Genomic DNA, 72,089 nt, shown 5'->3' on the forward strand with positions numbered 1-72,089 from the left:
AAACATGACTTACTAAGCATGTTGCAAGAGTTCAAATAGGTAATTAGGAAATGTAGACATGCTATTCTAGGCTAACAGGATAACTACACATGCTAGTATACTCAGATAAGATGAAAATAGGCTATTACTCAATAAAAATCAGGTTTTGTTTTCCACAAATAGCTCGTGTATGCACTCGTCATCTCGCGTACACGGCGCTAACATATCATAACCACACCAAATCCTAAGGGGATTTCCCCCACACAAGGTTAGGCAAACCACTTACCTAGAACCAAGCTCAATCAATCGGTAACAATATCGTTTCCATGAATATCCGACTCCGATTGGCCCAAATCTAGCCAAAATCAATTACATACCATAAATACAACTATAAGAAGTTAATCTAATTAATGAAATCAAAACAAAGGCAAGAAATTAGAAAATCGCCCCAAAAAGTCGACCCGCGCCTACGTCTCAGAATCGGAACACTCATTCACTCACGAGTTAATTCGTACCAACATTATCCAAATCTGATGTCAAAATCTCAATCAAACCCCAAAATCTTAGTTGAAGCACTTCTTCTCATTTCCCCCAAAATTTCAACCCAAATCCGAAATTAAATAATGAAATCAACCATAGATTAGTAAAATATAACCATAAATCAGTTAAAAATCGTTACCCAAAAATTTTCTCTAAAAATCCCTCAAATAATCGCCCAATCCGAGCTCTCAAAGTCCCAAAATCAAAATGGGAAAACAACCCTCGAAATCATATTTTCTACCCAGCAAACTCGCTTCTGTGAGCCTTCAACCGCACATGCGGGAAAACCATCGCAGGTGCGAAAATGACTTAAATGGATGAGACCACATCTACGAGCTTTAGGCCGCACCTGCGAGCCCGCTCCTGCGGTTTGACTTACGCATTTGCGAACCTTGCCCAGGCTGCCCATACCGCTCCTACGACCATCACTATGCATCTGCGAATGCGCAGATGCGGCCCCCTTCTAGCACCTGCACTCAATGAACTTCTTGACAAAAAGCGCACCTGCGCCCTTTACTCTGCATGTGCGATCCCACATCTGTGGTCTCCCCACCGCAGGTGCGAAAACACCAGAACTCAGATAGCTTTAGCAATTGCATAAGTCCAAAACTCAATCCGTTAAGCATCTGAAATACACCCGAGGCTCCCGGGACTTCAACCAAACATGCCAACTAGTCCTAAATCACTATACGGACTTAGTTGAGCCCTCAAATCACATCAAACAATTCTAAAAATACGAATCACCCTCCAATTCAAACTTAATGAACTTGAAACTTTAAAGTTCTACAACCGATGCCGAAACATATCAAATCACGTTCGATTGACCTCAAATTTTGTACACGAGTCATATTTGACATTACGGACCTACTCCAACTTTTGGAATCGGATTCCGACCGTGATATCAAAAATTCCACTACCGGTCAAAATTTCTAAAAATTCGACTTTCGTCATTTCAAGCCTAAATCAGCTACAGACCTCCAAAACATAATCCGGACATGCCCCTAAGTCCAAAATCACCCAATGGAGCTAACAGAGCTGACGGAACTCCATTCAGGAGTCATCTTCACATAGTTCCGACTACGGTCAAAATCCTAAGACTTAAGCTTCCGTTTTCGGGACTAAGTGTCCCAAATCACTCTGAAACCAAAAACAAGACCTCCCGGCAAGTCACATAAGCAGAAAAGATCCGGGGGAAGCAGTTAATTTGGGATCAGGGGTATTACTCTCAAAATGACCGGTCGGGTCGTTACATCCCCCCTTCTTAAAATAATCGTTCATCCTCGAATGAGCATAAAGACATACCTGAAGTGGTGAAAAGATGAGGATAACGGTTGTGCATATCCTGCTCGGTCTCCAAATCGCCTAATCTACTGGCTGACCCCTCCACTGAACCTTCACGGAAGCAATGTTCTTTGACCTCAACTTTCGAACCTGCCTGTCCAAAATAGCCACTAGCTCCTCAACATAAGATAGATCTTTGTCCAACTGGACTGAGCCGAAATCTAATACATTCTATCAGATGAACTTCTGCTAGACTAGGAGGTAAGGCAAACTCATAAGCAACCTCCCCAACACGTTGCAACACCTCAAAGGGACCAATGAACCTTGGGCTCAGCTAGCCCTTCTTCCCAAACCTCATAACGCCCTTCATAGGCGAAACCTGGAGCAAGACCTGCTCTTCAACGATGAATGCAACATCGCGAATCTTCCGATCCGTATAACTCTTCTTTCTGGACTGGGCTGTGCAAAGTCAATCCTAAATCACCTTCACCTTATCCAGGGCATCCTGAACCAAGTCTGTACCCAATAATCTAGCCTCGTCCATCTCGAACAAAAATAGTGGAGACCGACACCGCTACCATACAGAGCCTCATACGGTGCCATCGGAATACTCGACTGATAACTATTGTTGCAGGCAAGAACCGACGGAAGTGGCAAAAACTGATCCCAAGCATCCCCAAAATCTATCACACAAGCGTGGAGCATATCCTCCAGTATCTGAATAGTGCGCTCGGACTGCCCGTCCATCTGAGGGTGAAACGTTGTGTTCAACTCAACCCGAGTACCCAACTCCTGATGTACAGCCCTTTAGAACCTTGATGTAAACTGCATACCTCGGTCATAAATGATAGATATTGGTACGTCGTGAAGCCTGACAATCTTGCGGATATACATTTGAGCTAACTGCTCGGAAGAATAGGTAGTCATCACAGGAATGAAATAAGCTGACTTGGTCAGCTTATCCACAATCACCCAGACTGCATCAAACCTCTGTTGAGTTCATGGGAGTCCAACAACGAAATCCATAGTGATCCCCTCCCATTTCTACTCTGGAATCTCTAACTTCTGAAGCAATCCACCTGGTCGCTGATGCTCATACTTTACTTGCTGGCAATTCAGACATCGAGCTACATATTCCACTATGTCTTTCTTTATTCTCTTCCACCGGTAATGTTATCTCAAGTCCTGATACATCTTTACGGAACCCGGATGAATAAAGTACTGTGAACTGTGAGCTTCCTAGAGAATCAACTCACGCAAACCATCTCCATTGGGCATATATAGTCTGCCCTGCATCCTCAATGCACCATCATATCCAATAGTGACCTTCTTAGCATCACCATGTTGGACCGTGTCCTTAAGGACAAACAAATGAGGGTCATCATACTGACACTTCTTGATACGATCATAAAGAGAAGACCGAGAGACCACACAAGCCAATACTCAACTCGGCTTAGAAATATCCAATCTAACAAACTGGCTGGCTAAGTCCTGAACATCCAATGCCAATGGCCTCTCTGTTGCTGGTAGATATGCTAATCTCCCCAAACTCTCCGCCCAACGACTCAAAGCATCAGCCACCATATTGGCCTTCCCGGGATGGTACAAAATGGTGATATCATAATCCTTAAGCAACTCTAACCATCTCTGCTGATGCAAATTAAGATCCTTCTGCTTGAACAGATGGTGCAAGCTCCGATGGTCGGTGTAAATCTCACAAGGAACACTGTACAAATAGTGCCGCAAAATCTTCAAGGCATGAACAATAGCTGCTTACTCAATGTCGTGGACAAGATAGTTCTTCTCATGCACCTTCAGCTGTCTGGACGTGTAGGTAATCACCCTACCGTCCTGCATCAACACCGCACCGAGACCAATTCGCAACGTATCAGTATACAGTATAAGACCTCGAACCTGTAGGCAATACCAATACTGGGGATGTAGTCAAAGTTGTCTTGAGCTTCTAAAAGCTCTCATTACATCCCTACGTCCACCTGAACGGAGCACCCTTTTGGGTCAGCCCGGTCATAGTTGATACAATAGATGACAATCCCTCTACAAAATGGCGGTAATACCCCGCCAAACCAAAACAACTCCAGATCTCCATTGCTGATGACGGTCTAGGCCAACTCTGTACTGCTTCCACCTTCTTCGGATCCACCTAGTTCCAATCACTCGATACTATATGACCCAAGAATGCCACTGAGTCTAGCCAAAACTCACACTTTGAAAATTTTGCATATAACTTCTTTTCTCTCAAGGTCTGAAGCGCAGTCCTCAGGTGCTGCTCTTGATCATCACCGAGTCCGGGAGTACACCAGAATGTCTTCAATAAACACAATGACGAATAAGTCAAGATAAGGCCGGAACACACTGTGCATCAAGTGCATAAAAGCTGTTGGGGCATTGGTCAACCCAAATGACATCACAACTCGTAGTGACCATACCGAGTCCTAAAAGCAGTCTTCGGGACATCTGGCTCTCGAATCTTTAACTGATGATAGCATGAACGTAAGTGAATCTTGGAAAACAGTTTGGCACCCTGTAACTGATCAAATAAGTCATCAATAAGCAATTGATACTTGTTCTTCACTGTGACTTTGTTCAACTGGCGGTAATCAATACACATCCGCATAGAACCATCCTTCTTCTTCACAAATAAGATAGGAGCACCCCAAGGTGACACAATGGGCCGAATGAAGCCCTTATCAAGCAACTCCTGTAACTGCTCCTTCAACCCCTTCAATTAAGGAGGAGCCATATGATATGGAGGAATAGAGATGGGCTGAGTACCTGGTAACAAATCGATGCTAAAATCAATATCTCTGTCGGGCGGCATGCCCGGAAGATCAACTGGAAACACATCTGGAAAGTCCCTCACTACTGGAACTAACTCAACTGTAGAGGTATCAATATCTCTCACATAAGCTAGATACGCGTCACACCCATTCTCAACCATTCGTTGAGCTTTAAGAAATGAAATAACTATGCTGGGAGTATACTCCAAGGTACCTCTTCACTCTAATCGTGGTAAACCTGGCATAGATAGCGTCACGGTCTTAGCGTGACAATCAAGAATAGCATAATGGGGCGACAACCAGTCCATGCCCAAGAAAACATCAAAGTATACCATGCTGAGAAATAATGAATCGGCTCTGGTCTTAAAACCACTAAGAACAATCAAACACGACCGATACACGTGGTCCACAATAAGAGAATCTCCCACAAGAGTAGACACATAAATAGGGGAACCCAAATACGGGACAAAATAAGAGGACACATAGGAATATGTAGAGCCTGGATCAAATAAGACCGACGCGTCTTTATGACAGACCGGAAAAATACCTGTAATGATAGAGTCGGAAGCAACTACCTCTATACGAGAAGGAAGAGCATAATATCTGGCCTAGCCTCCCCTCTAGGGCGACCTCGCCCTCTCCAACCTTCACCTCGAGCTGGCTGAGCAGGTGGGGCGGTAGCTGGTGCTAGAATCATAGCTTTAGGACTCGGTGGAGCACGATGTGCCTGAGATGTCTGTGGAGGTGCACCCTCTTAAATCTGGGGTGAACCATCACCATATGGCGAGTGTCACCACCCTCAAAATAAGCTCTCGGAGGGCGTGACTGGCTCGGGCCAGGTCTGCTGGACTGGCCACTGGGAACACCCCGTGCAGGAGGCACACTAGATACTGGCGGTGCATAATAAGGCTCCTGGGGCCTAGAAGGGACCGGAATACCACTGGAAGTTGGAAGTTCTGAATGAATGGGGTGACTCACATAACCCCTACCATGGCGAGCTGCTGGGGCAACGGGCACCAGAATAAGAACCAGTCTCTCGAGACCTCTTAGGCTCTCTCTCCTCTCTATCTAGGGCAAGCATGCCCTCCAATCTCCTAGCGATACTCACAACCTGCTAATAAGAAGTATCCGTCTCCAATTACCTGGCCATAGTGATCCGGATACTGGGGTGGAGTCCTTCAATAAACTAAAGAACTCTCTCTCGAACTGTGGCAACCAAGGCCGGTGTATATCGGGCCAAATCACTGAAGCGGACTGCATACTCTGACATAGTCACAGCACCCTAGCGCAGCTGCTGAGACTCTGCGCGCCATGAGTCCCTGAGGGACATACTCTCTCATAAGAACGCCACTACTGATAGGCTGCTCCTCTAAGCTGGAAGGTGGTAAAAGAACCCAACTCGTCTCTGCTACGCCCACAATACAGAGAATACGATGACACTCCTCCAGAAAACCCTGAGCATCATCCGTAGCCAATCCGCTGAAGGTAGGTGGGTGGTACTTCTTGTACCTCTCAAGTCTGAGCTGCTCCGCCTCAGAAGTGGCTGTCCTAGTCTCGTGATGAACTGGAGCTACCAGTTGCATCAGTATTATCTCTGGAACCTAGTCGGCCTGAACCCGCTACTCTGGAGTTCGGCAATGGGAGTCTTTGCTCCTCCCCCGTCCTGAGATGTGGCAGGAGCAAGTGAAATCAATCCAGCCTGAGCTAAGGTGCTCAACATGCTCAGAAACTAGGCTAGAGTCTCCTGGAGAGTTGGTGCAACAACATGTATCTCAGGTGTCTTCCCTCCAGCAGGAGCTACTAGGGGCTCCACTATCACCACGCATGCGGGTGCTCTGGCTGCACCGCGTGGTCATCCTCGAAATCTGCCCTGGCCTCTCGCAGCTCTTGCAGGGGCCGCGTGTTCCTAGTCATTAGATCCGCATGTACGTGTCCTCACCATCTGTTATAGAATAGAATACAAAAGTTTAGAATTTCAACGTCAACAATTTTGCACGACAAGGAATCAAAGAAGTGTAATCTTTTCTAACAGTTCCATAGCCTCCCGAAGATAAATACAGATGTCTCTGTACCGATCCGCGAGACTCTACTAAACTTGCTTGTGACTCACGACACCTATGACCCTAGTGCTCTGATACCAACTTGTCACGAACCAAACTCCCTCCATATAATGTCGTGATGGCACCTAGTCTCTACGAGTAGGTAAGCCTAACAAATCGCGGAAAATAACAAACGAAAGTAAAACTTGGCAACTAACAGCAGTGAATAACTGAATAACTAGCAAAAATGCCGCTCGGCATGTACTATAACCAATACTCTATAAATACACAATCTTCCTAAAACCCGAAACATCATAAGTCACAAGCTACATAAAGAGACTAGTATCTTTATACACCAGAGTCTAACAAAAGAAGTACGGAAGGTAAATGACATTGGAAGGAATAGAGGGGGACTCTGAGTCTGCAGACGCGACAGATGTACCTTGAAGTCTCCGTACAGTAGCAAGCACTCTCAGCTAATAGCAGGGCTGATAAGAAGTACTTGGATCTACACACAAAACATGTGCAAAAGAGTAGCATGAGTAAACCACAATAGTACCCAGTAAGTGCCAAGCCTAACCTAGGTAGAGTAGTGACGATGTCAGGTCCTGGTACTACTGGGATATAATAATAAGACATATGCTATAATAGACATGAAGTAAAATGGAGAAGACAACAACAAGTATTCACAAAGGAATAACAACACCACACAATGATATAACAACAGGGATGCTCCCGAGATACCATCTCGTAGTCCCAAAAGTAAATATGCAGGGAGAACTCCCGAGGAACCGCCTCGTAGTCTCAAAAGTAAATGTGCAGGGAGAACTCCTGAGAAACTGCCTCGTAGTCTCAGAAGTAAATGTGCAGGGAGAACTCCCGAGAAACCGCTTCGCAGTCTCAAAAGTAAATGTGCAGGGAGAACTTCCGAGGAACCACCTCGTAGTCTCAAAGTAAATATGCAGTATAGGGGGATCTCCCGAGTAAACGCCTCGTAGTCCCAAAGTAAATATGCAGTACAAGGGGATCTCCCTGGATACCGTCCCATAGTCCAAAAATCAATACGCAACTCAAATAAATGAATATAACAGTTACAACAAGAAAACCTACAATTTAGGCCAAGTACAAGTCAATAAAGAAACAGGACTTACTAAACATGCTACAAGAGTTCAAATAGGCAATTAGGACACGTAGACATGCTATTCTAGGCTAACAGGATAACTACACATGCTAGTATACTAAGATAAGATGAAAACAGGTTGTTACTCAATAAAAATCATTTTGTTTCCGCAAATAGCATGTGTACGCACTCGTCACCTCGTTTACATTGCGCTCACATATCATTACAACACCAAATCCTAAGGGGATTCCCCCCCCCCCCAAGGTTAGGCAAGCCACTTACCTCGAACCAAGCTAATTTAATCTGTAAGAATGACCTTTCCTCGATTATCCGACTCCGAATGGCCCAAATATAGCCAAACACAATTACATATCATAAATACAACTATAATAGGCTCATCTAATTAATAAAATCAATACTTTAACAAAAATTCCGAAATTCGCCCTAAAAGGTTGACCCGGACCCACGTCTCGGAATCGGGTAAAAGTTATAAAATATAAACACTCATTCACTCACAAGTCTAACCATATCAAATTTACTAAAATTAGACACCAGATGGTCCTTCAAATTCTCAAATCAAACTCTCCTAATCCCTTGTCTCAACTCCCAAATTCTACCTTAAATACACACTAACTAGGTAGAAAAATAAATGGGGAAGTAATATTATTGATAAAAAATAAGCACAAGGGCCTTACCTCAAGAAATCCCTCAAAATGTCTCTCAAGAAATCGCCAAACCCGAGCTCAAAATGTTAAAAATGAGCAAACATCGCGAACCCTTGCATTTAAGTGTTCTGTCCAGAAATCTCTCACCTGCGGCCCATAGTCGAACCTGCAACGCCGCACCTACGGAATTTCCATCACAGGTGTAGAAATGACTTAAAGGGACTGGGTCTGCATCTGCGAGTAATGGGCCGCACCTGTGCGCCCGCTCCTGCGGAATTCTTCCGTTTCTGCGATCCTTCACGCCCTGGCCCCTTCTGCTTCTGCGCTCCATCTTCCGCATCTTCGGATGCGCATATGTGGTTATACCTCCAAACCTGCGACCTCTGGCCTTTTCCTTCCAAACTGCACATGCGTCCATTGACTCGCTTCTGCGGGCTCACACCTGCGGTCAATGTTGCGCAGGTCCGATTACACCACGTGCAGCAGCTTTAGCTATTCTTCCAAAATCAAATTTGATCCGTTAACCATCCGAAATCAACCCAAGACCCACAAGACCTCAACCAAATATACTCACTAGTACTAAATCAACATACAGACTTAGTCGAGCCCTCAAATAATATCAAACAATGCTAAAAACACGAATCACCCTCCAATTCAAACTTAACGAACTTTAAAGTTTCGAACTTCCACAACCGATGCCTAAACCTATCAAACCACGTCCGATTGACCTCAAATTTTGCACACAAGTCATATTCAACATTACGGACCTACTCCAACTTCCGAAATCAAAATCCGACCCCGATATCAATAAGTCCACTATCGTTCAAAATCTCCTAAAATTTGACTTTCGCCAATTCAAGCCTAAATCAGCTACATACCTCAAATTCACAGTCCGAACACGATCCTATGTCCAAAATCACATAACAGAGATAACGGAACTGACGGAACTCCATTCCGGAGTCGTCTTCACACAGTTTCGACTACGGCCAAAATCCTAAGACTTAAGCTTCCATTTTTAAGGACTAAGTGTCCCAAGACACTCCGAAACCAAAAACAAGACCTCCCGGTAAGTCACATGAGCAGAAAAGATACGGGGGAAGCAGTTAATAGGGGATCGGGTCTATTACTCTTAAAACGACCGGCCGGATAGTTACAATTGCCCAACCTGGTTCTCAAGGAGATTTCTTTCTTTCCTCAGTTGCCGTAGTTGTTTTTCTATTTCTGGTTTGTATGGTAGCAATTCCTTCCCAGAAGATCGAGTCATGCACCACTCTTACTTGCAACCTGCGCACAGTCAGAGAAAAAAATAAAATAAAAAATAAAACAAATCCTGAATTAGCACTACAAACTATTTTAAAAACTATTGATTGTCAATCCTCGGCAACGACGCTAAAATTTGACGAGCTTAAAACATACATAAATATGCTCGCTAGTCGAATATAGTATAATATAATATTATATCCACATGGATTGGAGTTAAATAGTATTATCATAGTTTGTAGTAAGGGTGGCAAGTAGGTCGGGCCCGGTCCTAAGTGGGCTTCGCGGGCCCGGTCCTAAGTGGGCCGATCCTATGCTGTCCGGTCCTAAACGGTCCCGGGCTTCGCGAGCTTATTGCTGGAACCGGCTCGATAGTATACATCTTAAGATATACTATATATAAATCTTAAGATATATATATATATATACACACACTATACTATATATACATCTTATATATACACACACTATACTATATATACATAGTATATAAGTCATATTCGATAGTATACATCTTAAGATATATATAATATATATAGTAAGATGTATATATATTATAGTATAGTATAGTATATACTATATATACAACTTAAGATATATAAGCTATATTCGATATATTCGATATATATATATATATATATATATATATATACATCTTACTATATATAAGCTATATTCGATTTATATACTATATATACATTTTAAGATATACTATATATACATGTATATCTACTATATATATATATCTAGTATATCTAGTATACTATGTATATATAGTATATCTTAAGATGTATATATAGTATATCGAATATAGTTTATATATCTTAAGTTGTATATATAGTATATATATACTATACTATACTATACTATACTATACTATACTATTGTATATAAGCCGTATTCGATAGTATATATATAGGCTTATATATGTATGTATATCGAATATAGCTTATATATCTTATGAGATATATATATAGTATAGACTATAGTATAGTATAAATATAAGCTTATAATATATTATATTATACTATATGTATAGCTTAAGTTATATAAAAAGACAAAAATATTGTAAAGAGATATGCAAATCAATGCGTTATATTTTTATTATAGCATTAAAAATCATGGCAATATCTTTCTTAGTCTTCCTCCCCCTATGGAATGAGCACAACAAGGTGCTAATACCACCATTGAGAAGAAAAAGAAACTAATCAAGATGTGCCAATAGGAGGGTCAGACGGGGGATCATCTAGATTATTATTAGTTGGGTTAACTTCAGGAGCAGGACTAGTGGGTGTATCTTCATCCGGTTGCGTTTCATCAAAATCTATTTTTTCATCATCCTTTTCATCAATAGTTGGATTACCATAAAGAGCGTTCATATATTCATGGTTTAATTGTTCACCGGGTGCAATATTATGGCAAAATTGACTCTCGATAAATTGTAATAAACTATTATCGCTATTAAAAATAGGAGGTGTAGGACGGATAACATGTTTGGGTCGGGGAGCCGGGGGAAGTGGAGGAGGAACATATTGGCCACTAGATTCACCACTCTTCGATTTCCCCTTATTTTTACTAAACATATTTTTTAAGGAATAAACCATCTTAATTAATCAAGCAAAGTAAATAAAATAAACAAAATTATAATATTAAAACTTAAGAGTTGGAACGAGTTTACCGAATTGACGAACAACTTCACAATTGTTTCACAAATTGTAACAATAAAGTAAGCAATAGTAGCAATTATAGAAGTAAATTAGAGAGAGATTGTGATAGATTGATGATTTTGTAAGAAAAAATGAAATAATGATGGGGTATTTATAGTTGAAAATAGGAAAAAAGTGTAATTATAAAAAGTTTGGGATTAAAACAAAGTTGGGGGGTTAAATGGTTATTTCATAAATAGCCAACATCTATTTTTGACAGGCCAACGGCTATTTTTTTTTTAAAAAAAATAACTGTTGGGCCCGCTAGACCCGCTAAGGGACCGGGCCCGTCCTGGGCCTTGGCGGGCCAAAACGGTCTCGGGCCTGGCGGGCCCAAATCATACGACCGGCCCACGAGATCGGACCAGGCCCGCTAAAACCGGACCAAACGGTCCTGACCCGTTTAGCCATTTGGCCCGCGGTCCCGGACCTGGACCGGCCTACTTGCCAGCCTTAGTTTGTAGCTAGATTGCTATCCAGGATAATCAATAGTTTAGAATTATGTGATTAAAACCTAAAATTAACTAAGAATCTAAAATTAATTGACGAATGACAATCGAAACAAAAGTAAGCAAGGAAGATATCAATGGGAGAGTAGGGATTGATTGGATAGGTGCAAGATAAATGTCTGAGATTTCACTCTAGTTAATTCACTTCTAATGTTTAAGTAAGTCTCTCGAATTCACTCAATTATTAATTCAAACGTTTAGCAGAAACTCCTCTCTCGATTAAGTCTCAACCTCACAATAAGAACCAATTTAAGCCTTGTGAAGATATGCAAGAATTCGTGCTGGATTGGTCTTTAGAAGAACCTCTTTCGATTATCCTCCTAACTAGGTTTAATCAACAATTCAACTAGCCTCTTTCGATTACTAAGAAGAATTAATGAATTCATCCAATAAAATATAGGCAAAATACATAACTTACCCCGTGAACTATGGACTAAATCCCTGTTACACACTTATTACGAACAAAAATTACCTTACACATTTAACCTTTTCAGAGTGTGCCTAAGACACACCATGTTTTACTGAAATAATTCTAGATCTAAATTGAAATTCTAAATTAATTATTCATCTCCTCCAAGCTTGACTTAAATGTTTTTAGATTTGCTGGACACCCACCTTTCTTGTTTTCATATCTGCTAAAATCAGTATATTTAATGTGTCACAATTCTCTTACGTTTCCCTAATAACTTTGCCACAGGAAACCGAATCGTTTACTTTAGCAACTTTATGGTTTAAAATCTTATAACTAGTATAATATCAGATTCATCGGATCAATTGTTTTGATTATTTTTTGTCAAAGGTCAAGAATTGGGTTTTGAAGCTCAATAATGGCAGGAGAGAAGAAAATAAATTAAATTTACTTTAATACGGGTATACAATCTGATAATTGTTCCCTTCTCTACTATCTACCTGATTACAATGCTTTCGGTGCTGGATTGATATGACAATTAATATGATGATGATTAATAAATTTATTTTCAGATTTGCTTTCGGACTTAGTTGATGTATTTTCATAATTTGTGTCTAGATCAGGCATCCGGTAGAGTGCCATAAAACCCTGAATGTTTTGTGTAATTTTTGTTTTTGGATGGCCGTAAAGAAATAGGGTTATTGTGTTTATGGATTTTATTCTAAAACATAATGTTGATGGTGATGGTTTCTATGACAATAGTGGTGGCAATAGTGATTTTAATGGCAGAAAAACCTCCAATAGAAGATGACTAAAAGTGAGAGTTGGGGAAGATGAGAGACAGGTTGGGGAGGGGAGGGGGAGGGGGAGGGGAGGCTTTTCTTTTTTTTCTCCTATTATTTTTTAAAGAAAGAATTACTATTAATTAAGGTGTAAATTAAGGTTTTTTGTTATGACATGTGTCACGACCTTATTGGTGCGTGATATCAAGCATATTTTAAAAACCTGGTCAACAAAAAAATTGCCTTAAAAAATGCAACAAAAAATCTTTAGACACACTCTAGAAAGATTGAGTGTGTAAAGTGATTTTCGTCCGCAAAAAAATATGTAAGAGAGATTTGGTCCATAGTTTAGGGGGTAATTTATGTATTTTGCCTAAAATATAATGCAAAGATATCACAGGTTATGCCTCTCTCGATTACATAAATAAGTGAATATAGATGCCCATATTAAAACATCCAAAACGATTCAATACATAAAAACTAGAGTTGTGATCCACAAACAAATATCAATACACCAAATCCATCAAACCCTAAAGAGAACTACTCCATAGATATGAAGTAATTCATCACAAATATAAATAAAATCATAAGACGATCCAAACTTTTGTCTTGGGTGAGGATTGAATGATGAATTTCCTAGCCTCCTTAGGTCTTAGATGTGTCAAAAGTCCCAAAATACTATTTTTCCATGTATTTATATCAAGTAGGGTTGGGCCCAGACGCAAATACCTTCTCCCGCGCAAAATAGAAAAATACTCCGTAAAAATTACACAGTAGTGGGGATTTTCAAAGAGTTGATTTCTGACGGATGGCAAGATTTTACACAGGCGCGACGCGCTAGTGTAGTTTTCTTAGAGTCCGGCTTTTTGCTTCGAGTTTAATATCCAGACTTGGTCCTCGACCCCCGAACGCGATCTTGAATTAATCCTTTGGACTTTTACTCAGACTTCAAAGCTCCAAATCACTCTAATTAGCTCCATAACATTTACATAGTTCGGAATTCTCCTATAAGGCATAGAATATACAATTCGTGCAAAACACTAGCGATTAAAGCTCAAACTCAATTAAAGTGCAGTAAATTAGAGTGAAATAAGCGACTAAAACACGAGATTATAACCTACCATTAGTAATGCACCTGCTACCAATTGCATCATAGGTGCAATTGCATCAGACCTAGTGCATTTCAGCAATCCTTCAATTCCAAATTTCGACTTGTTAATCATCCGAAACAAACCCGAGGCCCTCGGAACCTCAACTAAACATACCAACAAGTCCTAAAATATGATACAAACTTAGTCGAGCCCTAAAATCACATCAAACAATAACAAAAATACTAATCGCACCCTAATTCAAGCCTAATGAAAACTAAGGAATTCAAACTTCTACAATCGATGCCAAAACCTATCAAATCAAGTTCGATTGACCTCAAATTTTGCGCACAATTCATAAATGGTACAACGGACCTACTCCAACTCCTGAAATCAAAATCTGAGTTCGGTAACCACAAATTCAACTCTCGGTCAAACTTCTAATTTTTCAGCTTTCGCCATTTCAAGCCTAAATCAATTACGGACTTCCAAATCACTATCCGGACACACTCCTAAGTTCGAAATCACCCAACTGAGCTATTGGAACCATCAAAACCCTATTCCAGAGCCATTTTCACCTAAGTCAACACCCGGTCAACTTTTTTAACTTAAGCTTCCAACCTTGAGACTAAGTGCGTGTCTTAACTCATTCCAAAACATTCCCGAAATTGAACCAACTACCCTGGCAAGTCATATAATGGCAATTAAGTATAAAAATTAGTAGTAAACGGGGGAACGAGGCTACAACACTTAAAACAACCGGTCGGGTAGTTACATCCTCCCCCTCTTAAATAAACATTCGTCCTCGAACGGGCCTAGTAACATACCTGGAGTCTCAAATAGGCGTGGATATCTTCTCCGCATATCCCGCTCGGTCTCCCAAGTAGCCTCCTCAACTGGTTGATCTCTCCACTGCACCTTCACTGAAGCTATGTTCTTTGATCTCAACTTTCGAACCTGCCGATCCAACATGGCCACCGATTCCACATCATAAGTCAAATCACCATCTAACTGAACCGTGTTGAAATACAAAATATGAGACGGATCGCCGACATACTTCCAGAGCATAAAAACATGAAATACTGGATGAACACTTGAAAGATTAGGCGGCAAGGCAAGCTTGTAAGCCACCTCTCCAATCCTCTGAAGCACCTCAAACGGCCTAATATACCGAGGGCTCAACTTGCCCTTCTTCTCGAACCTCATAACACCCTTCATGGGTGAAACCTTGAGCATTAACTTCTTCCCAACTATGTAAGCAACATCACGAACCGACGTAACTCTTATGTCTAGACTACGTTGTGTGAAGTCGATCCTGAATCAATTTAATCTTGTCCAAAGCATCCTGAACCAAGTCAGTGCCCAATAGCCTAGCCTCGCCCGTCTCAAACCACCCTACAGAATACTGACACCGTCTCCCATACAAAGCCTCATATAGATCTATCTGAATGCTCGATTGGTATCTATTGTTGTTGGCAATTTCTACGAGCGACAAAAACTGATCCCATGAACCCCTCCGAAATCTATGACACAAACACATAGTATATCCTCCAATATATGAATAGTGTGCTTGGAGTGTATGTCCGTTTGAGGGTGGAATGTTGTAATCAAAACAACCTGGGTGCCCAACTCTCGCTGCACAACTATCCAAAACTGCGATGTAAACTACGTGCCCTAATATGAAATGATGGACACTGGCACACCGTGAAGGCGAACAATCTCACGGATGTAGATCTCAGCCAACCTCTCCAACGAATAAGTAGTCCCAACTGGAATGAAATGCGCTGACTTGGTCAACCGATCCACAATCACCCAAATAGTATCAAACTTCCTCGAAGTACGTGGAAGCCCAACTACAAAATTCATGGTGATGCGCTTCTATTTACACTCTGGAATCTCAAGCCTCTGAAAAAATCTGTCTGGTCTCTGATGTTCATACTTCACTTACTGATAGTTTAGGCACTGAGATACAAATCCCACTATATCATTTTTCATACTCGTCCACTAATTGTGCTGCCTCAAGTCCTGATACATCTTTGCGGCACCCAGATGAATGAAATACCGTGAATTATGAGCCTCCTCAAGAATTAACTCACGTAGCCCATCTACATTAGGCACACAAATCCAACTCTGCATCCTTAATACCCCATCATCCCCAATAGTAACATCCTTGGCATCACCATGTCCTTAAGGACAAGCAAATGGGGATCATCATGCTAGTGCTCTCTGATGCGATCATATAAGGAAGACCGAGAAACCACACAAGCTAGAACCCGGCTGGACTCCGAAACATCCAATCTCACGAACTGGTTAGCCAAGGCCTAAACATCAACTGCAAGCGGTCTGTCACCAACAGGAATAAATGCAAGGCTACCCCTACTCACCACTTTTTTACTCAGGGCATCGGCCACCACATTGGCCTTTTTAGGGATGATACAAAATAGTAATATCATAGTCCTTTAGCAACTCCAATCATCTCTGCCGCCACATTGGCCTTTTCGGGATAATCCGTAAATACCTCACTTGACACATCATAGAGAGAATGCTTCCAAATCTTCAATGCATGAACGATGGTTGCCAACTCTAAATCATGAACATGGTAGTTCTTCTCATGAGGCTTCAACTGATGTGAAGCATAAGCAATTACTCTACCCTCCTATATAAATACACACCTGATACCAATCCGAAAAGCATCATAGTACACTCTATAAGAGCCTGATGCTGAAGGAAAAACTAGAATTAGAGTTGTGGTCAAGATAGTCTTGAGGTTCTAAAATTTCCCCTCACACTCATCCGACCACCTAAAAGGAGCACTCTTCTGGGTCAATTTGGTTAAAGGCGATGCAATAGACGAGAAACCCTCCACGAAACGACGATAATAATCGGCCAAGCCGAGAAAGCTCCAAATCTCAGTAGTTGAGGACGGTCTAGGCCAACTCTAAACTGCCTCTATCTTCTTTAGATCCACCTTAATCCCCTCACTGGACACCACATGCCCTAAGAATTCCACCGAACTAAGCCAAAACTCACTTGGAGAACTTGGCATAAAGTTTCTCCTCCCTCAGCCGCTGTAATATAATCCTCAAATGTTGGGCATGCTCCTCTTGGCTATGTGAGTACATCAGGATATCATCAATGAATACTATGACAAACGAGTCGAGATATGGCTGCAATACACTGTTCATCAGATCCATGAATGTTGTTGGGGTGTTGGTCAGTCCCAAAGACATCACAAGGAACTCATAGTGACCATAACGAGTGTTGAATGTCGTCTTTAGAATATCTGAGTCCCGAATCATCAATTGATCTCAAATCAATCTTAGAGAACACCCTTTCTCCCTGAAGCTGGTCAAATAGATCATCAATGCGCGACAAATGATGCTTGTTCTTGATTGTAACTTTATTTAACTGCCTATAGTCGATGCACATTCGCATAGTACCATCCTTCTTCTTCACAAACAAAATTGGTGCACCCCAAGGAGACACACTAGGCCTAATAAACCCCTTATCAAGAAGTTCCTGAAGTTGTTCTTTCAATTCCTTCAACTCATCCGGTGCCATACGATACGGAGGAATGAAAATAGGCTGAGTGTCCGGCACCAAATCAATACCAAAATCAATATCCATATCGGCTGACATGCCTGACAGGTCTGCAGGAAACATATCTAGAAAGTCTCGCACTACCGGAGCAGAATCAATAGTAGGGGTATCAGCACCAACATCCCTCACAAAGACCAAATATGATAGACATCCCTTCCCAACCATCTGTTGGACCTTTAAATAAGAAATCACCCTGCTGGGAACATAATCTAGAGAACCTCTCCACTCGATCCTTGGCAACCCCGGCATCGCCAATGTCATGGTCTTAGCATGATAATTCAGAATATCATGACATGGAGACAACCTATCCATACCCAAAATAACGCCAAAATCGACCATACTAAGCAACAAGAGATCAACTTTAGTCTCCAATCCCCCAATAGTCACTATACACGACCCCTCTGCTAAACTGGACCTCCCGGGCGAAGAGGATACTGTCTCCACATAAGCCCAAACTCTTCGCACTCAAAACAACTCCCCGCTGGTGGTGGTGGGGGCTGAATCGGGCCCCGAGTACCAGAGTAACTGCTAGAAGGACTTGGCACAGATAAACCCTGAATCGATGGAGCACGAGATGAACTCTGAGTTGGGAGAGTAGTGAGAGATGACTGACCCGAACGAGCAATATACGAACCATGGCTAGCTGAGGCACTATGATGAACTGGACGAGTCATCTGACGGGCCTATAAGGATGACCCCTACTGTGGTAGAACTAAGCCCCTGAAGGAACACTGCCAAAACTACCCAAACCACGAGGCTTCTTGGCCTCACTCTCCTCATGCTCCTGACTATGGACCATCTCTAGCCGCCGAGCAATATCAACCACATCATCGAACCTAGCACCCGATACACTCTCCCGAGTCATAACAAAACGCAACTGATAGTGGAGGCCATCAATGAACCAACCAAACTACGTGAAGAGACAACTATGAAAACCTCACCTCATACTGGGTCACAGACATGCCATCCTAACGTAGCTGCTCGAATTGCCTACGCAGCTCCTCCTTGCGAGTCTGTGGCACAAACTTCTCAAAGAAGAGAATGGAGAACTCGTGCCATGAAAGTGGTGTAGCATCGACTGGCCTGCTCCTCTCATCAGCCTCCCACTATCTGAAGGTAACCCCTGAAAGTTGAAAAGTAGTAAAGGAGACCACTAGTCTCCAGAATACCCGCTATGCGAAGAATCCACTGGCACCTATCCAAGAAGTCATAGGCATCCTGTGACTCAGCCCCACTGAATGATGGGGGCTGGAGTCTCCCAAATTTCTCTAGTCTCTTCTGCTCATCATCACTCATAACGGGAACCACCTGGGCTTGAGCAGCGGTAACCAACTGGGTGGATAGTACCCTCGATGTCTAAAATCCTCACATCACATACTCTGGAGTACGGGCGGCGGGAGACTAAGTACCTCCCCTGGCCTGAGAAGTAGTTGGCTTGGTCTGAACAGAAACCGCCTAAGCAAGACGAGTGCAAACGGTCAATATCTAAGATAAATTCTCCTAAAGGCCTGGAATCAGAATGGGCACAGTTGGTTCCTGAGCTGGATCCACTGACTCAACCATATTTGGAACCTGCTACTGATCTGGAGCAACTGGTGGATTTGCAGGTGTTTCTCTAACTGCACCTCGGCCCCTACCGAAACCCGGCCTCTCGTGGCCTTAGCTAGTGGTATTGGTGGTTATCCGTCCGGTATGGTAGCACGGGTCTTCACCATATGTGAGAGAGAATATAATAACAAAAAATTAGTTCTCGGAATCAACAAATTCGCACGACAAGTATACAAGAATGTGAAGTTTTCCTAAGGGTTCAACAACCTCTTGAAGATAAGTACTGACGTCTCTGTACCGATCCGCAAGACTCTACTAAACCTGCTCATGACTCATGAGACCTATGTAACCTAGGCTCTGATACCAACTTGTCAAGACCCAAAACTCGACCTGTCGTGATGACGCCTATCATGATACTAGGCAAGCCGACAACTCAAACATACCAACACTTTCAAATTTAAAATATACTACAACAGGTTTAAATAAGTAAAAATCTCATAAAAATTGATAAAACCCGTCACAACTCAATATAGAAGTTTCCCAAAACCAGGGTGTCACAGAGTACATGAGCATCTATACAAATACAAAGTCTGGAACACTTACTAAGAAAACTGAAACTGAATAAGTAAAATTGAGGGATAGGGTGAGAGTCAAGGTCTGCGAATGCCAGACAGCTACCTCGAAAATCTATGAATGACTGAACAACTCTGAGAATAAGCAGCCACCGTATCCGGAAAAACTTGGATCTGCACATGAAGTGCAGGGTGTAGCGTGAGTACAACCAACTCAGTAAGTAACAAGTCTAACTATTGGGCAGAAAACAATGACGGGCTTCACATGCACAGTTCAATTACAGAAATACCGTACAGAAGGGTAGACATGCTTTCAAATTTAATAGTTAAAGCTCAAACAAGTAAGATATGTCAAGTTCAATTGAAACAAGATATGGTACATCTCGATATCTACATGTCAGTTATGTATGCCAACTGAAGTACAAACAGTGATGAAATCATATGCATACTCTCAGAGTATCAATCACCAAGTCCTCTCATTTACTCCATCCTTACAGTCACTCATTCCTCCCAAATCGCTCGGCACTCACACTCACACTTGTACTCGCACTCAGTAGGTATCTGCGCTCACTGTAGGTGTGCAGACTCTAGATGGGAAAATCCATCCCAAGATATAATAAGCCAATCAAGGCATGAATCAATAAAACATGTTGCGGCGTGCATTCCAATCCCATAAATATCCTCACAATTAGGCCTTCGGCCTCACTCAGTCATTAATCTGTCTAGTCTCTCGGGCTCACAAGAATTATGATAATCAGCCCAAACAATGATGATATAATGTGTAAATAGATGGTAATAGAGACTGAGATATGATATGAAATTAATAACTGCAACTTAGTACATAATTTCAAATTAAGCAAATAATTCAACATGTAACATGACCTTTATGGGTCCCAACAGTACCAGGAACTCAATTTTTCTAATACATAGAGAATATACTGATAACGACAAGATTATTCACCTATATAGTTCTACAGAATCGACCAAGTCACAATTCCTATGGTGCACGCCCACACGGCCGTCATTTAGCATGTGCGTCATCTCAACACTAATCACATAATATGAAATTTGGAGTTTCATACTCTCAGAACCACGTTTAGAAGTATTACTTACCTCAAATCGTGTAAATCTATACTCCAACAAGCCCTTTCCTCGTGAATCGGCCTCTGAATGCCTCAAACCTAGCCACAAATAATTCGATACAATTAACACGAGCTAAAGGAATCAATTCCATATGAAAATACTAAGTTCTTAATCAAAAGTCAAAAAGGTCAACTCAAAAGTCGACTCCGGGCCCATGTCTCGGAATCCAATAATAGTTACTAAATCCGGAAGTCCATTCGACCACGAGTCTAACCATACCAAATTTACCAAATTTCGATACCAAATCGTCACTCAAATACCCAAATTTACTCTCCAAATCCCTAGCCTCAAACTCACAAAATTCCTCCTAAAAAACATACAAACTATGTGGTAAATTCAATGGGGAAACAAGATTATTGAAAAAAAATGATCACAAGTGTCTTACCCCAAGAAACCCTTCAAAATGCCTCTCGAAAATCGCTTTGGTCCGAGTTTGCAAAGTCCAAAATAAGAAAAATTACGAAACCCTTCGGATTTAACACTGCCAGTGTTTTCGCACCTGCGACCCACTTAACCTCATCTGCGGTCTCGTAGGTGAGGAAGCTTCCTCCGCTTATGCGGTTATACCTGAAGGTCCCTGCATTCTCTTCTGCGATCACAAACGTGCAGATGCGAGTCCGCATCTGCGGAACTTCCTCCGCACTTGCGCTCCATAGTCTCCTCACTGAGCTCCGCTTCTGCGCCCATACGCTGTATCTGCGACCAAGCAGGTGCGGAAATACCCTCGCACCTACGACCATTGTACACCCCTTTCCAGGCCGCTTCTGTGCTCCTTGTGTCATTTCTGTGGTAACGCACCTGCGACCAATTCCATCGCAGGTGCGATCGCACCAGAACTAGTGCACTCTAGCAATCCTTCTATTCGAAACTTCGATCCGTTAACCATCCGAAACCTACCCGAGGCTCCCGGGACCTCAACGAAACATACCAGCAAGTCTTAAAATATGATACAACTTAGTCGAGACCTCAATTCACATCAAATAGCATCAAAAATACGAATCACACCCAATCCAAGCCTAATGAAAACTAAGGAATTGCAACTTCTACAATCGATGTTGAAACCTATCAAATCATGTCCGATTGATCTCAAATTTCGCACACAAGTCATAAATGACACAAAGGACCTACTCCAACTCCCGGAACCAAAATTCGAGTCCGAAAATCAGAAAGTCAACTCTCGGTCAAACTTCTCAATATCCAAAACTTAACTTTGACCATTTCACAGCCTAAATCAACTACATACCTCCAAATCACTATCTGAACACACTCCTAAGTTTGAAATCACCCAACGGAGCTATCTTAACCATCAAAACACTATTCCGAAGCCATTTACACCTAAGTCAACATCTGGTCATCCTTTTTAACTTAAGTTTCCAACCTTGAGGCTAAGTGCATGTCTCAAATCATTCCGAAATATCCTCGGAACTGAACCAACTACCCCGGCAAGTCACATAATGGCAATTAAGCGTAAAAATAGCAGTAAACGGGAGAACGAGGCTACAACACTTAAAACGACCGGCCGGGTTGTTACAAATAATTATATTGTTCACATAATTCTACCGTTTAACAAGGAAAATTAAGTCGATTTTCCAACTTCTTTTTTTGGGGGGGGGGGGGGGGGGTTTAAAAGGGGGGTATTATAAATAACTAATGCGGTGGTACTTTTCTAGGTTTGCCACATTTTCTTAATTTGAGAAGGATAAAAGTTTCATTTGTCCAAAAGAAAATAACCTCGGAAGTTTTACGTAATTTAAGGTAGTTCCATGCAATATATGTTTATATCAAATAAATTTTGTTCCAACTTTAAAGCCAAAGAACCCGCTGTAGCACTGGCAATTTCTTTCATTAATGGAATCCGGATTCGAACATCGGAATAGCTTTTTGATATATTTGTTTCCTCTATCATTTGTACAATTTTATCATTTTAATTTCCGTAAGTTATCATGGGAAAATAGGTAAGGAGTGGAAAAAAAATAAGAAGACATAATTCCAGTACATAAAACCTATGACAGGTTAAATTGTAAGTGTACAACAACAACAAACTATAATCTCACAAGTGAGGTTTAGGGAGGGTAAATAGTACGCAAACTTTACCCCTACAGTAAATGTAGAGAAACTATTTTCAGTAGACCCTCGACAAGAGAAAAAATATGAGAAAAGAGCAGTAGCCTTTAGCAACAAGCAATAACGAGAACAAAATTGAAAATGTCTGAAAACCCGCAAAAATACCTATTAACCTACAACATTAATCCTCGACCTCCACACCTTCCTATTAAGGGTCATGTCCTCAGTCAGCTGAAGCAAATTCATATCTTGTATAATCACTTCTCTCCAATATTTTTTTGGCCTATCTCTACCTCTTCTAAGACCCACTAAGGACAACCTCTCACATCTCCTTGCCGGGGCTAAATTGTACCGCTAGTGTAAAAAAATTATTTGGTGCATATAATTGACTTAAATTCTATTGAAAGAGTTTAAATTCTATGCACTAATAATATAAAAAATTAAATATTTACACAATCCGATAATTTAGAAGATAATTACGAATAACCTTATTTAATAACATTGACGGGTGTATAATAGGATGTTATCTTATGTAAGTTCGTTATTGTGTGTACCATGTTGCAATTTGTAACTTAATTTTCATGGCTTTAATATAAAATTTGTAAGTGTATGTGTAGCATGGCCTCAGACCCCACTAATGAGATTATATTGGGTTGTTGTTGTTGTGTGGGATTATACTGGGTTGTTGTTGTTGTATGTGTAACATGGCCTCTCATTTCGCTAACAATCTATATAGATTGTGTTTTGATTAGGGTCGATCATTAATGACAAAACTAAAACAAATATTAATCAAAATATATTGTCTCCTACTGCTCTAATGCAAACAGAAACCAAATCTAGCCATATATGACGTCAGAATCCGTAAAGGCTTAGCCATATATGCAATAATGCAAATTAGGCAAGTTGGAGAAAATGTTAGGCTGCATCCTTATCAAATATTTATAGTTGTTCTTTTGGTTGAGGACCTTCTAATTAAATAAGTTTCTTTCGGATTGGTAATAATTACGTAAGATAAAACAATAATTTCACGAGGAAAATACTTGCGATTTAATTTGAAACTTAAACATATGAGTCACTTTCCTTGTCCATTTCCTCAAATCATATGCATAGGGATCGATACTTGTCTCATCGGAATTTTTCTCCACCATCCCGATTGGAATTAGAATTTCACCTGCCTAATAGCAACTTTTTTAATTATTTTTTATTTTTGTATAATTTTCCAGTATCGCTGGATGTGTTGTATTATCGTTAGAAAGGAAGGGGAGATTTCCTTACCTCCAAGATTACAACACTAGAGAGACCACCCTAATAACCAAAAAAATCACAGAGGTGTGAAACACACTCCTGGGCCAAAAAATTACAAGATGGAAAGGCTTAACTTACAAAGAAATTTGCCTTATCATACTTTGTTCTAATGCTAGGTAATTGAAATTTATCTAAAATGAAAGTTCTCTTGATTTCTCTAGGCAAAAGGTAGAAAGACATGTACATCTTACTCTCCGATGTGTTGGAAGCCATTTTTGCCAAGTAATTTGCTACCTGGTTAGCTTCCCTATAGTAATGCATAGGAGTGATATTGGCTTGGTTCATGCACGGTGAGATATCATTGATCGTGTTCTTCATTTTATAATTGTCAGTATGTCTTTCTTTGATCATGTTGACTATGAGCAAAGAGTCCATTTCAAGCATGAAGTCCGAGAAGCCATTCTGAATACACAGTTTAATTCACTCTACATCATTTATAGCTTGTTTGGTCAAACTTCTAAATTAGCTTATTCTGATAAGTACTTTTTTCAAAAGTGCTTTTCAAATAGTACTTTTGGTGAGAACGAATTTGTGTTTGATAAATTAATTTAAAAAGTACTTTCATCAACAGTTAGTGTTTGGTAAGCTTCTAAAAAGTGGTTCTAAATGTATTTTTCTCAAAAGTACTTTTCAAAAAAATACTTCTAGGGAGAAGCTATTTTTTTTTTGCTTCTAAAAAATTATTTTTGCTTATACTCAAAAGCATTATTTTCTTCTAAAAGCTTGGCGAAACTCTTCAACTTTAATTTATTTTTTTTAAAATATTTTTGATCTTGGAAAAACTTGGCCAAACATATTATTAGACACAGAATGTCAATTATCTCACCAAAAGTTTTTCTTTTTATATCTTCCTTCCCACTATTTCGGAGTTATCCCCATCTCAAAGAATAAATGGAAAAAAGAAAAAAACTAAATGATGTTGCATGTAACTACAGATACTCTCTATAAATGAAAAATAAATGATTAGTGAAGTATTATCCAAAAAGTGATTTAGTAGAATGAGTACTGCTAATCAGATTGCGTATATAGTTTTATAAATAAGATATTTATTGTTCTTAAAACTTTAAAATCCAAACTATTAGCAGACACTGGGTACTATTTGTTGTCTCAACTTCATTCGCCTCATAACCTTTGAATAATCTACACCCCACGAGGAACAAGAAAAGTCCAGGGAGACATGAATCTCAAATTAAAGAGAGACGTGTCCAATCCAAGCTTCCATAAATGGTAAGCAAAGAGGGCAGTCGTAGATCAAATGATTATGTCCAAATCTGTATATAATCAAATAGCAAACACATAAAAAAAAGATGAAGAGAAAAAGTTAAAACTTTTGTGCATATATAATTGAATTGATTGGCTTTGGTATTTGGCAATAGATTCGAGGAAGAAATTGGGGGAATCTCGTGGCCATAAGGGGGGCATTGATTTTTGCATGCATGAAGTGGTAAAGAAAGGATCGGTCTCTTGGGAAAGTCGTTTATACTAACAAAGAAAGTTGTAGAGGATGAAGGGTAGAAATAGCTAGTTTCCTTGTTTAGCAAACAAGGAATTGTCCCATCACCAAAAAGACAGAAACTTAATTTCCCTCTCCTAAGCTCAGCTAAAAGATCACTATGACAATTGACAGTGACTTGTGATTGTAGCACTGGTCATTTTCAGCTTTCTTTCTTTAACATAAAAAGAAAAAGAGAAAAAAAGGAGTTAGAAGATGTTAGGGAAGCCATAACTCATAAGCATAAACTTGTTTAATTGATCCATTCGTGCATGCTTTCAACTTCTACCTTCTCTTTTTGTTTGTTCATATGATCCCTTTATTCTTCTTCTTGAAATTACTTTGTACCCCTATAGGATAAAGATTTACTATTATTTACTCACTTTAATCAACTTAATTGTAAATTTAATTTTGACGGAGAATATCTTAGCAGGGAGTGCTAGCTTCATCTTTTTTATTGGATTTAACCCACACAAATTTAAATTAGTTAGCAGTAGATTTACTATACCTAATAGGATAATACTTTAAGAAAAAAAGTGTTAGCTGCCAAACATGAAGAGATGGATGATTTTTAAAGGCTATTAATGTCATTATATTGAGTTTTGTTTGGGTTTTTAGTACTAATAGATAATTGGATTATGCTCAAAGAAACCATGATAGGAATATAGTAGTAGAATACCTTAAAAACTGGTAAGAAAAAATTTGCTTGACAATGATCACTATGTTTTGACGTTAAGAAAAGCTCAGTACTAGGAAAAACGAAAATCACTTTTTCTGATCCATGCTCTTAACCTTTTAGACAGTCTAATTGGCCATTGTCAAGTTTATTGCGTTAACCATGCATCTCTTTGAATACCGTGTAATATTTATTTGCCCTAAATATCAAAAGCAACAAAATATAGTATAAGATGATTAGATAAGCTTTTATTTGATAAAAGTGGCAAAGGGAAAGGCTTTACATAAAGATACTGGGAAGAGGATCTGTTGAAATCTGGAGAGATAATTAAATCGAAAGAATCGGAGAAGTACTACAATAATTATTGCATATCCAGGGTATTGTCCTTTTGTGATTTAAATATAATTACATATCTTTCAAGCTTAAAATGTCCTTTTGATAGAGGACATGAGCTGTTGCTTGCTTAAATCATAGGAGTATATAAATTAAAATAATTCAGATTCAAAAAGTCAAAGAGATCAAATCCCAACTTTCATCAGCATCTATACGCAATATTGCCCTTTTCTTCCAAAATCAAGGACACTGACAGTTATTGAGACAGTAACATAGCACATCATATATTACCAGGGACCTTTGGTGAAAAACCTAGAGTATAATATCCCATATTTGAAGATAAATAATCATGTTCTCCACTCATTAAAGAAAAAGACAATTAATTACAATAAATCGACCTTTGAATTACACATAAGTTGGATTTGCTTCTTAACATGATATGGTGCAACTTTGCACGTTAAGCCCTACTAGAAGGTTATAATTATGAGATTTGTGTAGGTTTTGATATATTTGCCAAATGTATACTTCATCCACACCATATATTTAAGCTTAATAAATAAAGTTAAACCTGATTTTTCTTTTTCTTTTTTGTTTATGTTGTTCAACAATATGATGATACATTGATACAATCTTGCAATGCCATGGTAGAGCCAAATTTTTGAAAAGACCTACCACTTACCCTTAAAAGAATTCCGTTAGAGATTCAAAGTACTTTATGAACTACATATATATATATATATATATATATATATATATATATATATATATATATATATATATTTAAGGGAACATATATATCAAGTGTGAATGCAACTTATCTGTCTGTTTCCTTGCTATAACCCTAATACTCCAAAAAAAGTATCCAGCTGATTACAAAGCTCAAAACCCTAGCTAGATATTGCTCTCTGCCCATATACTAGTCTTCAAACTCCAAAATATAAATATGTCTTCCTCTTCTCCTAGTTCTGCTAGCTCTTGTGTCAACTTGGAAGCTGCTGATAAAAACTCCATGGATTTGGTTCAATCTTCTGAACATCTTTGTTATGTCCGTTGCAGTTTCTGCAACACTGTTCTTGCGGTATTTATTTCTCTATTTCATGCAATGCCCGTTTAACTGTCTCTATCAATCTTATATATTTCTAGTTAGCTGTAAATTGAAGAAGTTTCAATCATTATTTTGATGCATGATTTCTATGTATAGTTTCTTGGAAAGGCAAAGAATAGAAAGACAGGAAAGCTCAAAAGAAAGCTACTGTGATTGTTTCCTTCTTATATGACCTTTATATATAGCAAGAAGAGAGCAAATCTACTTTGTCAAATCACATGTGCTACAACATATATACTACTGTTATAACTATCATTTCTCTGATTCTTCACTTTCAACATTCTGTTTTTCATCATATATATTATACACGTGCACACTCATACTATCACACCTGATATTTGACAAGAATGGATGATCATGATATTTTGCTAAGTTTTTCAAGATTTAATATATATATATATAAAAAGTAATGTTTGATTTATATATACAGTATAACTTTTTATACATACAACATAATTTTTCGATGATGATATGCACACATGAAGATGAATCATGTCTAACCTCCCCCACAAAAAAAAAACCACTCAACACCCTCCTGGTGGTCCTTTATGGTAAGATTAAACTTTTACATATTGTCATGTGATTTAAAAGGTAATTATTTATAAATAGTTATAATAAGTGAAATAAGTCAAACAACATGTGTTACATCAAGTTAATCACACTGATTTTGTGAATTTTCATTTACATTGTCAGTGGATACTAAGTTAAATCTGTTTTTGTTATATAGGTTGGAATTCCATACAAGAGGCTGTTGGATACAGTGACAGTGAAATGTGGTCATTGCAGTAACCTTTCCTTTTTAAGCACTAGACCTCCACTCCAAGGCCAATGTTTTGATCACCAAAGCGCTCTTCAGGTAATTATTCACAATGCTTCTTCTTTTTTTAATTTCCATTTTTTCTGGTTTGATCAATTCTTTTAAAGGGTATATGGATCGATGTTTCATTTGTTTCTTTTTTGGTGAAAGCATCAAACTTTCTTCAGCGATTTCAAGAAGGGCCAGTCTTCTTCTTCATCTTCAAGTGAACCCTCGTCACCAAAGGCACCTTTTGTTGTAAAACGTATATATGCTTTTCCTCAATCTCCCTTATAGTTTCTTTCTTTGTCTATTAAGTTTAAGTAATATACATTGTCAGTCTAAAATTTTTATATTAATATCGGGTCACCAAAAGATATTTATCTTAAATTATGAGATTAATAATTTGAAAATAAGACCGGAATACAAGAGGTAGTATTGACCTATAGTGTAAAAGAATTTTAAGAATATCGTGTCTATTTGGCTCAATAGCTTACAAGAAAACTAATCATGTTTTTTACTTTTTTTTTAACTATGGACGAAGCTCCTGAGAAGAAGCACAGGCTTCCATCTGCCTACAATCGGTTCATGAAGTAAACATCGTCTACTCTTTTTTTATTTTTTTATTACTTATTCAGTTTCATTAATTGTAATTTATTCTCATAGATTATGTTAAATTCCTATAATAATGAATATTGTTTTTGAGTTATTCTTAATTTATTTCATTATTATAAAGGGATGAGATACAACGCATCAAAGCAGCAAATCCAGAGATTCCACACCGAGAGGCTTTCAGTGCAGCAGCTAAAAATGTGAGTTTCACTCCCATATTAAAATAATAAACTTTGTAAGTTTACTGCCTTATTTTTCTATAACATGTGTAGCTACTAATTAATCTAATAAAATTGTTGATATAGTGGGCTAGGTACATTCCTAATACTCCAAATGGGACCTTGGCTGAGAGCAGCAACAATGTAAGCATTTATTTTTTTCATCCTTCTTTATAATAAAGAATATAATTAGTTTTTCTTGATTAACAGAAAAAACGTAGTTCCTTTATGTTTACGTGTTCTTTATATATATATATATATGTGAAATGCTTATCTAATGAAAATCATTCTTGATTAATGTAGGCCTAGATGTTGGAGTGAAGCAAAATTTGGGATCTACAGGGAGATATTATGAGGCCAATCGGAAGAAATATTTATGTTTGACTTTAATTTGCTTGTCTCGTTCTCAACCTTCTTACTCTGGTAACTCTCTATATTTTGTATCATGGAGGATTAATTAGTCTCTACTTATTTGCCACTTTCAACTTCCGTAGCAGAAAAATGTATTCCTATGATATATTTGCTTTCTAGTACTCCTGGTTTTTAGTTGCATCCTTCTCGATTGGACTTTAGCTTATTACGAATTTGAAAAGCTTTTTGCCTCTTGAATATTTCTCTTGTACCGGTTTCTATAAAATATACTCCTGAGAAGCAGATGTAAAATGTGGATGATTCTATTTCTATGCATGTGATAAACTTCAAGCTATATATATATATATATATATATATATATATATATATATGTTTTGCCATTTTACAAAGATCATGTTGAATTGAGATAATTTTACCTTGTTTAATTTGTTCTCATTCTCCTTTAAGTATTGCAAAACATTAATCTATATTTATGTCTTTCTTATTCTCTTCAATTAAATAAAACATATATATATGACCATAAGAACACTAGCACTAGTGTGCCACTATTGGAGAAAGCTCACTTCCAAAGTCCATATGGAAGTTAGTTCCGCAAAACTATGAAAATGTCCCGGGAGTAAATTTTTCAACATAGTACATTGCTTTTAATAATCTTATTTTATATTAAGAGTGATTATACACTATAGTAAAGAGTGTAATTTTGGAAGATTAAAAATGATGAGCCTCCTCATGAGGCCCACTAATTTACTAATCATAACATACAACTTTCATTGAGTTTCACATGCTTCTAGATTACAATCTATTTAGTGAATCAAATTAACGTTTTGGTATTAAGTTTTTTTCTCTCATTTTTATATTGTGTGTCAGTTAACTAGGTTCACATAAATTAAATCGGAGAAAGTATTCAGTTTATAGCTGTTTTTTGCAATGTACATAATTTACTTGAATGGTTATGCAAAAGTTGATGCATTTGTGCAACAAATAGCTTATGGCTCTTCTCTATTTTATTAACTAGTCTTAGGGTACTCACTTCATACATGTACCCATATTAATGAATATATAATTTAAAAAAATTATATAAGTAATATTTAAATAATATCTTTGAGTTATAAAAGAAAAAATAAAAATAGTATAAGTTCATGAAAATAATATATGTTGATTCCATTTAGCTAACTTAATAAAAAAAATCTTTCTTAACATAAATCCTAAGATTCCTTATTGTGATTTCTAAAGACTTCTGTGGAAATGTCTTATGAAATTTATTGTTATTTTTGTAACCTAATACTAAAAGAAAGTATTTATACATAAATACTTTTATCAAAATTCTTTAAAGATTTATTAAGTAACACCTATTTAAAAATTAAATCTTTAGCTCTTTAGAGATTTGGGAATGAAGAAATTGCCCTTTAGTTTAAAAATGTTTCTTAACGATAGTGTATAGTATAAAGATGACTAATGTTGAGTTGATATTTTACGATAAATAACTTAGTAATATATTAAAAAGACATAGATGTGCTGGGATGGATGAAAAAGAAAGAAAAATAATTAATAAAAGCTCATTTAGAACACTGCAAAAAATTATACATAGATTATAATGTAGTGATTAGATAATATTGAAATTATTTATTGGATATAATTATTTAGGTAGATGTTTGAGTCATTGGATTAAAATAAGAATATACAGAGTATAATATAAACATTTGTTTGATCTTATCATATGTAAACTTGAATAAATTTTTATTTTTAATTTAACCTTGGACTTTTTATCTCAAGATTGTTATCCTTCAATATTGTCCTCATGATTATTTTTAAACATTTTTAATATTATCTTATCTGTTTTTTAAATTATTGAGAGTAGTTACAAGTACTACACATATAATCGATGAAGAGAAAATACTTAGTTATTTGTTCATTTAGTATCGTTTCCAAATATTATTCAAACGATGAAAAAAATATTACTATTTGAGTATGAAAGGAGGTCAAATATTAAATATATGAAAATGTCGATAATGACTTCAAAGTTATTTATTGTCGAAAACTAAAAAAATTAAATTGAAAGTCCAAAACAATTTTAAAGATGATATGTAATAGGATTGGTTTACTTTGTTGGAGAAATTTGTATATGTTTGTTATTTATTCGCATAATATATTTTTAATCCTAAATAATAGAACTTCAGACATAGTTCAAATATGGAACAATTTAATAAGTAAAATATTAATAGATTTCAAAGTCTTAAATATTAGGAAAGTTCATTAAATTATAATTTTATCCAATACAAAATCGATTTTTAAAGGGCAAAAAAGGTAAACAATATTTCGTTAAGCGCCTTTAATATAGTAATTGATAAGTCATGGGTATAAATTAACGTTCATCCCTAGAACCTCTTTTGTTTTTTCTTTTAAAATTAATAACAAGGATACTTCATATATTTGAGATTATGAGAATTTCAGCTTATTATTTTAACAGTCAAATAGCACTTTTAATACGATAACGTTGGCAGAGTTCAATATCAATCTATAACCTTGAAAAGAAATCAAAATAGCACTTTTGATATAATAATGTAGGCAGAAATTATTTTCTTCAATTTCACCCTCAATTTTATTGTCTTTTTTAAAGTTTTAAGTTTTATAAGTTGATAGTGTAATTTTTTTATACAACTAGGTTACTTAAGAACTAACTATAAATAATTGTTTATTGTAAGCATGACTCAATAACCTCAGAAAGAGGATACATAACCTGCTACAACTAATTATTATACATTGGTAATGTAAAAGATTTGAATACTATTGGTGTAGACTTAAATCCTTTGAATCAGAATGTCTGTAAAGAAATATTTCAATTCTTTAAAGAGGAAAAAAAAATACAGTTCTAGCTTCACTCACTTATTGCCCAACTATTTCATACCATGTCGTTTTTCCTGTTAATTTTTGCAGGGATTGCCCATAACATAAATGAAAAAAGAAAGTAAAGAAAAAATGATTATTACTTAAGAAAGGAGTCTTAATTAATTTGAGCTTAAGGAGTTGTTGTGCACATTCATGTAATAAAATACTTAATCACAATTCTAGTCCGACATCCTATCCTATGAACCAAACAAATGATAATATTATCCAATTATTTAATTCTTAGCCCTCTTTCCAATCCCATACTCTACCCACAAACTCTAACCACTCTATCATCTCAACTTTTTTCATTCATATATAACGATTTAATTGGTTAGGTCAAAATTCCAAAATTGACAACTATATATGAATCAATTATATGATAGAACATTATTCAATCCCATCTACAATCTCATTGCTGTAATCATTTGCAGTTTCATTTTGCAACTCGACAATATTATAATTCACAATTATATATAAAAAGTGAACGAATGTGGGCTACGCATAAAAAGTCCTCTTTTATTTAAACGTAGGTACTTTTGACTACATAATTAGTTGGCTCCAGGAGATGGGAATAATATGGAGGAATGAATAATGATTGTCATAATTCTTCTTTTCTGTTTTCCTTCAAAATAATGGATTATCTTCTATAACTATAGCTTCTTCATCTTCTTGTAAAAATTCCTTATGGAAATAGTTCGTATAGAAAAATATTCTTTAAAACTGTTGTTTTACATCACATTATTTTTCATTTTTCCGAGGATGGTGTTTAGACTAACTTGCGTACACCTCCATTAATTTTATCAAAGATCGGCTATCTTCCACCAGCACAGGTACTGAATAACTCTACCCACCAAGACAGTGTAAATACATAATTTGCCTATTAAACACGTGGAAAAATGAAGATTTAAGGGTAAAATTCGGCGACAAATTTTTAAAAATGAATTGAACTCGGTAATTGAGTATATAAACCTTATTTAAGGACACATCCCAAGCACTTAACGATTAGGTACGTAAAATATTTTAGTATATGGAGTCGAATAGTTTTAAAATCCTATTATGCCAAATCATCCAAAACAACAACAACAAATCAGTATGTATACGGACTTTACCTCTACCCTGGGGTAGAGAAGCTGTTTCCGATAGATTCTCGGCTCCCTCCCTGCAGAAACTCTTCACCTTGCTCTTGGGGTAATCGAACTCATAACTTTTTGGTTGAAAATTGATGATACTCACCACTAGAGCAACTCCCTCTTGATCCCAAATCATCCAAAACAATCCTTTTATTTTTATAGAATACTAGAATAGTACACGGACGCAGCGGCGGGCTAGCTTGTGTTTTCAACCAAATCGAATGTTGCAACTTGCAACGGGGGACCACACCACCTCTCTGTTCTTTTCTTCATAGAATAGATCCTTCTCTTTCAAGGACCACCTCAAAAACACACTCATATATCCACACCCCTATCTATCTACTCCTATATTAAAGATATCTAGTGAATTGGAAAAGCAGCTGACAAAAGTCAAAACATGTGTATAAAACAAAATCTAATGTACTATAACAATTAATTAATATGATCAGCTAAAATTTTTAAACAGTAAGTCAAAAAAGAAATGTACTTTGAGATAATGCATGCCGAAAGTTACGCTCTTTTGTTTTGTGTATGCACGTGTGCATGGAATAAACTTTTATCAGGACAAAGCATCCAATTTAGTTGCACCAAACTTAATTACAATTAGTTTGCATTGAATAAACTTTTCTGCGACAGAGCATCGAAGTTTAGTTGCACCAAAGCCACTAGTTCCTGAAAAATTCCTTATTCAGTTCCAATTCACTAGAAAGCGGCGGGTAGCCATTATTGAAAGCGATTGTTGAACTTGAATATAGACTAAACTGTGTAAATATTTAATTTCAAATTTCATTACCACCAACTGCTTTATGCCATGGAATTAAAGATTCTGCAATGGTGCTTCACTGTTGTGGCCTCAAAAGTGTTGAATTGAGAAGAAAACAAATACTAGAGTAATTAGTAGGCATCAAAAGGCAGAGTTCTTGCCACAAAGTGACATTTCTATTTTTCTCTATGAGGAAATGGAAACGTTGCATCACACGAATTGCTGATGAAAGGTTTCACCTTAATCTTATGGTCTTAAAAACATGATTTAATTATCTTTTATGCATCCTCAAGAGATAATAATCTCATCTAGCATAAAGAAGAGGCCACAAACAGATTACACAGAAAAAATTATCCTTTTGATAACATTTTCTGCTTAAACATCAGTATATACTGTGATAGTCATCAGCAAACAGAGGATGACTACAGAAAAACAGTGTTGTTTCCACAAAATAGTTCTATACAATTGAGCAGTTGATGCAGCAAAGAAATTAAAATGGCACTTACAAAATATACAGACATCTACCATTTCTTATTCTGTCTTTGCCTCTTGACTTGTCGGCAAAGCCATTCTTGTATCGGCTGAATCTCCTCAAAAGCTTTCAGGTATCATATTAACACTGCAACAATTAAGCATGAATTATGAAAGGGTCAAAAACAAAACAACAATGTTTTACATGGTTCAAACACAGAGTTTCCGAAGCCTAAATCAAACAGATATGTTGATTTACCTGCAAAGGCATTTCGAATTCCAAATCATGATAGAAAAGAAAGAAGCATTTAATATTCAATTGGACATGGCTACACACCTTGCAGCTTTCTTGATACTCATGTGGTCGTAAAACAACGGAAGATATCATTCTCCTGCTTCGCTTGGTCAGAATTTTTCAGCTGCTCCACTCTTTGCAGGTGTGATGACAACTGAACTAAATCCACGGTTGGTCCATCTTCTGGAGAGAGGTCATGCTTAGAATTCATAGAATTTGATCTTCGAACACGTCTTTCTCTTAGATCATCAGTTGAAACAGCCTGACTGTCATCAAGAACTTGGACGATCCTATCTGTTCCAATTACTTCACATGAATATAATTCATTTGATGTAAAGCTTCTCGAAGCACTTAATTCGCAAAAGTCCTCAGGATTATGATCTCTTTTAAGGTGAGCACAATAATTTTCTAAGTTGTGTAAATGGTGTTGTGAGTGGGCTGACAGAAGAGAGAGAGCACAAGCGGAGTTTTGCCCAGACGATAATTCTTCAACCGACAATGTTGCTCCAAGATGAATCTTCGATGAATTTTCTTTTCTCGTTCCATGATGATGCTGGAGGCTTTTACTTGGTGACTGCTTCTTTGTCACTGCCATGGCTAATTGAGAGATGCAGATTGGCTTCTCTTCCATTTTGATGTGCTTGCTATGGTCTTCAAATCTTTCTTGACAAAAGGAACTGCCAAGACGTATTTCAGGGAAAAGAAATGGCGCTGTCCTTTGTGAAGTCATATCCAATAACCTTGAATCTGCCATTAGCACATACTAGGACTCAATAAAATAGAAAATATTTTGTCTACAAAGCATATAAACATGGCAGTGCCGGAGGCTAAGAGAAGAGTTAGCATTTAACCGCTGTGACTAGAAAATCAAAGTTGCAAAACGTAAGTTAGTATATGTACCACCAATAGGTAAATAAGATAGATTTGCAACATACTTGGTAAATAATTTTTTTTTTTTTTGCTTGCCAAAACGAAAAGTTTCTAGATATACACAAAAGGAATAAACTCGACTAGGAATTACAGTATTATCAAGCCCTCAAACTAAAATATAGTTGGAAAAAAGACAAAAGGAGGTTTTTAATTCATTCTTTTGGAGGAGAAACAGGGAGAGGGTGGGAGGACAGAGGATGACAATTGTTGTTATAGAATCAAATTGATGGAACTTAAAGACTAATGTACTTAGACTACTCCTCAGTTCAACAGCATTCAACAAAGTCGAGAATGGTTAAAACTTAAAAGAGAAGAGAGAATTAAGCTTACCCCAGTGTGTATCAAATTGAGGCTTTCTTCTGCGCTCATTATGGCCTGCAAGGCGTTTGCGACAACTGCGTTTACCTTCATCAAATTCTGCAAGCAAGTGAAACCTGCATTAAAAAAAGTCACAAAAGTCTAAGCTGGAGTAGCAGCCACAACAATCATACTACATCATAACCACTAAATTCTGACATTTCAGATAGCATGAATAGAAATTAGCTACAAGAATAGCTGAAGTCAAGATCCATACTTTCACTAAACCAAAGAGAGTAGATCTACTTGAGGATGATTCAGATAATAAATGTATCTGGAGAGCTCCAAAAATGAAATGCTGCAAAGGTCTAAATTCCTTCCCCTTACTGCAGCTTTTATTCATTTCATTCAAAGTCAAGTTTATCGAAAAAGTTGGACTCAAGTTAAAGTTAAGATGGAAAATTTAGGTAATTGAAGAGGAATTCTCACATTTGGGCTGGTCAAAATCTGTTCTAAAAGTTCTGATGCTAAAACTTTATTAAAGATGGATACAATAGTACTAGTTCTATGTGATATACTTTGTATCTTTCTCCAATAGACATTTTTATACAAAAGATCTTCCCCTTGATTTGGTAAGCCTCATCATACAAATACTAGAAAACTGGTAACTAATTTCCCCAACTCAAACCCAATATTATTTATGAATCCGCATAACAAAATGTAGTTATATTATAATTTTGTCAAATGATCAGAAATAAAGGACAATAACCACGCAACTAATGCTTTCCAACCTAATGAGATTTTACAACAAAACAGAAGAAGCAGAAGACAAGCTAGACTATACCTGCTACATTGCTGACAAAACCTTTGCTCAATGCCATTAACGATAACCTTAGCAAATTTTGAGTGTTCATCACACACTTTGTGCCTTTTGTGATAATCTTTTGAGGAGCTCAGGTCCTTGTTACAACCATAAACTTGGCACAGAGGAACCTGGGAATGCACATTTGTAGTCCGCGATCTTTTTCCTAGCAGTAATGGTTCCAGTGAAGACAAAGCTGAGTTTTCCATTAAAGACGAATTACTCTTGACTTCTCTATAAACAATTGTCTCCTCCTTCCTATGATCACGAACTTGACAAAAAGGAGAATGTGAATAGTCTTTTTCCGTTGGCAATACTGAAATTCCATTTGAAGATTGACTACTCCTGACTTCTCCATGCTCAATCGACTGCTCCAATTTCAATCCAATTGGCAATGATATTGGATCATTAGACCTTTTAGCCATATGATTAAATCTCTCTTCAAGTTCCACTTCTCCCAAAATTGGGTCCAAAGTTATTACAGAAGTGGACAACATACTTCTAGAAGCATCAACTGTTTCAGCACCAAAACCTCCTAACCATTGTTTGCTGGAGGTGCATTTCTCCAAAATATCAACGATACCAGATTCCGGGAATTCTGTATTTACAGTTATTTCTTGAATAGTGCCAAATATGCTTCTATCAACATTAGAAAAGGGGTTTTTAAAATTCCAATCTTTTACAATATTTCTCTTTGCAAGTGCACCAACTGGCATTTCAATATTATCAGGAAACAGAAGACCTCTTCCTTCCAAAGCATAGTCCATTGGTTCAATTTCTAGCAGAAACAAAAGTTGCTCAAAGTATGCAGTGAATTTTTCACCAAAAGCAGAATCCAAATTGACTTCGGAATATGCTAATAACAAAGTGATAAAAAAGCATCAGTAAAAAAATAAAAGTTCATATCTTGGAATTATTCATCCAAACAAAAAGTTCATATCTTGAAATTAAGACCTTAAAAGTAACCCCAAAAAAATAAATCACATTTGAAAAGCCAAGAAAAAAGGCTATTGCTTTCATGCAACATAAGCCAATTAATTACCTTAAAAGAAAAGAGAAAATATAAGAACTAGAGAACCAGGGAATCAAATTAGAACATCAAAAAAAGATAATAAAGTTTGAAGGTAAGTTGCATCCAGATTACAGGAATTCCATATTTGCTTCACCTATCAAGCTTTTGAATACCAAGAAACAGGCGTAGACCAACATGGAACCTAAATCTTACTGTACAAAGAGATTAAAAATCAAGAAAGAACCCCATTTAGATAATCTAACATGGAACAATTATCTAACCCTATAAATGCTAGAGAAACAAATGCTAACTTATTTTGAGGGATGACTGAAGATTGTCTTGAGCTTACCTGAGGAAGATTGGAAGAAAGAGAGACAGAAGTGCTTGCTTTGGTGCTTTGCAAGTAGGCATTATATTATTGCAATTGTTGAAGCTGATACCTTTGTGAGTCGAACATAACATATTTTACATACGTTTTTGTATTCTACCCGTTCACTCTTACTTTTTTCCCTTTTCTTTTTCTAACTAATAATCTAACACTAGTAGTATAATAAAGGTTTTACATCATCATTATAAATTAACATTTTATTAATCAACTAGTAATAATTAGCCGCTCTTTGCGCGGTCATTAAAAATATTAATAAATTTAAAAGGTGATTAATTTCTCAATTCGTTACTATTTGAAAAGTTAAATTTATTTTTTCATAATTGTATTTTTAAAGCATTCTTAAATAATATATTTTAAGTTATTAAGAACGTGAGCATTTTTTGCCTTCTCATGCATCCCTAAATATATGAACATATTTCACAACAAAGAAAAATCAACTCTGAAATGAAAATTTTGGAATGTAAGGAGTAACGAAGAAGAGTGATCAAAAGTTGTATTGTAAATGTGAGCTTCGGTTTTAAACTAAAAATTATGTGCACATAGATACTCCAATCGGTTTTAAACTAAAAATTATGTGCACATAGATACTCCAATCGGTTTTAAACTAAAAAGTTGTGTTATAAATGAAATGTGAGATTTGATCCTCTCTCCATAATTTAAAAGTTACTCCAACCGGTTCGAAATAAGTGTTTTGTTAACCTTTCAAATTTGGTACTTTAAAAAAATAAAGGAGAAGCAATCGAAACTGACATGATCAAATACCTATGTGCATCTTTCGTTTTATTATGTTCGTTCACGTCCATCTTCTTTTTTCGTTTTATTATGTTCTCTTTTTTCTTAATTTCTTTTTTGTCATTTTCTCTCTACTTGTTTCTCCCTATTTAATGCATCTTTTCTCTTCACAATAGAAGAATAAGAAAACAAATTGACACACCGTCCTTTCATGATGTTGTTGACATTATATTTTGACAAAAAGAATATGTAAGAAATATTTGAAATGAAATATGACACAACTCTTTTTAGTCAACATATGTGAACCTGAATAAAAACATAAAACCAAAAGAATAAGATAAGAAACTAAGAGAGAGAACGATGCTAATGTAAAAATTTGGGATATAGACTTGAGATGTTGCTAGCTTTTTTTTTTTTTTTTTTTTTCTATAACGCCTTTTTCTCCAAAGCTTTTTCTTAGTATTGAGATTCCTAGTCCTAGTAATAAAATATATAAATTGTAGTAACTTATGTTTGATAAGATTGACATCACTATTTTTCTCTTGAATAAGAACTCAAAAACTAAATATGAAAGGGAAAAACGAAAAAGAAAAGGAAATAAATTGGAAATGCAGGAAAGATCAATATTCTGTATCACGTCAAATACAACATTTCCATAATTCTCTATCCCATTTTTTTCTCCTATTCCAATCCCAGCAGCCCAAATCTCATAATGCTTTTTCTAAGACCATGAAATACAGCTATTCCTTTCACACGATAATATTATCCTTTCTTTCTCATATCCCACTATGTTTGATTTCTGGGCTAATATCTATTTTCCTGATCAGTTAGCAGACTTTCATAACCCACAAGAAATCACCCAAAAATTAAGTAGAGAAGGAGAAGTACATGATTTATTGCCGGACTGAATGCCAATAGCATGCTTTTGTTTGTCACTAATGTTAGCTTGGTGATATAGAAGAATATATATAGAAACCAAATGGTCAAGGAAAGAAATTTTAAGGAGTAATACTCAAAGCAAGCCTCTCACGAATGCTAATTCTTTCTTGAGTTGTTGCCTTCAATTCCGTTGATATTTTCTTCACAATTTGAATAGGATAAGTCTGCATGATGAGATATTGAGTCCGCCATTCCACATCCTGAAGAGATATTCAAATCAGGGAAAAATACTGACGTAATAAACCAAAAAAATACTAAAGTAATAAAAATCATAAAACTACCATGAAAGTCACCAATATAGCTCCAATGTGAGTAACACGGGATAGGAACCAATGGTATCTTCTAACTGTTAACAATGTTGCTTGACGCTATTTGCACAAAATCGAATCAGGCGATTTTAGAAAATTCTATTATGAAATGTATTATATGCATGTATAGAAGTTCTATTAGACTTATATTTGATATCCTTTAAAAGAAAGATATAGATGGCAAGTCCAAGCAAAAGATACACCTACTAAAACACACTTAATTCCATGATAACGGGAAAATGGTATGACGAACCTTGGCATTACAAACAATGCCTTTGACAGCTTAAAACAATCACAGGAATAAAGCACATCAGGATGCGTATAAAAGCTATCAAAGCAGCAGAAATTTGAGAAACAAAAAATAGGTAACAGGAACCAAAAGAATAACTATTTAGTTAGAAGGAAGCTACATAGTTCTTCAGGAGCGATGATTTTCATAGGTACATAATCGAATTGGCGAGCACACAATGATACCAACTTCCCCAGACTAAAATGAATAGCAAGCCTAGATCCAACCTTGAAAAATTATTTCACCACTAATATATGACTATAGGACTGAATAGGAGAAGAGAATAGATTATTAGAGTATAGATTCATATACCATCCTTATCCGTAAGCCCACCATTCACCTCGATTGGCAATAGAGTAATTGTCAAGAGTAACTAAGCTCCTTGACATATGATACCTTTGTTGAGATTACTTTTTAAGCACAAAATGCACGCAGACAACAGTTATTATTAATATCACCATATCCTTTTTGTCAAGTCAGATTGAGTCTCATTCTTAATCCAGGTGAACTTTTACTACCGAAAAATAGAGAATTATTGCACATTATAGTTTCTGCATATGTTGGCAAAAGAATGTGAATTCATATCTTTTGTACTTCTATCAATTTGAAATTAAAGAATAGTTCTTGGTCTGTTGAAGACTCACAAAATGATGGGAAGAGTTCATAAAACATGGAGTATGTAAGTTGAGCGTCAGAATGCAAAGAGAAAAAGCTAAAAGAGGCGATTTGACTCTTCCGCATATTTCTTTTTACAAATGATCCCTGACAAAATTCCACAGGAAAAAATATAATCATCAATTAGACTGAAAGAGGCGATAAGAATATGGGCTTACTTGCAAGAGGGGTTGGCAAGTGGGAACCAATATTGTCCAAATACTTCCAATTGGAGATGGAGTAGTAGACCTTTTCTGAGTCAAGGCTTCGACTTGTCGGAATCACACACACTTATACATATGAACGGGAAGACTTACAATTAGGAGAAAACACTGTGAGAAAATTCCCTACGCACGTGAGGAAGAAAGATAAGACTCTGATTTGCTTCGAAAATGCGTGATTTCTACAAAGAGATTACCTTCAACTTTGGGAGTGATTTGTTCCGTTTGTCGAAATTTCAGGCCGTCCAAACTGGTCTTGAAGCAGATGCATCTTTGGCCGGTGACGACGGTGAAGGCTTCATAACCTGCGGCGAATCGGCAATAGATGGAATCGTTGCGCTTTGAACGGACACTGGCAGAAGAGAGGAAACGCTTAGTTTAGGTATTTCAGTGTGGTTTTGGTGTCCCTTCGGTAAATGTTAGCAGTTAATGTGTAAATACCTTAATGCAGAAAGTTTAAAATTGATGGAAAAATATCAAAAAATGACAAAATAGATAAATGGGGATTGTGATGGGAGAGTTGTGCCACATCACCGGGCTAAATAACTTGATTGTATAATGTTATTTATGCGATTAATATAAAAAATTTAAACTCACACAACCTATACCTGAATATTGTAAAAATAAGAAGGTATAATATTTGCATCATTTCGATTTAAATGACGTTATTTGCAAGGTCATTTTTTTGGGCACATGAATTGTTATGTATTCAAATTGTTATATTATTTAGTGATAATTCAAAAATATTAAAATCATAATTTAAAAGTTAATTTGATATATAGGGATATCACTTGAAGTTAAGAGTTGAAACAATTAATGAATTTGAATTCATTAAAGTTGAGAAAGTAGTATAATAAGTAGGGTTGGCAAGTGGGTCGGTCCCGGACTTAAACGGGTCAAGTGGGCCGGTCCAAACGGGTTCGGGCTCAGGTCGATCCCCAAAATAAACGGGCCAAATGGTCTTTTTGTAGGGACTGACCCGGGACCGTTTGATCCCGGGCTAAACGGTCCCGACCCGCGAGCTAAATGAGCCCAATAATTGTTTTTTTTTAAAATTAAATAGAAATTATAGACAAAAGGATGTTAAAAAAAATATCTAAGGCAATATCTTGTAAATTTTATTATAGAATTGTGACCTAAATTTTTTAATTCAAATTTAAAGTCTAAAGACAAAACTATTGTAAAGAGATATTCAAAGCAATGCATTGAAATTTTATTATAGCATTAAAAAAAATTGGCAATATCTTTCTTAGTCTTCATCCCCTATGAAAATGAGCACAACAAAGTGCTTATACCACCATTGAGAAGAAAAAGAAACTAATCAAGATGTGCCAAAATACAAGTTACATAATACATACTAATTCTTGTTCATACAAATTACATGGTATCTCTTACAAATTTCGTAAATCATCAAGGTCCGGAGAAATTTCCGTTGGTGGCGACGGAAAAGTAGCTTGGTCATCGCCACTTCTGATAAAAGCAACATCCTCTGCAAGTTTAGCTAGCATTTCTTCGTAAACTTCATCTTCAGCTGGTTGTGATTTAGCAAGTCCAAAATTTCTTCTTTCCGACCGGATCCAGTCTCTGAAGAGTATTGATTTTTTCAAGCTTTCCATCATAGACGCTCTATAATCACCGAATTGAAGTCTTGCTTGACTGAAAGCGCTTTCTGATGCCATTGTTGAAGGTTGAATAGTTAAAATATCTCGGGTCATCCTTGAAAGAACCGGAAAGTATTTTTCTTTGTCCTTCCACCATTCCAAAAGATTAAAGGAGCCGTCGGTATTCACTATCTCAATTACTTGAAACAAATAAACTTCAAACTCATTAATAAAGTAATAGAAAATAAATAAAATAAATAAAACTATAATATTAAAACTGAGTTGGAACGAGTTTACTAAATTGACAAACAACTTGTCAAAAATTGATTACCGTTGAAGACTTAAAGATTTCAATTCACCAACTTCACAATTTGTTTACAAATTGGAACAATAAAGTAAGCAATATTAGTAATTATAGAAGAAAATTAGAGAGAGATTGTGATAGATTGATGATTTTGTAAAAAAAAAATAAAAGAATGAGGGGGTATTTATAGTTGAAAATAGAAAAAAAGTGTAATTAGAAAAAGTTGGGGGGTTAAATCGCTATTTTATAAATAGCTAACGACTATTTTTGACTATTTTTAAAAAACAAATTGACCGTTGGGATCGTTTGGCCCGCGGGGGGACCGGTCCGGTCCCCTGCGGACCCAAAGCATAGGTCCGGCCCACGAGACTGGCACAGGCCAACTAAAACCGGTCCTAACGGTTTTGACCCATTTGGCCCGCGGTCCCGGACCGGTACCGGACCTGAACCGGCCCACTTGCCGGCCTTAATAATAAGAGATATCAAACATTTTGATAGGTCCCAAAACATAAAAGAGTATCATACATTATTAACACGAAGAGAGTAGCAATTATTTGTTGGGATAAGGAACCTTCACCTAAATAAAATAGAGTGAGGGCTTAAGGTATGAAACATTACTAACTAATGGTAATTAGGACTTAGGAGTGTCTAATCACAACTTATTTGACGAAATTGATAATTATTGTTGCCTTTGACATTAATCAATCCCCAATCATATGCCACGATTATTCTTTGATTTCTTCTGCATGCAAAATCAATCGGGCCCTCAAAAGTTATTTAGGAGGAACGGAAAATATATAAGATGCACCTTATATCTTTCTCGAAATATCAGTTTTATACTCAACTTTTACCATCCTATTTTTATCTAGAGTGAAATTAATAGCGTGGGGAGAATAAAATTATTAAAAGTTGTTTAATTTTACATGTGTTAATTTTCTATTGATTGTTAAATTTTATTACACTTAATTATTTATTTAATACAATACTAACTCTTTTTATATTTCTTTCCTTGTTCTTTTCTATATTTCTCTTTCTAGCATTGCCGCAAGAGAAGACCATCATGCAAACACCATCCTACCATTGTAAAAGAGCCATCACCTAAAAGTTTATTTGTTGACCTAATTGATCCCTCACATAAAAGTCATCTTCAATGATAATATTCTTGGGGCCTATGCTATTAACCACGCGTTTGGATATAGTCAGAGGCGAGCTCAGGGTTTGAACATAACGGGAGCACCATTATCTTTAGTATCCCAATCACCAGAGATGAAGTTCGAGTACAACTCTTTGAAAGGACTATGATAATTTATCATCAAAATTAAAACATCAATATTATCAAATACTATTAACTTGATACTAATTTAACAAAAGTACATTGTCCACTCATAGTTGAACTCGAAGCGCTTTCATATTTTGAAAATGGTCAATAATAGCATCATTGCTTATATTTATAAATACTTCCTTCTCAAAGTAACAAACTAAACAATCATTTAAAAATGCATCACTAATACTACTACGGAATTCATCTTTGATGTATTTCATGTATGAGAATGCTCTTTCTAACGTTGCAGTTGCGACAGGTAAAATTCAAGTCAACTTCATAAGCAAATAAATAAGTGAATAAGTCTCCACAAGATTTGCCTCAACCAATACTTTTGTCAAATCACCAATTACTTTCAAATAAGAGAACCTAGGATCACCATGTTGCATGTGCCATATGAAAGTGTCAAGTTGACGACTAAGATCTCGAAACTTCAATTCACCAAACTCATCGGGATAATGCTTAGCCAATATCATTATTCTTTCCTTATCAAAATTAGCAAATGAGTTAGCCGGATTCAAGCTAGCCATACCAAGAAGCAAGTTACTACTCACAACATCAAAACGACTATTAAGCTCCAGAAGTTTCAAACCAATCACTGCATAAAAAAACTCAACACGTAAGTGATGTGAATAAGTAACACTAGAAGGCCTACGCTTCGACGTTCCAGGAATATAGAATTCTTCCATCTTGGGCACCAAAATATCATGTTTTGCACAAAATGAAGATACTTCATTCATCAATGGTTCCCATCCTTTATCTCTCATTTCTTGCAACCTTTCCTTTGTGATATCAAAAAATATCATGGCATTGACAATATCTTGCTCTTTCTTCTGCAAAGCTTTGCTCAACTCATTTAACATTATCAACACTTTCAACATTAAGTAAAGTAAGAAAATAAATTCAAATGCTTTAATATTACTCGAAAAAGTTTCTGCTTGCAACCTATCATTAACATCACCTTCACATTCAATCACTCCAAGCACATGAACAATAGAAGAAAATAAAATAACAAAGGTATCCAATATTTTACAATGTGATCCCCAGCGAGTGTCACCTGGCCTTTGAAGCCCTCGCTCTTGATTTAATCTTTTCCCACTTTGAATTTCACCACTCTCTAGCAATTTCTCCAACAATTCTGCTTGATGTTCTCGAAGTTGATCTCTACGCTTAAAATAAACTCCAATCACATTCAACACGTTAGTAATAATAGCAAAAAAAGTCTCCACCTCCTTGTGGTTTTTAGCAATATCTACAAGCGTCAACTGTAATTGATGAGCAAAATAATAAACGGAATATGCCGATGGAGTTTCTTGCAAAATTAAAGCTTTAAGACCATTCATCTTTCCTTGCATATTACTAGCCTCATCATAGCCTTGTCCACGTATTTTGGATGGACTTAATGAGTGTTTCATTAGCAAAGAAAGTACTGCTTCTTTCAATGATTTTGCAGATGTATCACTAACACGAACAAGACCAATAAATGGCTCGTTCACTTGGCCCTTTTTATCAACATACCGCAAAGCAAGGGCTATTTGTTCATGGAGTAAAATATACTTGGACTCATCAACTAATATCCCAAAATAATATCCATCTTGGTCATCAATTATAGCTTTCACGGTCTCTTGTGCACAAGCACTCACAATATCCTTTTGAACTTTTGGCGAAGTCATCATATCATTTTTTGGAGCATATTTTAATATAACTCTATCTACATCTGGAAGCCTATTTCCAAGCCATTCCAAAAACCCTATAAAAAGGCCTTTATTTTTTGAAGATTCACTTTCATCGTGACCTCGAAAAGACAATCCAAAGTCCAAGAGAAACCTTGCAATATCGATTGAGGCATTTAAACGAATTCGATATTCACTTTTTTGTTTCTCATATTGCTTTTCAAAAGTAGGTTGAATTGATTAAGATTGATTTGAAAAGTCTAACATTTTTTTGAAACACTTATGGTGGAGGCTATTTAATTCACCAATATGTAGACCAAGTCTTTCGGGTCCTTTATTCCAAGCCTTAAAGCCGGTTTTTGTAAAAGAGTCACTCGTGCTACCATGAACGTAATCATTTTTAAATAAATAACAAAATAAAAAAAATGAGGCATTTTTCTTCACACTATACTCTAACCATCTAGAATGTGAATCTTCAAACCAAACTGGACTAAATTGCCGCATTTTTGCCCAAATAAAGTTTTAGAAAATTTGTGATAAACTGGTTGGCAAATCCCTCTCTGAATGTAGTGTCTTCTCACTTCATCCCGTATTTTGGAGCTATATCTATCAATGGGTATTCTCTTTCCGGGGTCAGAATTAAGTGATTTCACATCAAACTCCTCTACAAGATGTGAAGAATTGTCTCTAAAACTAGAACTTGATTGAGAAGAATTAAACCTCGTAAAAAATATGTCCATCTCAATTCACATCAACAAAACTTCCTACAAAGCAACAATGCCAAGCAAAATAATATTTTTTATATGATTAATCACACTCCTTATATTAATACTAGAATAGAAATAACATATAATAAAGGAATCACACCACTCATATCAAGAACAAAGCAAAGAGAATATTTCTAATAAGGCAATCACACCCCTTTCATCAAGATTAAAGCAAAGAAAATATTTCTAGTAGGGGAATCACAACCCTTTTATCACGAACAAAAGCAAATATAATATTTCTAATAGGGGAATCACACCCCTATATTATATTATAAGTCATAATTCATCACTATATTATTATTATTATCTTAAAGATAGAAGGAACACTTACCAATTTGTGAAAGGTATCCTTGAAATCCAAATACAGCTTGGTTTCAAATCATACACTTCACTGAAATAATATTTCAAATAGCATTAGCACAAAATCTTCAAATATCTATGAAATTAATTTATTAAGATAAAAGAATTAGCACACCAACTAAAGATTAAACATCATGTAAATTTGCACCATGATTGTTGTCTGCTCAAATGATGAATTCAAAAACTCAAAGATTAGTAGCGAATTCAAAAACTAAAAGAAGTATCCTTGAAATCCGAATAGAAAATACAATTTGGTTTCTTGCAACTTGCAAGCATTATCTACTATATTAACGAATTTTAGAAAATTAAGCTAACAAAAAGAGGAATTTACAGGAGCACTTTACTCATCAATTATTTGTTCAAACTAAGTGCTACTAATTGGATTTGCATTTGATGGTGTTAGTGAAAAGGGATATTTTGAATGGGGAAGAAAGTAAATATGTTTATAAGTCATAACTCATAACCAATGTAGGTCAAAATCACAAATATAAAAAATAATATTTGTAAAAAGAAGAAAAACATAGAAGAGTCTCCCTCACCTAATATAACTGTGGGATTCGAAGTTCAAAGGGATGCAAAGAAGTGAAGACTGGTATTTACAAGACTGGTATGAAATAAATGACACATCAGTCTGAAATATGCATGAACCGATTAAAATTCTAAAGCTACCAAGGTTGAGAGGCATCTATGACCGAAACGCAAGTACGTCCTCAGATCCAGCTCTCGTCGTGCACAACAACATCAGCATCCAACATCTGCACGCAAGGTGCAAACGTATAGTATGAGTACAACCGACCCCATGTACTCAATAAGTAACAAATATAACCTTAGGTCAAAAGTAGAGACGAGATGGAACACAGGTCAAAGTCCAATACCACTAGCTAACAACAACTCGTAACAATATAATAAAAGTGGTACAGGAAATAACTCAGAAATACAATGTTTAGCTCGTTCACAGTTCCATAAAAATAGACATATTTTTCAAGTATACTAGTGAAATCCCAAATCTTTTACTGAAAGTACTAAAATATGAGTAAGTTTGTAAAATCGTGATTTTCTTTCCAAAACGTTTCAACAGGTAAATGGTTTATTACCCAATGGCATAAGGAAAAGTACATCTTATGCATGTATGTCAAGTGTGCATGTCGAATGCAGTACAACATAGTGAACAACCACGCATTCCTCCCAATCACCCGGCACTCGCACTCGCACTCGCACTCGCATTTAATAGGTACCAGCACTCAGTGTGGGTGTGCAGACTCCGGAGGGGCTACTTCAAGCCAAGCACTATAATCCGCACGGACAACTCACGTGATACATGGATAACTCACGTGCTATAGTATCAATGTACGGATCTGCATGGACAACTCACGTGCTTCACACACAACTCACGTGCTATAGTATCAATAACCTCACAATTCGGCTATCGGCCTCACTCAGTCATCAATCTCTCCAGTCTCTCGGGCTCACTATGTCATGAAACTAGCCCAAAAATGACGATATGATGTGTCAGTATATAAAAACAGAGACTCAGATATGATATGAAATGACTGCACATGATTGAGTATGAAATTGCAATGTAAGCAAATAACTCAATAGCAGAAATGATCTAAGTGGGTCCTAACAGAATAAGCATGTAGCCTAGACATGGTTTCTAACATGGATCAATACTCTATAGCTCTTGTACGTAGAGATTTCATGGTTACAGATAAGATCATGTAACTACACAATACCACAGAAATAATAGAGTCGCAATTCACATGGTACATGCCTGCACGCTTGTCACCTAGCATGTGCGTCACCTCAATACCAAACGCATAACATGTATAATCAGGGTTCATACCCTCAGCTCTAAGTTTAGAAGTGCTAGTTACCTCGAACAAGACAATTCCAATACTGAGCAGGCCAAGCGATGCTCTAAGAATGCCATCACGCATGTACCGACCTCCGAACGGCAACTCAAATACATCAATTAGTTCCAAATGATATAGCTCAATCGACAAAGATTGAATCTTTAATCAAAAGTCCAAAATCAACCAAAAATTCCAAACTCGGGATCGCGCCTTGGAACCCGATGAAACTTATAAAATCCGACAACCCATTCAATTATGAGTCCAACCATACTAGTTTCACCCAAATCCGACTCTGAATCGATATTCAAAACTCAAATATTCACTCTATGAAACTTTGGACAAACCCCCTCAAATATCTCTTTAAAATCCATAATCTATTTACCAAAACTGAAGATAAAATCATGGAATATAATCAAAACCGAGTGTAGAATATTTACGCCAATCCTTGTGATGAAACTCACATCAAAATCATCTCAATCTGAGTCCCACATCTCGAAAATATGATAAAAGAACCAACACCTAGATTTATAGCATTCTACTCGGCATTTCTGCTTCTGCGGACACAAGATCCACTTCTGCGACACGAGCTCCGCTTATGCGAACTCCACTAGCTAGCCGACCCCTCGCATCTGCAAATCTCCATCCGCATCTGCCAAACCGCAGATGCGAAGCCAAACGCGATTCTGCGCTTTATCTCGCTTCTGCGCCAAAGACCATCATTTCTGTGGAGCTGCAGATACGCCCAATTTCCACTTCTGTGATCTTCCTTACCAAGATCTCCCTCTTTTCTACGACCAATTGTCCGCATCTCCGGACTCGCATCTGCGTATGTTCTTCTGCAGATGCGAAAGCACCAGAACTAGTATGCCTTCAGCAATGCAACATGAAACGAAAATGATCTGAACCTCGTCCAAAACTACTTGGGCCACTCGGGACCCGTACAAATATACAAACAAGTTCCATGATGCAACATGGACCTAATCGAGGCCTCAAGTCACACATAACGGCATCGAAATGACGAATCGCACCTCCAATCGACTTAAATGAATTTCAAACTTCTAACTTCCGAAACTTGCGCCGAAACATATCAAATCAACCCGGAACGAACCCAAATTTGGCACACAAGTCCCAAATGACATAATGAAGCTATTCGAATTCCTGGAACTAAAATCCAAACCCTATATCCTCAAAGTCAACTTCCAGTCAAACTTATGAACTTTCCAAGCCTTCAAATTTTCAACCTTCGCCATTTAGTGTCGAATCCTTCTAGAAATATCCAAATGCAAATTCGGGCATACGCCCGAGTCCAAAATTTCCATTCGGGCCTAACGGAACCATCAAAACTCCTTTACGAGGTTAAATTCACAAAAGTCGAACTTGGTCAACTCTTCTAACTTAAAGCTTAAACCATGAAATTCATTCTTCCAAATCGATTCCGAATAACCTGAAAACTAAAACCGATGATTTTCATAAGTAATAATACATCATATGGAGCTACGCATTCCCTCAAACTACCGAGGGAAGTGCAAATGCTTGAAACGATCAGTCGGGTCGTGACATCCTCCCCCACTTAAACATACGTTCGTCCTCGAATGTGCCAAGAGTTGTTCCAAATCTATCAAACCGCCATGTAACCTTACCATGCACATACCCGAGGGTGATCCCATGTCACCCTATTCCATATAGGCTCGACAACACAACATACTGAAGATCATTACTTCAACCTTAGCCCTTAAATCATAGAATCCAATTTCCAACATCTGGAACTTCTTATAAGATCTAAATCTCGCACCTACACGTTGTATAAGTGTGAACAAGATATATCGAGCCATAACCATAACCCTTGATGTAATCACATAATGTACCACATAACTCAAATGCTCATAGCAATAACTTTTGACCACAACAGCTACTCAAAACACACCCAATACCTGTAATGAACCTCATATCTAACAAAACCTCATCCTAAAACCTTCGTACACTGCCAATGATGAAAGAAACACACAAAAATTAATAATCACTTATCAGATCAACAAGTCATGAAGCCCCATCTCCTTCGACAACTATTGCCAATTTCTAAGCCGACTTCAGATACTATTCTTCCAAACATACCATAATAAAGTTTGATAGCCCCCATGCTAGGTCTAATGACCCGATCTCATCAAACACAATCATGCTAGTGATAGGACACATCATTACAACCTAAAGCCACAATCTGTGAGAAGTAAATAGCATAATATACACAATCAAATGTACCCAAAAATAAAAAATGACTCAAACGAGAGAACCATCCCACAAATTCAACAAGTACCACCACAACCACAAACCCATCATACATAGTAGAACAAAAACACACGAATCTAAAACAAAGGATCATATCCCAATGTATCCCAGCTGTAATGCGTGATCCTATCCAAACACTGGTCCGTATGAAATACCTCTAGCTATCATGCTTAAAATCAATAACCGCGCATAATTTGACATCAAGTACCCAAGGTGCATGACCATAACCATAGAGAAGTAAATAGCACAATATACCACAATCCGGAGAGAACATAACTATGATGACCTAAAATGTCATCTTTAAATATAATAAGTAATTCTATATTCTAAGACTTCAAAAAGTACCATTTATCATTTCTCGACTTGCGTGCACAGTTCGTAAAATTTTCCGAAAAGTTTTCATCTGAAAAATGGATTAAAATGTGAAATAAAGCTTTAAAACTCAACTGAGTTGATGTTTGGTTAATATTTTTAGCAAGCGGACCTAGATCAGGGTTTTAACAGTTCTGGTAGCTCCGTATCGTGATTTTGGACTTGGGTGTATGCCCGGAATTTAATTTGGAGGTCCCTATCTCAAGTTATGACCAGTTAATAGAACTAGTAATTTAAAGGCTAAAGATTCCAAGTTTGACTACGGGTTTAACTTTTTGATATCGGAGCCGGAATCCGATTCTAAAAATTTGAACAGCTCTGTTATGTCATTTATGACTTGTGTGCCAACTTTGAAGTCATTCCAGATTCATTTAATATGTTTTGGCACGAGGTTTGCAAATTGAAAAGTTTAAAACTCAAAGTTTGAATCAGGATGTGAATTGTAATTTCAGCGTTGTTTGATGTGATACGAGACTCCGAGTAAGTCCGTATTATGTTATTGGTCTTGTTGGTATATTAGTACGGGGTACCGAGTACCCCGAGAGTGATACGGATTGAAATCGGAACAATTATTGGACTTAAGCAAAATCTGAATTTGTTTTCCTTCTTTTGTAATCGCACATGTGAATATTTTGCCCGCAGATGCGGGACTGGGCTGGCCTGGGGTCTTCGTACGTGCGACCATTTTGCGCAGAAGCGGATGTCGCAGGTGCGACAGGAGTGTCCCGCAGATGCGGAACTTCACCTGGAAGCTTGGCATCGCAAATGCAAGCTTTCTCTCGTAAATGCGAGTCCGCAAATGCGAAACCTTTATCCGCACATGGGAAAATGACTGGGCAGAGCCCATAAATTCGGAAGTCGCCATTTTTACTCATTTTTGAGTTTCAAGTCTCGAATTTGGGAGATTTCAAGGAGGATTTTCATGACTTTGAATTGGGTAAGTGTTCTTTAACCAAAAGTGATTATATTTCACAAATTCATGTCTATATTCATCATTTATTTCGGATTTTAATGGAAGAAATCAGATTTTTATAAATTCTTTCAAAAATGAAAAGTTAAGATTTGAAGGTCCATTTGATATCGAAATTGGACAATTTTTGTATGGTTGAACTCGTATCGGAATTGGTGTTTGGATTATTGAGTGTTTTTGGGATTTGAGACGTGGGGTCCCATAGTTGAATATTTAAATGAATTTCGGATTTTTATCCGGAAAATTAGTAAATTCATATGGAATTAATTCCTATGATTAGTGTTGAATATATCGAATTATTTCTGAATAGAATTGAAGCTTTCGGATACAAATTTAAAAGGAAAAGTTGTGGTTGAATAATTGATTGGAATTTGCAAAGCGAGATAAGTACCGTGGTTAACCTTGACTTGAGAGAATAGAACCCTTAAATTATTTGTTATGTGAAATGCATGTGAACGACGTATAGGTAAGGTGACGAGTGTCTATACGTTGTGAAATTTGTTGTTTGCCTGCTTACTTAAAAAACCATAAATTATTTTAAACCATAAATTAATTATTATAATAATTGTTTCTCTCCTATTCTTTTTCAAATATTGATTCTTAAATTCCTGTAATGATTGCTACATGCTTATTTGAATTATGTGCACTAATTGCTACTTGACATTTAGCATATTAAATATTAAACTGTTTATTTTCTCCATGATTTTCAAAATAAATTATTATTGCCATCGTTTGTTCATAAATAAATTATCATTATTGTGTGCCTTGATGTTTAATAGTTCTCATTGGACGTGGTATTTATTGGAGTATTTTTTATATACATTATGAGCTGTTTAAAGTTATATATATTGGGGGAACGGGTTGCACGCCACAACGGAAATGAAAGTAAAAGTCATTATTTGGGGATCAGATTGCACGCCGTAACAGACTTATTTAAAAGTCTATATATATATTATTAAAAAGTATATATATATATATATATATATACTTGATTGAAATAAATATATAACAGACTTGATTAAAATGAATATATTGCGTGAGCGGGTTGCATGCCGCAACAGAACTGAATGTGAATATATTGCGAGAGCGGGTTGCACACTGCAATAGAACTGAATGTGAATATATTGTGAGAGCGGGTTGCACGCTGCAACATAATTGAATGTGAATATATTGTGAGAGTGGGTTGCACGCTGCAACAGAATTGATGGAAATGATAATTGGTTATGACTGCTGAGTTGGCTTCAATTATTATAAATGAGTTACCTGATTTATTTCTATTATTGTTGTTGATATTAATATTGCATACATGTAATGCAAGTGACCCGCCTTAGCCTCATCACTACTTCGTCGAGGTTAGGCTCAGCGCTTACCAATACATGGGGTCGGTTGTACTGATACTACACTCTACACTTCTTATACAAATTTCGGAGTTGGTCCCGGCAGCGTGCCATAGATTTGCTCGTATTTCAGCTACTCTGAGGACACTAGAGGCATAATTGCATGGCGTCCGAAGTTCTGAAGTCCCCGTCTATTTTACTTAAGCTGTGTGTTTATTTCTAGACAACTTTATTTTACTCAGGCCTTTATTTGTATTATTCTAGAAGCTCGTGTACTTGTGACACCAATTCTGGGATGATATTTAGACCCTCGTTGTTTTTATGGATTATTCACTAAATTTGAGACTTTACTTCCGCATTTGTTCTTTGGTTATTAATAAATTTAAAAATTGTTCTAAAATAGATAATATTATTATAACGTTGGCTTGCCTAGCAAGTGAAATGTTAGGCGCTATCGCGGTCTGAATGTGGGAATTTCGGGTCATGACAGTTGGTATCAGAGCACTAGGTTACCTAGGTCTCATGAGTCACGAGCAAGCTTAGTAGAGTCTGAAGGATCGGTACGGAGACGTCTGTACTTATCTCTCACAGGCTATGAAGTTTAGGAACAATATCACTTCTTTCTTATTTTGCCGTGCGATTTTATTCTATCATTGATGATTAAACCATTCTACTCTTATTCTTTCTCAGATGGTGAGAACACGTAATACCTCTACCGATAGTCAGGGACCAGAACCCCCACTGGCAACTATGGACAGGGGTAGAGGTCGAGGTCGTACTAGAGGCCGAGGTAGATCTTAGTCCAGAGCTCGAGCAGCTGCCCCTGTTAAAGAACCTCAAGTGGACCTTCAGGAGGATGTTCTAGTTCAGAATGTACCAGTTGGACCAGTTCAGGTCCCGAAAAGATTCATAGCTACTCCAGTACTTCAGGATGCTCTAGTCCGTTTAGTACGGTACATTTCCAGTGGCACCAGCCGTCTCATATGCTGGGGGAGGAGCACAAACTCCCACTACTCCTGCTCCGGAGCAGATGGCTCCCCAGAATCAAGCTCCAGCAGCCGCACCAGTTGGGGTAGTTCAACCAGTTGTTGCGGCACAAATCGGTGATAGGCCCGCCATGTCTTTTGAGGCCTTATTGATACTGGATAAGTTTACCAAGATCTTTAAAGTTCACTTCAGTGGTACACCTTTTGAGGACCCACATGATTATCTTCAATGTTTCCATGAGGTGCTACGTAACATGGGTATAGTTGAGACCAATGGGGTTGATTTTGCTGTATTTCAAATGATGGGTTCCGCCAAGAGGTGGTGGAGAGATTATACATTGACCCGACCAGTCGGATTGCATGCACTTACATGAGAGTAGTTCTCTCAGTTATTTCTAGAAAAGTTCCTCCCTATCATATTGAGAGAGGAATTCTGCTAATAATTTGAGAGTCTACAGCAGGGCAGTATGACTGTTACTCAGTATGAGTCCCGTTTTGTGGATTTGGCCCACCATGCTCTCCTTTTACTACCTACATAGGGAGGGAGAGAGAGAGAGGAGGTTTATTGAGGGACTCACTCACCCTATCAGACTTCAGATGGCCAAGGAGACAGGAAGTGAGATTGTTTTTCAGGTGTCTGCTAATCTCGCCAGGAGGATCGAGATGGTTCTTGCACAGGAGGGAGGCTAGAGGTCTGATAAGAGGCCTCGTCAGTTCGGTCGTTTCAGTGGTGCCTCGTCTGGAGGCAGGGGTAATTTTGGTAGGGGTCATCGTCCCAGACCTTTTCATTCAGTACTTCATGTATCTCCCGGTGCTTCAAGGAGTCACGGTCCTATTATGAATTACTCTGGGAAGCCAACATTTAGTGCACATTCAACTCCTATCAGTGCACCACCACTCCAGAGTTACTATAACGGTAATCTGTCCCATTTGGGTCAGCTTCAGTAGCCACGACATCGGCATAGGTGTTATGAGTGTGGGAACATTGGTCACATCAGGAGTTATTGCCCTAGATTGGCAAGTAACAGATCTCGGCAGGATTCACATGCCATTATACCGGCACTGGTTGCTTCACCGCCTACTCAACCAGCTGGAGGTAGGGGTCAAGCAGCTAGAGGTGGAGGTCAGGACATTAGAGGTGGAGGTCAGGCCATTAGAGGTAGATGTCAGACCGTTAGAAGTGGAGGCCAATCAGTTCGAGGCCGTCCTAGAGACATAGTTTAGAGTGGTGGGGCTCAGCCCCGATTTATGCTTTACCAGCTAGGCCTGAGGCCGAGTCATCTGATGTTATGATCACATGTATTATTCCAGTTTACCATAGAGATGCTTCAGTTCTATTTGATCCAGGATCTATTTATTCCTATGTATCCTCCTAGTTTGCTTCATATTTGGTTGTGCCTTGTGATTCTCTTAGTGCTTCTTTATGTGTATCTACACCGGTGAGAGACTCTGTTTTAGTAGATCATAACTATCCTTTATGTGTGGTTACTATTAGTAATCTTGAGACTAGTGTGGATCTTCTACTTCTTGATATGGTAGATTTTGATGTCATCTTGGGTATGGATTGGTTGTTCCCTTATCATGCTATATTGGATTATCATGCCAAGATAGTGACCCTAGCTATGCCGGGGTTACCTCGGTTATAGTGGAAAGGAACTCTTAGCCATTCCTATAGAGGGTTATTTCTTATATGAAAGCTCGGCGTATGGTAGAGAAAGGGTGTCTAGCCTATTTGGCTTATATTTGCGATCCCTATGCGGATGTCCCTTCTATGGAATCAGTACCAGTTGTTCGTGAATTTCCAGAAGTATTTCCTATAGATTTGCCGTGGATGCCACCCGACAGAGATATTGACTTCTGTATTGATTTGGTTCTGGGCACTCAGTCCATTTCTATTCCACTATATTGTATGGCCCCGCCAGAGTTGAAAGAATTGAAAGAGCAGTTACAAGACTTGCTTTATCAGGGATTCATTAGACCAGTGTCTCACCCTAGAGTGTACCAGTATTATTTGTAAAGAATAAAAATGGCTCTATGCGGATGTGTATAGACTATCGACAGTTGAACAAGGCACTATCAAAAACAAATATTCACTGCCAAGAATTGATGACTTATTTAATCAGCTTCAGGGTGCCAAGGTATTTTCGAAGATCGATTTGAGGTCTAGTTACCATCAGTTGAAGATTAGGGCATATGATGTCCCTAAAACAGCTTTTCGAACTCGGTATGGGAATTATGAATTCCTAGTGATGTCATTTGGCTTGACAAATGCTCCAGCAGTATTTATGGATTTGATGAATCAGGTGTTCAAGCCTTATTTGGATTCTTTTGTGGTTGTATTCATTGATGATATCTTGATTTACTCCAACAGTCGAGGGGAACATGAGCAACATCTTCGAAGTGTGCTTCACACGTTGAAGAATAATTAGTTATATGCCAAGTTTTCAAAATGTGAGCTTTGGTTAGACTCAGTTGCCTTTTGTGGGCATGTTGTATCGGCAGGAGGCATAAAGGTGGATCCTAAGAAGATAGAGGTTGTTCAGAATTGGCCTAGACCTACATCAGTTACAGAGATCCGGAGTTTCCTGGGTTTGGTAGGTTATTATCGTCGGTTCGTGGAAGGGTTTTCATCTATAGCAAGCACATTGACCAGACTAACCCAGAAGGGTGTCCCATTCAAATGGTCAGCTGAGTGTGAGTTGAGCTTTCAGAAGCTCAAGACCGCTTTGACTACAGTGCTAGTATTGGTATTACCCATAGGTTCAGGATCATATACAGTATATTGTGATGCATCTCACACTGGGCTTGGTGCAGTATTAATGCAAGATGGCAGGGTGATTGCATATGCATCGCGGCAGTTGAAAGTTCACGAGAAGAAGTATCTTGTTCATGACTTAGAACTGGCAGCCATTGTTCATGCGCTGATGATTTTGAGGCATTACCTCTACGGTGTCTCGTGTGAGGTATTTACTGATCATCGTAGCCTTCAGTACCTATTCAAACAAAAGGATCTTATTTTAAGGCAGAGAAGATGGTTGGAGTTGTTGAAAGACTATGATATCACCATTTTGTATCACCCCGAAAAGGCCAATGTGGTGGCCAATGCTTTGAGTAGGAAGGCTGTGTGTATGGGCAGTCTTGCGTATATTCCGGTTGGTCAGAGGCCATTAGCTGCAGATGTTCAGAATTTGGCTAACCAGTTCGTGAGGTTAGATGTTTCAGAACCTAGTCGGGTTCTAGCTTACACAGTTGCTTGGTCTTCTTTATATGAGCGTATCAGAGAGAGGCAGTATGATGATCCTCATTTACTTGTCCTTAAGGGCACAGTGCGGTACGATGATGCCAAATAGGTTGTTGTGGGGGAAGATGGGGTTCTGCGAATGCAGGGTCGTATTTGTGTGCCTAATGTGTATGGGCTTCATAAATTAATTCTTGACGAAGCACGCAGTTTCAGGTATTTTATTCATCCAGGTACCGCCAAAATATATCAAGATTTGTGGCAACATTATTGGTGGAGGAGAATTAAAAAGGATATAGTTACATATGTAGCTCGGTGTCTAAATTGTCAGCAAGTTAAGTACGAGCATCGGAGACCTGGTGGTTTGCTTCAGAAGTTAGAAATTCCTGAGTGGAAGTGGGAGTGTATCACAATGGATTTTTGTTGTTTAACTCCCACAGATTCAGAGAAAATTTGACGTAGTTTGGGTCATTGTGGATAGGCTGACCAAGTCAGCACATTTCATTCCAGTGTCAGTTACCTATTCTTCAGAGAGGTTAGCTGAAATTTATATTCATGAGATTGTGCGCCTTCACGGTGTGCCCGTGTCTATTATTTCAGATCGAGGTACGCAGTTTACCTCACACTTCTGGAGGGATGTACATCGTGTGTTAGGCACGCGGGTTGAGTTGAGTATAACATTTCATCCACAGACAGACGGACAGTCAGAGCGCACCATTCAGATATTGGAAGATATGCTTCGCGCTTGTGTTAAAGATTTTGGAGGTTCTTGGGATTAGTTCTTTCCACTTGCGGAGTTTGCTTATTATAATAACTACCAGTCGAGCATTCAGATGGCTCCATATGAGGCATTATACGGAAGGCGATGCCGCTCGCCAGTTGGCTGGTTTAAACCGGGAGAGGCTCGATTATTGGGTACCGATTTGGTACAGGATGCCTTGGATAAGGTCAAGATTAATCAGGATCGACTTCGCACAACTCAGTCTAGGCAAAAGAGTTATGCCGACCGTAAAGTTCGTGATATTGCATTCATGGTTGGAGAAAGAATATTGCTCCGGGTTTCACCTATGAAAGGTGTAATGAGGTTCGGGAAGAAGGGCAAGTAGAGCCCTAGGTATATCGGACCCTTTGAAATTCTTGAAAGGGTGGATGAAGTAGCCTACAGGCTTGCATTACCACCTAGTTTATCAGTGGTTCATCTGGAGTTCCATGTGTCTATGCTCCAGAAATATCATTGTGATCTGTCCCATGTGTTAGATTTCAGGTCAGTCCAATTGGACAAAGATTTGACTTACGAGGAGGAGTCGATGGCTATTCTAGCCCGGAAGATCTGACAGTTGAGGTTTAAGAGTTATCCTTCAGTACAGGTGTAATGGAGAGGTCAACAGGTAGAGGCATCTACCTGGGAGTCTGATTCGGACATAAGAGTAAATATCCACACATTTTCTCCAGCTTAGGTATTTTTTTTCTAATTTCGTTCGAGGACGAACATTTGTTTTAGAGGTGGAGAATGTGATAACCCAAAATATCATCTTTAAATTTAAGAAGTAATTCTATGTTCTAAGACCTCAAAAGCACCATTAATCATAACTTAACTTGCGTGCGTAGTCCGTAAAATTTTTCGGAAAGTTTTCGTGTGAAAAATGGATTAAAATGTAAAATAAAGCCTTAAAACTCAACTGAGTTGACTTTGGTCAACATTTTTAGCAAACGGACCCGGATCAGGGTTTTGATAGTTCCGGTAGCTCCATATTGTGATTTGGGACTTGGGCGTATGCCCGGAATTTAATTTAGAGGTCCCTAACTCATGTTATGGCCATTTAACGGAACTAGCAATTTAAAGGTTAAATATTCCAAGTTTGACCACGGGGTTGACTTTTTGATATCGGAACCAGAATCTGATTCTGGAAATTAGAACAGCTCTGTTATGTCATTTATGACTTGTGTGCCAAATTTGAAGTCATTCCGGATTCATTTAATATGTTTTTGGCACGAGGTTGGCAAATTGAAAAGTTTAAATCTCAAAGTTTGAATCGGGGTGTGAATTATAATTTCAGCGTTGTTTGACGTGATACGAGACCCTGAGTAAGTTTGTATTATATTATTGGACTTGTTGGTATATTCATACGGGGTCCCGATTACCCCGAGAGTGATACGGATTGAAATCGGATCAAGAATTGGACTTAAGTAAAATCTTAATTTTTTTTCCTTCTGTTGTAATCGCACCTGCGAATTTTTGCCCGCAGGTGCGAGCTCGCAAATGCGAGCCTTCCATCGCAGATGTGCCCCAGCGTGTCGAGGCTTCGATCGTAGAAGAATACAGCTTCTCGCAGAAGCGTGTCCGCAGATGCGCACCAAATCACACAGATGCGGGACTGGGCTGGGCTGGGGTCTTCGCCGGTGCGACCATTTTGCGCAGAAACGGATGTCGCAGGTGTGACAGGAGTGTCTACAGATGCAAAACTTCACATGGAAGCCTAGCATAACAAATGCGAGCTTTCTCTCACAAATGTGAGTCCGCATATGCGGAACCTTTTTCCGCAGATGCGAAAATGACTGGGCAGAGCCCATAAATTCGGAAGTCGCCATTTTTACTCATGTTTTAGTTTCAAGTCTCGGATTTGGGCGATTTCAAGTGGAATTTTCACGATTTTGAATTGGGTAAGTGTTCATTTAACCAAAAGTGATTATATTTCACAAATCCATGTCTATATTCATCTTTTATTTCGGATTTTAATGGAAGAAATCAGATTTTTATAAAATCTTTTAAAAACGAAAAGTTAATATTTGAAGGTCCATTTGATATCGGAATTGGACATTTTTTGTATGGTTGAACTCGTATCGAAACGGGTGTTCGGATTTCGTTAGTGTTTTCGGGATTTGAGATGTGGGTCCCACTGTCGAATATTTAAATGAATTTCGAATTTTTATCCGAAAAATTAGTAAATTCATATGGAATTAATTCCTATGATTAGTATTGAATATATCGAATTGTTTGTGAATAGATTTGAAGCTTTCGGAGATAAATTTAATAGGAAAAGCTATGGTTGAATAATTGATTGGAATTTGCAAAGCGAGGTAAGTGTCGTGGTTAACTTTGACTTGAGGGAATAGAACCCTTAAATTATTTGTTATGTGAAATGCATGTGAACGACATATAGGCGAGGTGACGAGTGTCTATACGTTGTGAAATTTATTGTTTGCCTGCTTACTTTAAAAACCATAAATTGTTTTAAACCATAAATTAATTGTTATAATAATTGTTTCTCTCCTTTTCTTTTCCAAATATTGATTCTTAAATTCTTGTAATGATTTCTACATGCTTATTTGAATTATGTGCACTAATTGCTACTTGACATTTAGCATATTAAATATTAAACTGTCTATTTTCTCCATGATTTTCAAAATAAATTATTGTTGCCATCGTTTGTTCATAAATAAATTATAATTATTGTGTGCCTTGATGTTTAATAGTTCTCATTGGACGTGGTATTTATTGGAGTAATTTTTATTTACATTATCAACTATTTAAAGTTATATATATTGGGGGAACGAGTTGCACGCCACAACGGAAATGAAAGTAAAAGTCATCATTTGGGGATCGGATTGCACTCCGCAACAGACTTATTTAAAAGTCTATATATATACTTGATTGAAATAAATATATGACAGACTTGATTAAAATAAATATATTGGAGGAGCGGGTTGCACGCCGCAACAGAACTGAATGTTAATATATTGCGAGAGCGGGTTGCACGCCGCAACAGAACTGAATGTGAATATATTGCGAGAGCGGGTTGCACGCTGCAACAGAACAGAATGTAAATATATTGTGACAGCCGGTTGCACGCTGCAATAGAACTGAATGTGAATATATTGTGAGAGCGGGTTGCACGCTGCAACAGAATTAAATGTGAATATATTGTGAGAGCGGGTTGCACGCTGCAACAGAATTGATGGAAATGATAATTGGTTATGACTGCTGAGTTGGCTTCAATTATTATAAATGAGTTACCTGATTTATTTCTATTATTGTTGTTGTTATTAATATTGCGTATAGGTAATGTAAGTGACCCGCCTTAGCCTCATCACTATTTCGTCAAGGTTAGGCTCAGCGCTTACTAGTACACTCTGCACTTCTTGTACAGATTTCGGAGTTGGTCTCGGCGGCGTGCCATAGACTTGTTCGTATGTCAACTACTCTGAGGACACTAGAGGTATAACTGCATGGCGGCCACAGTTCTGAAGTCCCCGTCTATTTTACTTTAGCTGTGTGTTTATTTTGCAGACAGATTTATTTTACTCAGACCTTTATTTGTATTATTCTAGAAGCTCGTGTACTTGTGACACCAATTTTGGGATGGTATTTAGACCCCGTTGTTTTTATGGATTATTCACTACATTTCAGACTTTACTTCCGCATTTGCTCTTTGGTTATTAATAAATTTAAAAATTATTTTAAAAATAGATGATATTATTATAAAGTTGGCTTGCCTAGCAAGTGAAATGTTAGGCGCTATCACAGTCCGAAGGTGGAATATTGGGTCATGACAATAACCAAATGCGCAATGAATCATTCAATATCCTAATATCCATCTCGCACAATTTCCGCTATAGGCCCAAATAGGACCGCACTATGTGTGCATATACTCAACAAATCCAAACCCTCGTGTCATAAATGGGTAACTCATAGAACATATTAGAACACGAATACGCTCAATTTTGATCGAATGGCACATCCCTGAACAGTTGCAGTACAACGTCGACCAATTTGTCCCGGTGTAGAATACACATCCTTGCTGGGCCTACCAATGGTCCCCAAATCAACTCTGGTGATCCACAAATAGATAAATAATCCTCTGAAATCCACAATGACTGAATCATAACGCATACTATCATCTGACTAGCTTTAGCCACATCTTCACAGTCCACAACCACGAAACAATCTGCTTCTGAGAATTCCCGGTCTCCAAAATAATAGAATACACGAATCACCATATCTAATTCTCACTCCATAGCCTGAATGTCTAACACATCTCCCATACCCGATCATTCCACAAGGAATACTTCTATAATTCTTCCGTGCCACATAGCAAAATCTGAATATCAGAAGTTAATCAACCGGGTGAGTACCGCAATACCAAATAAAGCATATGTAAGTCAACACACACCGCGCCTTCTGAAATGCGCACCATTCTCCGGAATTACCAAGCAATTATAGCATCCATCTAAACATTGGAAATTGTCCATGTCGTTTAACAATTTATGATCTTCCCTTCAAAACTGACTGTGACCTTGCATATGCAAACCTCAATCCCACCCAACACACCATCGTTATTATTCCGTCAAATGAAAAGTACGAGAATATCATAGTCAACTCTGAGTCCAACAGAATACCTACCCGGTCATTCAGAAACCTTCCATTTGATCTCATCCAGGAGAAAATCATAATGCGCAGCATGCTCCTCACACCGATAGGAAATATCCATCTCAAATTGTGGTAAAAACTATCGAGAACTTTTTGAAACCTATTTGCATATAACCAAGCCATCAGAACTGTATCTTTCTAACTCATCCAAGCCACATAGGTCGCCAAACCCAAGAATATTGCCACGAAACACCTTTAGAGACTCACCACATCATAAGTACCCCAAGGAACCAATCGTATCTATTACCTTGCTGCTCCAACCTAATACCAAGTTGAACTATTCCTCTGAGTTCCTTCTGAATTACCTTCAAGTTGACACTTCTTATTGCCAGAACACCACGATCCTTAACCAAAACTCACCCTGCGAGATCCTAAAACCACACCACCCTAAGTCCCATAAGCCGATGTATTCCCTCTTAAGCACCCCAAAAGTACCACAATCGAGACACTCACTCTGAAGAGACCTTCTGTGAATCCAAAATCGTTTCCTTCACCTTCCTGACACTGAAATATAGAATCCATAATGATATACAAATTCTACAAGCCTCGACACTATCCAACTTAAATCTCAAATTCTAGCCATATACAAATCTGCAAAATTCTCAATTGCTACATATAAATCTTGAACCCATTAGAACCTTCTCCAAAGTCATCCACTCTTCTCAAATCTCAATTGCACCAGCCAAATGGGTCGAACGACATATTCCCCATTAGCACAACAACACCCAAAGAAGTAATCCACACCTTTAAGCAACCGAACAATTTTCTACTCCACGCGAACTACATCTTTCACGAATAGCAACTCAATCATTCTATGATTTCCATATACTCATAAGGTGTAACATACCCGTATCCAAAAATTCTTTAATTGAGTCATCCTCGATCTCAACCTCTACAAGTCATAACCGATCCACAAGTATGCTTCAGACCAAAACCAAAACAACATGTAACCATGTAATCAAATCATTGATAGAAGACTCCCTCACTTAGCTCAATGCCATAGAATAGAACATCTGATAACTCAGCATACCCATACTCTATTACTGCCATAATACAACAGGAATATTCAACTAAATCCTTCATAAGCTCACTTAACACAAACCATATAGTACCTCAAATAACCCACTAAGCTCACATATATCCACATGACGATCAGGTCAACTTTCTCAACCAAATTCAAATTTAAATCTCAAAACATATATCCCGTTGGTAGAAGGAAACTATCCACATAATATTATAAGAATCACACCTCCATAGATTACTTCGCAGGAGATAACCCACATGCTTAGCCTCAAATTAACATCTTGTTATACCCTTTCGCAGCCACGATCACTACGCCATCACTGATCTGAACTCACAACAAGACATGAATATCTATTTCTCTCCACAATTAATCAACATAAAAAATCTTTCAACACACTCATAACTTGAGGCTATGCGTCACATCAAGACAATAATCTAGCACCACATAGTCCTTTTTACATCCCAAGCAAACTATTCTCGTCACAATCAAACCATCTGAACACATTCTGCAGTCACATCATGCTCATCATATAGCTATCCGGCCACTCGTCGAGTCACAAATTCCACTCATATGGACGTTAACGATCACATAAGTTCCCAAAAGCACGTGCTCACACAATCGAAATCCACATGCTCAGGTTACAGTCAAAACCCGGCCTCAAGTCCTCCAAAGTGGCCCATCATCAGCCCCCAGAATCATATCTCGCACCTCATCCATGGAATCACCAGTCGATACCGAGCATTCACATATACACACGAATGCATGGAAGGAATTCAAAGAGTTATATTTTAAGTTGAATCAATTCTGCACGATAAGGAAAGAAAGATGGGAAATTATCCTAAATGCCTTGTAGCCTCTCGAAGATAGGTATGGACGTCATCATACTGATCCGTAAGACTCTACTATACACTTGCTCATGACTTATAGAACCTATGAATCTTGAGCTCTGATACCAACTTGTCACGACCCAAAATCCAAACCCTCGTGATGGCACCTAATCCAACCCGCTAGGTAAGCCAATTAACAAAATAACATAATATAATAAAACTAATGTAAAGCAAAGATAACATAATTGAATTTATACAACTCCCCAAGGACTGGTAGTACAAATCATGAGCTTCTAAAATTTAGAATGTACAAGACTAGTATGAAATAAAGTACTTCATCTATCTGAAATATACATGAACAGATTAAAATTCTAAAGCTACCAAGGTCGAGAGGCAGCTATGACCGAAACACCGGTACATCTTCATATCCAGCTCCCATCGTGCACATCAACATCAACATCCAACATCTGCACGCAAGGTGTAAAAATATGGTATGAGTATAACCGACCACATGTACTCAATAAGTAAGAAACCTAAACTTAGGTTGAAAGTAGTGACGAGCTGGAACACAGGTCAAAGTCCAACAACAGTAGCCAACAGTAGCTCATAACAATATAATAAAAGTGGTACAGGAAATAACTCAGAAATATAATGTTCAGCTCGTTCACAGTTCCAAAAAATAGACATGCTTTTCAAGTATAACAGTAAAAACCCAAATATTTACCGAAAGCACCAAAATATGAGTAAGTTTGTAAAATCGTGATTTTATTTCCAAAACATTTCAACAGGTAAATGTTTCATTACCCGATGGCTTGAGGAAAAGTACATATATATGAATGTATGTCAAGTGTGCACGTCTAATGCAGTACAACATAGTGAACAACCATATGCATACTCTCAGAGTATGAATCAACTCAGTCCTCCCAATCACTCATCACTCACACTCGCACTCAATAGGTACATGCATTCATTGTGGGTGTGCATACTCCAGAGGGGCTCCTTCAGGCCAAGTACTATAATTTACACGGATAACTTACGTGTTGCACGGACAACTCACGTTCTATAGTATCAATATCTGGATCCACACAGACAACTCACGTGCTTCACAGACAACTCACATACTATAGTATCAATAACCTCACAATCAGGCCATCAGCCTCACTCAGTCATCAATCTCTCCAGTCTCTCGGGCTCACTATGTCATGAAACTAGCCCAAAAATGATGATATGATGTGTCATCATATAGAAACAGAGACTGAGATATGATATGAAATGACTGAACATCACTAAGTATGAAATTACAATGTAAGCAAATAACTCAACAACAGAAATGAGCACAGTGGGTCCCAACAGAATAAGCATGTAGTCTAAACATGGTTTCTAACATGGATCATATCTCAATAGATCTAGTACATAGAGATTTCATGGTTACAGATAAGATCAGGTAACTACACAGTACCACATAAATAAATGAGTCGCAATTCACACGGTGCACGCCCACAAGCCCGTCACCTAGCATGTGTGTCACCTCAATACCAAACGCATAACATGTATAATCAGGGTTCATACCCTCAGCTCCAAGTTTAGAAGTGCTAGTTACCTCGAACAAGCCAATTCCAATACCGAGCAAGCCAAGTGTTGCTCTAAGAATGCCATCACGCGGGTACCGACCTCCAAACGGCTCAAAACTAGCCAAAAGTTACTCAAATACATCAATTAGTGCCAAAGGAAACAACCTAATCGACAAAAATTAAATCTTTAACCAAAAGCCCAAAATCAATTAAGAAGTCCAAACCCGCGCCTTGGAACCCAATGAAAGTTAAAAAATTTGACAACGCGTTCAATTACGAGTCAAACCATACTAGTTTCACCCAAATCCGACTCTGAATCGATGTTCAAAACTCAAAACTTCACTCTATGAAGTATTGGACAACCCCCCCCCCCCCAAAAAAAAATTCTATTTAAAATCCATAATCCATTTACCAAAAATGAAGATAAAATCACGGAATATAATAAGACCGAGTATAGAACACTTACCCCAATCCTTGTGATGAAATTTGCTTCAAATATCGTCTCAATCCGAGTCCCACATTTCAAAAAAATAATAAAAGAAACAAAACCCCGATTTTGCGGCGTTGCTTTTGCGACACGAGCATCGCTTCTGCGGACTCCACTAGCTAGCCGACCCCTCGCACCTACAAATCTCCATCCACTACTGCGCAACCGCAGGTGCGAAGCCAAACACGCTTTTGCGCTCCATATCACTTCTGTGGGGCCGCAGATGCGCCCCAATTTCCTCTTCTGCGATCTTCCTCACCAAGCTCTCCCTTGCTTATGCGACCAATTGTCTACATCTCTAGACTAGCATCTTCGCCCATTCTTCTACATGTGGAAGCACCAGAACCAGCATGCCTTCGACAATGCAACATGAAACAAAAATGATCTAAACCTAGTTCGAAACTCACTCGGGCCACTCGGGACTCCGTCCAAATATGCCAACAAGTCCCATGACACAACAAGGACCTACTTGAGGCCTCAAATCACACATAATGATATCAAAATGATGAATCGCACCTCCAATCGACTTAAATGAACTTCGAACTTTCAACTTCCGAAACTTGTACCGAAACATATCAAATCAACCCAGAATGATCCCAAATTTGGCATACAAGTCCCAAATCACATAACGACGCTATTCAAATTCCCGGAACCAAAATTCAAATCCGACATCCTCAAAGTCAACCTCCGGTCTAAATTATGAACTTTTCAAACCTTCAAATTTCCGACTTTTGCCATTTAGTGCCGAATCCTTCTAGAAATATCCAAATGCATATCCGGACATACCCCCGACCGAGACCAAAATTGCCATCTAGGCCTAACGAAACAACAAAAACTTTGTTCCAGGTTAAATTCACAAAAGTTAAACTTGGTCAACTCTTCCAACTTAAAGCTTAAACCATGAAATTCATTCTTCCAAATCAATTCTGAATAACCTGAAAACCAAAACAGACAATTCGCATAAATCACAATACATGATACAGAGCTACTCATGCGCTCAAACTACCGAGCAAAGTACAAATGCTTGAAACGACTGGTCGAGTAGTTACAGATTTTTATCACAATATAATGACAATATTGTCTTTCATTATTCCAATGTTTGTTGGTACTTATGTCATAATCAGCTTGCTTTATATGGAAAATCTTAAATACAAACATGTTAGACAAAGTCTAATCAGTAAATTGACAAATTTATACAAACCAGAGAAGAGAAATTAATTAACTAAAGTTTTTTTAAAACTATTTTATCATAAGCTATTCATTTTATTCATTAAATCAAGGTCATGGATAACCTTTTTGTTCATGAAGGATTGTTGTCACGACCCGAAATTTCCACCTTCGAGACCGTGATGGCGCCTAATATTTTACCTGCTAGGCAAGCCAACATAGAATAATATTAACCATTTTTAACAATTCATTTTAATCATATAGTAAAAAAGCCAAACAACTGGAATAATGTCTGAATTAACGCGAGCAAATTTGGGATAACTCATTTGCCTAGACTAACCTGTGCGAAGTAGATCCTGAATAATCTTGACCTTATCCAAGGCATCCTATACCAAATCGGTACCCAACAACCAAGAGTCTATCGGTTCAAACCAACCAACTGGCGAACGACATTGCCTCCTGTATAATGCTTCATATGGAGCCATGTGAATGCTCAATTGATAGCTATTATTATAGGCAAACACTATAAGCGGTAAGAATCAATCCCAAGAATCTCCGAAATCCATAACACAGGTGCGAAACATATCCTCCAATATTTGAATAGTGTGCTCGAATTGTCCGTCCATATGATGATGAAATGTTATATTTAACTCAACTCGCGTGCCTAATTCACATTGTACATCCCTCCAAAAGTACGAGGTGAATTGCGTACCTCGATTAGAAATGATAGACACGGGCACACTGTGAAGGAGGACAATCTCGCGCATGTAAATCTCTACTAACCGCTATGAAGAATAGGTAACTTCTACTGGAATAAAATGTGCTGACTTGGTCAACCTGTCCACAATGACCTATACTGCGCCGAACGTTCTCTAAGTCCGTGGGAGCCCAACAACAAAATCCATAGTGATACGCTCTCACTTCCACTCAAGAATTTCTAACTTCTGAAGGAAACCCCCATATCTCTGATGCTCGTACTTGACTTGCTCACAATTTAGACACTAAGCTACATAAGCAACTATATCCTTCTTCATTCTCCTCCACCAATAATGTTTCCACAAATTTTGATACATTTTGGCAGCACCCGAATGAATAGAATACCAGGAACTGTGGGCCTCCTCAAGAATTAATTCACGAAGCCCATCCACATTAGGCACACAAATATGACCTTCCGTAGAACTCCATCTTCCCTCACAGCAACCTTCTTGGCACCACCGTGCCACATTGTGTCCTTAAGGACAAGAAAATGAGGATCATCATACTGTCGCTCTCTGATGCGCTCATATAAGGAAGACCGAGCGACTATACAATCTATAACCTGAATCGGCTCTGAAATATCTAACCTCGCGAACTGATTGGCCAAAATCTAAACATATACAACTAACGGCCTTTCACTAACCAGAATATACGCAAGGTTGCCCATACTCACAACCTTTCTACTCAAAGCATCGGCCACTACGTTGGCCTTTCCGGGGTGATACAAAACGATGATATCATAGTATTTCAACAGCTCCAACCATCTTCTCTACCTCAAATTGAGATATTTTTGTTTAAACATATATTGTAGACTACAATGATCAGTGGATACCTCACACGAGACACCGTAAAGGTGATACCTCCAAATTTTCAGTAAATGAACAATGGCTGCCAATTCTAAGTTATGAATAGGGTAATTCTTCTCATGAACTTTTAACTGCCGTGACGCATATTGCATCACCCTGTAATCTTGTATGAATACTGCACCAAGCCCAATGTGAGATGCATCTGGAAACTCAAAGACACCGTATAAGATCCTGAACCTGTGGGCAATACCAACACTAGCGTTGTAGTCAAAGCAGTCTTGAGTGAAAGCTCAACTCACACTCGTTTGACCATCTGAATGAGGCATCCTTTTGGGTCAATTTGGTCAATGAAGCTGCTATGGATGAAAATTCTTCCACAAATCGGCTATATTAACCTACCAAACCTAGGAAACTTTAGATATATATAGCTAAAGTAGGTCTAGGACAATTCTGAACTGCCTCAATCCTCTTATGATCCACTTTTATGCCTTCTACAGATACAACATGCCCCAAAAAGGCAACCGAGTCTAACCAAAATTCACATTCTAAAAATTTGGCATATATATGATTATTTTTCAAAGTCTAAAGCATAATCCAAAGATGCTTCTCATGCTCCTCTAGAATGGTGGAGTAAATCAAGATATCATCAATGGATACACCCACAAAAGAATCCAAATAGGACTTGAACACCCAGTTCATCAAATCTATAAATGTTGCTAGGGCATTTGTAAGCCCAAATGACATCACTATGAATCTGTAATGCCCGTAC

General features: G+C 37.7%; 3 protein-coding genes and 1 long non-coding RNA gene across 6 annotated transcripts; 1 reads left to right on the forward strand and 3 right to left on the reverse strand.

The window, feature by feature from the left end:
• Nucleotides 1–27,712: 27,712 nt before the first annotated feature.
• LOC104095905 (protein CRABS CLAW-like) lies at nt 27,713–30,249 on the forward strand. The gene is made up of 7 exons (XM_009602151.4): nt 27,713–27,987; nt 28,742–28,870; nt 28,982–29,075; nt 29,355–29,403; nt 29,547–29,622; nt 29,728–29,784; nt 29,944–30,249. Exons 1-7 carry the CDS (start codon nt 27,853–27,855, stop codon nt 29,947–29,949), a joined length of 546 nt encoding a protein of 181 aa, XP_009600446.1. The 5' UTR covers nt 27,713–27,852; the 3' UTR covers nt 29,950–30,249.
• Nucleotides 30,250–35,127: 4,878 nt separating this feature from the next.
• On the reverse strand, nt 35,128–39,148 carry LOC104095904 (squamosa promoter-binding-like protein 6). Of its 3 annotated transcripts, none has more exons than XM_009602149.4 (5): nt 39,008–39,148; nt 37,629–38,502; nt 36,818–36,921; nt 35,600–36,304; nt 35,128–35,410 (listed from the first exon to the last, which is right to left on the reverse strand). In XM_009602149.4, exons 2-4 carry the CDS (start codon nt 38,411–38,413, stop codon nt 35,619–35,621), a joined length of 1,575 nt encoding a protein of 524 aa, XP_009600444.1. In that variant the 5' UTR covers nt 38,414–38,502; nt 39,008–39,148; the 3' UTR covers nt 35,128–35,410; nt 35,600–35,618. The 3 variants fall into 3 exon arrangements, with proteins under 3 accessions (XP_009600444.1, XP_070044502.1, XP_070044501.1); XM_070188401.1 differs by having other exon boundaries at nt 37,629–38,424; nt 39,008–39,098; XM_070188400.1 differs by lacking the exon at nt 39,008–39,148 and having other exon boundaries at nt 37,629–39,001.
• A 1,213-nt stretch (nt 39,149–40,361) lies between these two features.
• LOC117276701 (uncharacterized) lies at nt 40,362–42,708 on the reverse strand. Its single transcript, XR_011412213.1, has 2 exons — nt 40,999–42,708; nt 40,362–40,917 (listed from the first exon to the last, which is right to left on the reverse strand). It is a non-coding gene; the product is annotated as an uncharacterized lncRNA (long non-coding RNA).
• A 2,973-nt stretch (nt 42,709–45,681) lies between these two features.
• On the reverse strand, nt 45,682–47,088 carry LOC138901809 (uncharacterized). The gene has a single exon (XM_070189601.1). The coding sequence runs from the start codon at nt 47,086–47,088 to the stop codon at nt 45,682–45,684; it is 1,407 nt and encodes a 468-aa protein (XP_070045702.1).
• Between the last annotated feature and the right edge of the window lie 25,001 nt (nt 47,089–72,089).

This window comes from Nicotiana tomentosiformis, chromosome 11 (genome assembly GCF_000390325.3).
Source record: "Nicotiana tomentosiformis chromosome 11, ASM39032v3, whole genome shotgun sequence".
Lineage (NCBI taxonomy): Eukaryota > Viridiplantae > Streptophyta > Magnoliopsida > Solanales > Solanaceae > Nicotiana > Nicotiana tomentosiformis.

Bases quoted from the DNA above. Each gene is read 5' to 3' on its own strand.
- LOC104095905 (XM_009602151.4), top strand. From the start codon at position 27,853: ATGTCTTCCTCTTCTCCTAGTTCTGCTAGCTCTTGTGTCAACTTGGAA. The intron at 29,076-29,354 runs GTATATATGCTT...CTATGGACGAAG, and splicing joins GGCACCTTTTGTTGTAAAAC to CTCCTGAGAAGAAGCACAGG. The intron at 29,623-29,727 runs GTGAGTTTCACT...TTGTTGATATAG, and splicing joins TCAGTGCAGCAGCTAAAAAT to TGGGCTAGGTACATTCCTAA.
- LOC104095904 (XM_009602149.4), bottom strand. From the start codon at position 38,413: ATGGACTATGCTTTGGAAGGAAGAGGTCTTCTGTTTCCTGATAATATT. The intron at 36,922-37,628 runs GTATAGTCTAGC...TTTTTAATGCAG, and splicing joins TTTTGTCAGCAATGTAGCAG to GTTTCACTTGCTTGCAGAAT. The intron at 36,305-36,817 runs GTAAGCTTAATT...TGCTAATGGCAG, and splicing joins TCAATTTGATACACACTGGG to ATTCAAGGTTATTGGATATG.
- LOC138901809 (XM_070189601.1), bottom strand. From the start codon at position 47,088: ATGACTTCGCCAAAAGTTCAAAAGGATATTGTGAGTGCTTGTGCACAA.